Here is a 72089-nt window from a genome sequence, read left to right as displayed (position 1 = left end):
TTCAAGTCTCCAGGGCTTAAAAATTCCAGAGAAGGCACAGCACAAGGCGAAGCATGAAAAGGTCACTTACATGTTAGAATGGTCTGGGAGAGCAGTAACTCTAGAACCATGAAACCAAACTACAGGAAATATAGGTCATTTGCTCTATACATACTGGAACCTTCTATGGCTCTTAATTGAGAATTTTGTGTCTATATTAGCCCAGCTTTCCTAATCTTCTATCGCCTCTATCCCGGGCCTGGCCATTGGCTGCTCTGTGGAATAGGAGAGTTTTTAATCAAACAGGAGCTTAGGAAATAACAAAGAACATCCTTTCTATCTTGCACTATGCTCTTCTGGAATCTATTTTTCTTTTTTTCCTTTTTTGGGTCCGGTTGTGGGGCCTGAACTCTGGGCCTGGGCGCTGTCCCTCAGCTCTTCAGCTCAAGGCTAGTGCTCTACCACTTGAGCCACAGCACCACTTCTGGCTTTTTTCTTTTTGCTTATGTGGTGCTGAGAAATTGAACCCAGGGCCTCATGCATGCAAGGCAAGCGCTCTACCACTGAGCCAACTTCCCAGTCCCTGGGATCTATTTTTCAGCCCTCCCTGTCTTCTCCTTCCATATCACTGCTCTTTCATTCTCTCCTCCCTCACCTTTTGCTAAGTATCTTCCCAAGATTTCTCCCTCAGTCCTTCTTGAGTCTTTTTTTCCTCTCCTCCTATACTCATTTCTCTTTTCCTTTCGCTTTCCCCAATCATGCTCTGACTTCATTCTGGCTCAGTGGAGCTCTTTCTTGCCTTCTCTCTACTCTCCCTTGTCACTCTGCCTAGCCAAAACCTATCACAGTCTCTGCCTCTAGGCATCACTCTTCTCTTGTGTCCCTTTCTTTCTTCTCTCCTCAAAAGTTTCTTGCCAAAAATAACTCCTGAGCTGAAGTTGTATGAGCACCTATTGGGAACTAGTGAATTCTGATTTGCTTCTCAGACTCCTGTTGAAGAATAGAGGTATAGATGAGATGACTTATAGGGTATTGTTGTTTTTTGTTTTTTAATCCTTTGGTTTTTATGAACCTAAGGTCCAGTTAAAAGAAGAGAGGAGGGGCTGGGAAGGTAGCTCAGTGGTAGAGTGCTTGCCTAGTATGCAGAGGCCCTGGGTTCGATTCCTCAGCACCACATAAGCAGAAAAAGCTGGAAGTGGTGCTGTGGCTCAAGTGGTAGAGCACTAGCCTTGAGCTGAAGAGTTGAGGGGCAGTGCCCAGGCCCAGAATTCAGGCCCAGGACCCACAAAAAAAAAAAGAGGAGAGGGAAAAGGGGAACCAAATTATTTTTGCTTTAAGAGTGGCTTTGCATTCAAGAACTTAAGAAGTCTGCAAACTGAGCCCTCTGAAGTGAACATTCAGAGACTATTTCCCAAGTCCCAAAGGCTGGAAAGGGAAGATGGTCTGGGGTTGCAGTGGAAATTCTGTCTCCCACTGTAGTCATCATGACACCTTCCTCCTAACATAACAATGTGTTTTCTCATCTGGTACTTCAGAGTATGTTCCTCTTACCTCACAGGAGGAAACTGAGGGACCGAGAGCAGGCACACAAAAGGTAGCATGGCCAAAGGAAAATGCCGCGTCTTTCCCGGACCCACAGATACCTGCCATACAGTCTGTACCCAGGATACAAACTCCTTGGGATAGTACAGTCTTCTTCAATGCCCAGCTCTTCTGGCCAGTATATGGTTTTCCATCTCCCTCATGAAATGTACATTCGGGGGAGACTACCTTTTAGTATGAGTAGAAATTCATCTTAGTGAGAAATAATGCCAAATAATGTAAGCAAACACAGACATTCAGTATGAGGCAATACAGAACAGGATTGCCTGCACAAAGCATAGACCTGGGTTCTGGTCTGCTTCTGCCACATCAGCTGTCAGACATTCTCTCTGGTCCTTGATTTCCTTGTTTGCAAGAAAAAAAATCTCAGGAGATCATCTATGTGGTTCCCTTCAGCACCAGTAGTCAACAAACTTAAATCACAAGAAATGAACATGCAGGCGTACTCTGGTGTTAAATGATGTTATTTTTCTCAAATTGGGGATCTATATTGGAAAAAAAACCCTAGTTTTGGATATTGGGGATATTGAGGGCAGAGGATACTTCACAGGCCTACTAGAAAACCTGAGTCTTGTTTCTACTTCTGCCTCCCCTTTAAGAATCTTTTTGCTTCAAATAAGTATGATTAAGGTATATTATCTTGATGCCAATTACATGGTGGTGAATTGGGCATATAGAGTCCCCAAAAAGAAGACAATAACCTTATCAATTAGGATATTTTTAGATTATATAGATAAAAGCAAGATATAGAGCATGTTGGCAGGTGGGAGACTCTAGGCAAGAGAGCAGAACAAAGTGAAGGCATTTACCATTCAACTGTCTCAACAAGGACTTCCAACCAAGGACCAGGCAGCTGCAATGCAAAGGAACTGGCACGGGATAGATACAACAGAGAGAAAGGCGAAGTTAGGAGATGAAGTTGGAGATTCAGGAAGGAGCCAGACCACAGTCAGCTTTGAGGCCATAGTTTGGAATCCATTGAAGGATACTGGTAATGGGACTGGGCTGATGTAATTATTTTCATTTAATACTTTCTGCTTAGTAGGAAAGTAATGATAGGAAAGAAAGAGTAAAAGCAAGAATGTCACTTAGGAATCTAAGAACCTCTGAGAAAAAGAAGGGAAGCCAGGACAAAATAAAACATATTCTCCCTTTAATTGTTGTGACTAATTAAGCTAGTTGGCTCACATAAGGGCTCTTCAAACCTGTCCATTCTAAGCCTTCTGCAGCCAACCCCTGTGCCTAGTTCAGTTCCTACGTCCCAAAGACTGGAAAGGAGCAAGTGGCTTATTGTTCTTACTGGGAAACTCATGCTCTGGATTTAGTTTGGATGAGAGAGATGGTGTTTTGGGTGGAATGAAGATGATGATTGAATACTCTTGGGGTTCATTTTGAGGTATAGTAGGTTAGATATGCTGATAGTTTGTTTGGATATTGAATAAAGAAAGAGGCAAGAATAATCAACACTACCTACAGATTCATGTAGACATTCTCTAAAGTACCTTCAAGTTTCACAAATTCCTGAGAGTACAAGAAGTAGAATCATGCTAATGTCTCTTCCTGGACATTTTGCAAATAGAAAACCTCTTTTATTTAAATAAATAAAATAAAAGAGAGTCATCAAAAAACTAAGTAAAAAGAAAGTCATGGACTGGATATCCAAGGCCTTAAACCTACATGTTCAAATTTCCCCTTCTTACAATGGACCTCATAATCCTTTCATCTTGTAAAACAAGACTTGGGAACTAGATCAGACAACATAAGTGAAAATGTTTGGTCATGTGTAAGAGTTGAGAGACTAGGCCAGGTTTTATTGTTGCTATTCAGATAGAGATAGCCAATCCTAAGTCAAAGGGTGACATCCAGTGAGCCCACCAATCACATGGGAGGTGGTGATCCAGACCTCTTGGATGAAAGCCATGGCCCAGCCAGGTAGGCAGGCAGGCAGGCATGCAGGAAGGCTGGTAGTTTTCCTTACCTTGGGCACACAGAGGTGTAAGCTAGAAGTTCGGGAAGAGTTCTTCCTCAGAAAGGCAACAGAGGGGTACTGAAATCCTTTCAGTAGAAAATTACCTTTACAGCTGGTTGTCAGTGGCTTACATCTGTAATCCTAGCTACTCAGAAGACACAGATCTGAGGATCACAGCTGAAGCCTGTTCCAGCAGGAAAGTCCATGAGACTCTTAGCTCTAATTAAACACCCAAAGCTGGAAGTGGAGCTGTGGTTCAGTGGTAGAGTGCTAAGATTGAGCCAAAATGTTCAGGGGACAGTGACTTGAGTTCAAGCCCCAGGACTGGCACAAAAAAAAAAATAAAAAAGTAAAGGAAAAAAATTATCTTTTCTCTTACATATACTTACCTTGGAGTAATAACACATTACAATTAATTTTGCTGAATTGTGTTCTATATTTATGGTTGGCTAATGGAAGGTTTGATTTAAATAATGGTGGAGGGAGATGAACTCAGTATACAACTCATGGAGCAGAAGACAGCGTTGACAGAATGCTACTTTGGGGCTAATGGCTTTTCTTTTCTCATTGGTTCCTACTAATCTTCTCTCTCATGTTCTTCTTTATTTTCTTGGCTCCCATTGTATTCTTGTTCAATTGCAACTTTTTTTCCCCCCTCTGGGAACTCCAGGGGCAACAGGCTTGGCTTCACATGGTTAAAGCCAAATCATCTGCTTCATTGGCTTTCTTGATACTTCTCCAATAATTGAAGGCAGAGACATAATTGGAGTTAGAAATGGATACACCTGCAGATGAGAAACTTAAAAATTATTTAGCATCACCTCTCAGTTTACATATGGGAAAACTGAAGGCAGAAAGAGACTGTCTTCCTAGAGACCATGTAACTAGTATCAATCAGAACTTCTGACTGTCTTAGTTCCCTATTATTTCCAGAGACTGTACACTGGGAATTCCTTGGATCTTTTCCCACCCAGTGGCAGAAATAATGGTATGAGACTGCCAGCTCTTGTCCTGTTCCCTATGGACTCTGTAGGGTGCCTAAAGCAAAACATTACTGTGACAAGGGTTTTATCCTACAGAGGAAGCTTTGGGGATTACTCTGCAGAGACATGGGTATCCCCACATCAGGCTTTCATGCTCAGTGTCTCTATCCCCCTCCCCCCCTTTTTTTTTTGCATTTCCTAATCTTACAAAACAGCTGGACCTGCTCATCATCTTTCTGCCATGTTTGCTTTAACACTTGAGAGGATATTGTTAAGCTGCCCTCTCCTGCTCTCTGCTGGCTTATTTGAGAAAAGACAACTTTATATAAAATTTTAGCATAGACTTTATTCTCCATGTACTCACTAACATTTTTAAAAAGGCAAAAGTACTAAACAGTACATGTGGGATGTACCATGCCTGGTTCTGGAGTTGCAAAAAAGTATACAAAATAAATTCTAATATTCGGTTCTTGAATACTTTGTGTCTGATGTTGTGCTACTCATTCTGAGATGACAGAAACACAGTCCCTGGCTTCCTAAAGAAGCATTATTTGGTAAATAATGCAGATTTTTGTCTTGAGCCAAATAATTAAAAGAATTAGGGACTACAAATACTTCCTATCCAAGTGTTCTCATCATGGCCTTTCCAAGGTAGGACTAAGGCCCCTAGCACACAGTTTGCAAGGGCTGCCAACAAGGGGAAGAGGTCCCACTGACAAGATGTTGTCACCCTGTTTTCATAAGAACAGAAACAACTTAATAAGAATACAGAGCTTGAAAAGGAAACAGAAAAGTAGAAAACAGCAGTTCAAATACAAGCTTTCTTCTTGTATTTCAAGGGATCAGCTCCAGCATCATGAACTTTGATTCACAGTCTGTATCACATTGATAGTTAAGTGTTAAAATTCAGCAGCTTAATCTCCCCCTTTTTTTTTCACTTACCCACCAATGGAATCTCACATTCTCTGGTCTTACTGAAGGAAGAGTTCCCACCCACATCTGTGTGTGCCGAGTGCTCCCTCTTGTGGATGTTCATGTCATTGGTTCTGTGCCTAGCCAGAGCAATCTTGGCTCCAGGTCCCAATGCCAGAACCAAGGATAGTTCCCTGACCTGTTGCTCTTTCCATGCTGCTGGAAATTATCATGCACTGTCCCTTGTACCTATAGTTTTCAGTTTTTTGATAGTAAATTATCTAAGTGAGACACCACCTTTCATTTTAACATAATATACACATGCATATACCTGCACACTTTTCTGAAGATAATAATTTACTTTTATTGTTTATCTTTATTGTGAAACCTTTATCACTTTTCTATTTATCTTTCTCTATAATGCAGAAATTAATTGAATGAATTGCAATTACGCCACAGCCCTCATTTGAAATGTTCTGCCATCAGCCAGGACTCCTTGCACTTCAATCTGCTAGATGACTCCTCTTCTACATGGTTGCCTGACACTGGTGGGGTACCAGACAACCAACTTCTATTTTTTCAGAGTATCTTGTCACAGAGCTGTCTAGGCCTCTGCTACTCAAACAATAGTGTTTATTAACTATAGCAGTAGCTGGATGGCAGTCCTCCAAAGCACATATCTATGTCTTAACCCCCTAGAAATTTTGCTTATAACAAGTCTTTGCAGAGAAAGCTAAGGATTTTCAAATGAGATCACCCTGGATTATCCATGTGGCCCCTAGAATTTAATAATACATTTTTTGACTTTAAAGAAACCTGCTTGCCCAGTTGCTGGTGGCTCAGGCCTATAATCTTAGCTACTCAGGAGACAGAGATATGAGGATCATGGTTTAAGCCAGACAGGTCAGAAAAGTCCATGAGACTTATCTTTAACTGACTACCAGAAAGCTGAAAGTGGAGGTATGGTTCAATTTGTAGAGCATCAACCTTGAGCCAAAAATCCAAGCAAAAATATGAGGCCCTGATTAAAACCCTAGTATTGGCAAGAAAAAAGAAAGGAAGGAAGAAAGGAAGATAGAAAAAGGAGGAAGGGAGAGATAGGGCATTACAGAACCTAGAGGAACACAAACAACTAGATAGCTGGATAAAATTCTGGTTGTGTCTTCTCTGTACCAAGCATCATGACTATCCTCCAAAGCTTAGCCCTTTAATGGAGCCAGGCTACTCCACCAGCCAGATACACTCTTCCCCCAGGTAAGACGTTTGTACCGGGTTTTAGAGCCTATTCCTCTTACTGTATTCTATTGCAAAATCCCTCTATCTTATTGCCTTTGAACAAATATGTCTTGATCAACCAAATACTAACCATGTGCATGTTTAAGTGTTTAACCTGAGAGTGTTTTCTTAATTCTCATGGGTATCAGCTATTGAACTGGAGGCCAGGCATGGTATCATTGAGTGTGATAATAAAAACTCAAAGAATGAAATAATTTACCTCCAAATTCTCAGCTTATTAGTGACAGGTTAGCTATTTATCTAAATGTTAATCACATCAATGTAAGAGTTTTAGGGATTTTCCCCATTCTATCAGTATTATGGGAAATATGCTGCCTAGATAGAAAGGTCAAATGTCCATTCCTCAGGCATATTTTGCATCTCCTCAGCTCTTCCACCTGTTTATATCACCATCTGCTTCATTTGCTTAAGGGGAATCATTGCTTGCCCTCATTTTTCCTATCTCTGCACTTCCTAGTCATGAAAACTTTCTAATAAATTGATGAACCAGTCTTGGGGAAAAAATAAACCATTGGCTAAGCAACATTTGACAGCAGGAGTCACAGGGAAACAGATGTCAGCTTTGGGTTCCTAACAAGAGGTCTAATTCAGCAGAAAAATTGTGTTCTGTTCTTACCAAAGAGAAAAGAGCCCTGGGCAGAAAAGTTTTTTTTTTAATTTATATATATTTTTATTGTGAAAATACTGTACAGAGGGGTTACAATTACATGGGCAAGACAATGAGTACATTTCTTATCAAGCATTGTAGCCTCCTTTGTTTCCCCTTCCCATCCCTTCCCATCCTCCCCCGCCCCCTCACCCAAACCTCCCTGCCTCCCCCACCAAAGTTGTAAAGTTCATTTTCGACATAAGGACTTGTACTTCTTATTGTTGTTTTGTGTAGTATGCAACAACTGTAGAAGGTAATGTCCCAGCGCCCTCTAGTGCTTAGATTCCATGCCTAGTTAAATCTATGTCTTTCAGATCTAACCCCATTTGCTTTTTAAAAAAGGATTCTGGAAGTGGCGTGCCAGTGGCTCATGTGCTACTCAGGAGGCTGAGATCTCAGGATTGTGGTTTGAAGCCAGCCCAGGCAGGAAAGTCCATGAGACTCTTTATTTCCAATAATGTACTCAGAAAAATCCGGAAATGGCACTGTGGCTCAAGAGGTAGAGTGTTAGCTTTAGGAACATGGAGGCTCAGGGACAGTGCCCAGGTCCCTTAGTTCAAGCCCGAGGATAGGAAAAAAAAGGATTTTGGACATTTCTAAAGGCTCTACACCTTGATGACTTTATAGGACTGGAGCAAAAACAGATACTCTTATCTTTCTAGAATGTAGAACACAAAGGAGCAAATTTACACATATAAGGAGTTCTGAAACAAGTACTTTATAACTTCAAGTTTCTTCAAACATCTTAAATATCATATAATATTGTGTTAAGGCTCAGTACTAGTCAGTTCAATTGCATGTTGAACTGATGCCGTAATTAAGATCTCTGATAGGTAGTGTTTTAATCCAACAATTTTCAGAGCACTCTAATAAGAGGAGGGAGTAAGAAAAGTACCACAGACAAAATGAGACAAAGAAAACCATCTGTGTGAAGCTCGTTCTTACCTTTTCTCCCAAAACTAACTAGCTCAATTCAATTTTGTTTATTTATTTACACTATCCTCAAGTTGTAAGAAAGGGTTTCAGTGCAACATTTCATTGATCCCTTTATCCATTGTCAGGAATTGGGAGTGTTTCCATTGCATGGATATAGTAAATAGTGCAGTAATTAAAAATGGATTTGCAAGAATCTTTCATTATATTCTGATTTGTAAATGTCTAAGTGGTATCATTGAATCATTGGCAAGTTCTATGCTTAGTTTTTTTGAGGAATATCAAAACTGCCTTCCAAATAGTTGCACTAATTTACATTCCCACCAACAGTCTAATATGGTTCCTTTATCCCACACATCCCCACCAACATTTATTGTTTGTATTCTTGATATTGGCCAATCTTATTTGGGTAAGATGACATCTCAATGTTGTTCTGATGGATGTTTTGTTCTTTTGTTGGACAGTGAGATATGTTATTTGGAAGCAACAGACAACTGGAGATAAGTATGCACAGAGATGAGTTTAGACCATGCACTACCAATGGTCAAGGCAGTGAAAGGTATGAAAAGGAACAAAAGAGCAACATAAGCTAATTAGAAAGGAGACAGGTAAACTAATATGGGAAAACAAGCAGGAAGCAGAAGACAAAAAAATCCCACATACTACATACTAACAGCAGAAAATAACCAATTAATATTTTTCTAGTATTCCTAGGATGTATTTGGGTTTTGAGGGAAATTAGGCAGTAGTAGAAGAATGATAAGAGATAAATGGGTATGGGAGGAATTACTCTAGTGTGAGGGTTATGCGGAGGGTCAGCTATGTAGAGGGGTGAAAATATACTTGAAAAGAGAGGATTAGATACTAGGGTACAATTTAGATATAAAGGCTTCCATTTTTAAAAGGAAAAAAAGAGAACATAAAAGGTGATAGGAAGTTTAAGGATTAAATGCAGATTGGAGAAATTAAAAGATTCATGACCTTTTTCTGATTTACAACTGGGAAAAAACCAGAGTTGAACAAGTGAAACACTCAATGGGACCAATAAGTGTAAGAGGCTAATAAACCTATGCCAAGCAGTTTTGAAGTGCTACTTTTCATATTGCATTCTATGTATATCACGGCATGTGCCACAATGTTGGGCTCTGCTACTTTCAGAAGACCTTTAAGTAGGGAGAAGGCCTCAGAGGTTACGCTGCTGGCTGGTACTTCCTGTCTCTGTTTTTAGGCTCAGAGGAAATCCCATCAACAGCCAATCTCAGTTTCCCTATGTTGAACTTATTCAAGCAGTTTTACTCAGGGATTCAGAATGCCTAGGGTCCCTCAGTGATTTCCCAGGTGTGATCCAAAGTCACCATCCTCAGGCCCTCCCTGTTGGGTGGGCATTCCCTAGCCTGCCATCCTTAAATATCTTTTCAGTCTAAACCTTGTAGCTGCAGCCTCTGCACAACTCAGTTTGAGATTTGGGGATCTTGGGAGCAAAAAATGACTTAGGTTTGACAGAAGAAAAGGGACTCATCCTTGGAGAGAAGCAGGCTATTTCTCAAGCTTTTGTTAGTATATAGATTAGTCAGCTTCCAGAGTGACTAAAGCAGGGCTGTCCTCTCATTGCCCAGAGACAGGTGAAGATTCTGGAGGGTTACAAGTGTGATCTTGAATGTAATCTTGCTAGGTCAGGAATGCACTTGAGGGAGGCTGGCTTGCTTCTGCTGGGGTGGATCCAAGGGACAATTTCTGCTACCTTAATTGCAGTGTATGCAGATAAAATGACAACTAAAAGGCCCTTCTATTAGGGACATGTTAGGGCATGTGCTCCTGGTTGGTGGTCTAGCCATGCAGGTTGGGTGGGCCCTGGGGGATAGAAGCAGTAGTGTCAGTTGTGAAGTGGTGGGTAGCTCTGGCAGGACAAAGGGAAATTTAGAATAGTGACTAGTCTTCACAAGGAGAAACTAGACCTTATTATCACTACTACAGGAAGAAGCATCCCTCTGTGGGTCTGACTGCAAATACACCAGAGGATTAAATCTACAGTGGCCAAAAAAACTTAGGAGTAGCCATAGTAAAAAGTTTCAAACAGCAAGTGTTTACATAATGCAGCGATTTCCATGTTACATAGCATTTTAGCATATTCATTAAGATTGACATCATTGTAGGTGCCACTAAGCTTATCTCATTACCATTAACACACACACACACACACACACACACACACACACACACACACGCTCAAATATATTTGCAAACAGGGAAGTTTAGTATAAATAAGAGGTCTGAGGAACAAGGAGATCCCTGAGAACTTCGAAAACTTAATATTCTTCAAAAGCACAGACAATAGCAAGGAGAGGAGAGCTGCAGCCTGGGGGTGGGGGTGGGGCAACCCTCTACTCTCGGTGGGTGAGGACTGTCCCAGAAGAGTCCAGTCATCTGCTTGGGGACAGGGCTGTGGGACAACACTGCCGTTTCTGAGGAAGGGGTCATTGTACTTGTACATTGTACAAGGAAGAGGTCACATGGGCCACCATCCCCCACACTGGACTTGTCTGGGGGGGTCCCACAGTCGTGCAGGACAGGGGCTTGGAGCTGTCCTTTGGTCTTGATTAGTCTCCTTCATAGGTTGAACCATGAGGCCAGCGGTGAGCATCCTGTCTAAGAGGATCAGGTGGGGACTGGTCATGCACAGCTTCGCAGCTCTGTGCCACGTGGGGAGTCGCCAGGTTGGGAGGAGGTTCCCTCTACCACTGACTCACTTAAGAGATGGGCACTGCCAATGCTGAATGGCACACTCGGCTCCAAGGCTGCTCCCGGGCCCCTCAGGCCTTGCCTCCAGGGCCTGAGCGTGACCAAGTGGGGCGGGGCGGGGAGCCCAGTGGGTAGCCCTCAAGCTGCCCCTGGCAGGTGGCGCAGCCCTGGGGGTGACCCGGAGGGCACGTACTCACTGAGGTCCCTCCGGCGGGAGCCCTGCATGTTCCGGAGGGCTGAGTCACGGCAGAGGTGCGGGAGGAACGCGGCCGAGGGGCTGGAGTCTTCCGCTGGGGGGCGGGAGCCGCGGGCGCCTCGGGCTCACCCCCACGCCAACCCCATCCCCACGGCGGCAGGCCGGTCCGCAGCGTGCGCATGCTCTGTAGGCGTGAAAGGCCACAGCGACTCAGCGTGCGTCACGTAGGGGTCAAAGGCCACGGCGTTCTGGCCGCAGACTCAAGCCACCATGGTGTCCTCCGTGATGGACTACCTGGGGACCACGCAGGTCATCTTTACCTCAGGTTACCACGTAGCGGCTTGCGGGGCTCCAGAAAACACACAGCAGGTCCTCGAGGTAGCTCTTCACGAGCCCCGCCCTCTCCCCTCCCCACAGCGGAAGAAGCCATCTTGGCCGGCTTGTCCGGCTGATGGCGTGGCCCGCCATCTTGGCCGGTGTGGCCGCCATCTTGGCCGGTGTGGCCGCCATCTTGGCCGGTGTGGCCGCCATCTTGGCCGGTGTGGCCGCCATCTTGGGGGGCGGTTCCTCGTCGGCTGGGCGCTGGGCCCGTGGGTTGTGGAGGGCCGCCTTGGCCTTGGCCGCTCCGTGTTGGAGAGCTTGCTACCATCCTCGATGCGTCCAGCTCCTGTCCGTGGCCGGCGGAGAGGCCCAGCCGCAGGGAACCGGAGGCCGAGGCACCAGTGTACCGGGTAAAGTGGCGGCAGGGGGGCCGGGTATCCGCGGGCCGCGGGGCGGGCAGCTCGCGGGCCCACAGCGCTTCACTGGGTGCGCGAGGCCGAGGCGCACAGCGGGCAGGGCCTGGGGTGGCTGGCAGGATGCGACTGGGCGGAGGCCCTGGGTAGCGGTGCGGGGTCTGGGCCGAAAGCAGGCAGTGCCCTCGCTGGGGAGCAGAAGTGTGACTTAGTCTCCCCGCAGTCTCCCATGGTGGCACCAGGGTGGAGCTGGCCCCTGGACATCATCTTGGGTGCTCCCCAGGTCCAGTTGCTATCCAACCGTCCCCTGTAGCCAGACTCCAGCCCTACCATAACTTCTAAATTCCATATTTTAAGCACGCATAAAAAAATGGAGCCCTGCAAATGACATTATTTTATTCCTAATGGCTGTATAACATTCTAGTGTGAACTCTAGTGTGCAGCATTGGAGCTCATCCGACGCTGATGAAAGTTGACTGTGCAACTCGTGGGTACAGACAGGAGGGAGGGACTGTGGGAGAGAATGAGGGAACAGAAGATACTGTACAAAAGGAAATGTACTCATTACCTGACTCGTGTAACTAATTCCTCAGTACATCACCTCTATAATAACAATAAAGTAAATAACTTTTAAAATTTGAGCTAAAAAATGAATATTGGCCATAAAAATGTCAGTTGCTTTCTGTTTTTTTTTTTTTTTTTTACAAAAAGCCAGCCCATGTTCGTGCAGTGCATTTTGAGTCATGGTTAATGCAGTTTCTATATAACAATCCTCTTCTCTTGTCTTTTACTCTTGGAAGAAACACATGAAATGTTGGTATAATTTGCAACAATCTGATCGAGGCTGATTATAATTTTGTACTGAGCTGTCTCTATAATATATTTATGTTAGTGGGTTTTATAAAGCAAAAATTGAAATGTTACCATAAGTAGTGAGACTTGTATAATAAACCTTGCTTCCCAGCTGTCATCATAACTAACTCATGGCTAAGCTTTTCTACGTTACCATTTATCACTTCACTTGGCCTCTACTACTCTGTGACAATTTACCCATCTTAGCAGCTTAAAACAACTATTCTCTCATAGGTTTTTGGTCCAAAATTCAGGACAGGTATGGCTGAATGGATTGGTTTTCTAGACTGTGGATGTCAGATGTTTTCTGGACTGGTGCATCATCTGAAATGTGCATAATGGTGCACCTGAAGTGCTGGGTACTATGCTGTGATGACTGAAAGCCAGACCTGTACATTAAAAAAATGACTTGTACACTCACAATTGTGGTCCCTGGGCTGGAATAGACAGATGTCTAGAGTGTTACCTGTAGTGCCTTCATAAGGCTTTACCAGCCTGAGTCGAGGCACACACTGCTGCTTTTTATTTGTTTTATGTTTGTTTGAGTACATATTGCTGGGCTGGCCTAGAGTTCCTGAGCTCAAGTGATTCCTCCTACCTCAGCTTTTGGCGTAGCTGAGACTACAGGCACACCCTATTCAGTTTTTACTTTTTGTAGCTTTTTTTTTGTTTTTTTTGTTTTTGTGTGTTTTTGTTGTTGTTGTTGTTGTGGGACTTTTACTCTGGGCCTGGGTGCTGATCCTGAGCTCATCAGCTAAGTTGAGTGCTCTACCACTTGAGCCACAGTACCATTTTTTTTCTGGTTGTTTATTGGAATTAAGAGTCTCATGGACTTTCCTGCCCAGGCTGGCTTTGAACCGTGATCCTCAGATCTCAGACTCCTGAGTAGCTAGGCTTACAGGCATGAGTCAGCAGTGCCTGGCATCACTTTTCATTTTTTATGCCAGTCCTGGGGATTGAGCCCAGCACCTGGGTGCCATCCCTAAACATTATTGTTCAAGACTAGTGCTCTGAACGCTTGAGCCACAGCTTCCTTTTAGCTTCTTTGATTGGTTATTTTTGATGGTTAATTCCTGCTTGGGCTGGCTTTAAACCCAGCCCTCAGATCTCAGCCTCTTGAGCACCAGTGCCAGCTCTGATGCAGTTTTAGAGATTTTTTTTTAATTCTATAAGGTGACCTTGTGCTCAATGCAGCAAATCCCCAGGTAGATATCTATTTGGTTTTGTTTATACTTCTGTGCTATCTGGTCATTAAAAAAAACAAACAAACATGGTGGATATGCATTTACAGTTGACTTTTTTCATATGTCATCATGTTTTGGGGATTCCTCCCCAATACAAGATGTATCAGTGTCTTATATTTTGTGGCTGGAAGTACGTTCCACTGATGAAAAGACATAGTATTCAACTTACATCATAAAACACTTTTTGCCCTGACCTACTGTTTCCAAGTCTTCCTGAAGTGAATGGGCAGTTTTTTCCTGGCAAAACTCCTGCCTACTCTGCTGACTTGATGACTTCCCCATCATCTTGAGAATAGGAGTGAATAGGGTGAGCCCACCCTTTATAGTCTAGGAAGGTGAAGCACACCAGTGAATTTTCCATGCTAACAGTAACTGGGAACATGATATATACTGCTGTCCACATACTCAAAGATGATAACAAACACATTTGTGACTGAGGATGTATCATTGGAACTCTCAGGATTCTTGATGTCACTGCTGGAATTCAGTGGAGGCTGTTACCATTCCAATTCTTTGTGAGTCACCAACCTCTCAGAGATAAATTCATTGTAGATGGATTTTCTGTAATAGACTAAGCATTCTTCAGAGTAAGCAGGAAGGTGATGGTACTTAACTGTGCCTATCCAGAGAAGATTGCTGCTTGTAGGCCTGTTTTCTTTCTTTCTGTTTCTTAGGTCTGTAACCAGAACTTGAACTCAGTATCTGACACTTTTGATCATTGACTGCCATGCTTCCAACTGAGGCACACCTCCATACCCTGGGGACCCTGCCAACCTGCATTGTCTCCTGGGAAAACTTTTACTGAAATTGTGCACCTGAAATGAGTAAGTACCTTCTTTCTTCTTCCTTAGGATATTAATGTTCTTCATCATGTGGTTTGTGTAATAATTATCTTTTGTCTCTCCTCTCCTTCCCCCACCCCTCTCATTTTGAACCTGTACTAGGGTTTCAAATCAGGCTTGGGCACTGTCCCTGAATTTTTTGCTTAGGCTAGTGTCTAGCATTTGAATTACAGCTTCACTTGTTTTTTTTGGTGTTTAATTGGAAATAAGAGTCATAAACTTTCTTGCCTATACTTTCTTCAAACTGCAGTCTTAAGATTGCAGCCTCCTTATTAGATAGGATTATAGGTATGAGCCACTGTTGCTGGCATAATGTCTTTTTTCTATATAAAACTTTATAGTTCAAAATAGCACCTCTGTTCTTCTTGTAATTGGGTCTTTAGCCCTTGAAAGAGGCATAAAAACTGTCTAAAGTGTGTTAAATGAATAAAGAATAAACAATACTCAATAAGTGGTGCTGTTTTTTATGTTCATTATTTTGACAATGGAATATCACATTCTGTATGATACTTAATGGAATAGTCAAAGAACCTCTCAGTGTAACAGGGTAGCAAAAGAACTTCCAAGTTTAGTTATTGCTAAAGGTAGCCTGGATTTGAGGAGGTTACACAAAGAAGACTGACATGTCCTTTGTGGTTTCAGGAGAGCAGATAAAGAAAAGCAAGACAACAGTTTCATTCCCTTTGATATATGTATCAGTCACATTTTAAGAACTTCTGATGAAAAATAGCCATTCAGTCGATTCCTTTGATTAATGGAAATAATAGATTTGTATCCAAGTTTAGAATGCTAATAATTTTTAAAAAGTACAGAGGCAGTGTGTTATATATTATTCTTCCTTCTATTATTTTCTACATTACCTAATTGTTTTTCATAGTCAGTATATCTTTATAATCAAACTTTTCTTTTAGTCCTATTGTATTTATATCTAGCAAACCTTTATCTATGTGAACTTCAAATGAGATTTTATTTTTCCCTAAGGGAAAAATAAAGACATGGATAATAGTCTAGTTAAAGACATGGAAAATAATTTCAGATACATGTGTATCATCAGGTTTTTCCCTGTTTTTTTTTTTTTTGCAAGACCTTAGTCAGAATTTGACATCTGGTTTATTAGTTGGATTAGTTTGGTTGGATTAAAGTTTCATGCTAGATGCTAAGAATGTCAATTTGTAGAGCTTTCTAACTAAAATGACTACTTTATAGGTATTTTAATTCATTCTGGAAAACTTGAGTCCAGGAAATATTTCATATTGTAACATCATAGTAAAATATATTTAACCAAGGAAATCTGTTTCTACTACATCATCTGAACCTTTTTAAGATTGTGAAAAGGCAACAGAAACAAGCATATGTTACTGTTAATCCTAAAATCAGTTATCATTCTCATTTAAAAATTTTGACAGCTTACAAAATTCATTTGACAGTTATAAAATTCAATAGCATAAAAACTTACTAGAAGTCTATTTAATCAATTTAGTACCAATATGCAAAAATTAGATATGTGACACTTTGGTTTTTGTGGTGTGTGTGTTGCATAGAAAAGTAACAGTTTTAGTTTTGAGTAGATTGAGTTTTTACTATTTGCTCAACCTGGTTGTATGTATTAGAATGAGGTCTTTACTATGTCTTTCTACAAGTCTTTACTTGGTTAAGAAAAGCAATATTGGCCCAATTCCCAATAGATACTGAAATCAAGTAATAGATACAAAATCAAGTAAACTCCAAAATGTGATACTGACTAGAACCAAGGCAACTCTATTAGTAAACTGATAACATGGTATAAATATGTATACTGTGTTTTAGTCAATGTATCAAATTGAAATTTTAAACAGTGTGCCTGAAAATCTTAAATTCGAAGTTTTTCTCTTTTTGCCTAAGAATAGGCTTAATAATAAATACATTAAAGCTTTTTAAAAAAGTGATCTAAGTTTGTAGCTATATAATATCAGGCTTTGCCAGGTGCACTGTAAGAAATATAAGTAGATTCTGACATATGCACAACCAACTTAGGAAAGATAAGGCCCATTGATCCAAGCAAACAAATCTAGAGAAAGTTGTTGTTCAGTTCTCATTTAAAGACTAAGAGAATAAATAGTCTGGAAAGATTTAATTTTACAATATAACATGATGGAGTGAGAATAGCAACTTACTCTTATAATTCCTTTTCCCACTCATACTTCTATCCCACAATATCACCCAAATCTTTTTTAACCTATTTGTATAATGAAGAGGCAAAGAGAAGTAGGACATTTGCACGATTGATTTTCTTCCCCAGTCCCTTCCTTTTCCCTCCTTTACCATTCATGAAGGCTCACATGCAGGGCTGGTCACTGAGGCTGGCTGCTACATGCTGCAGTGACTTGACACCAAGCCTGCACACTTGTTGACTCATAAATGTGGCCTCTAGAGTTGAAAGAATAGAGACTTTCCACCTTCTAATGCTTTCTTTGCAGTTTGTTTTAGTACAGGGTCCTACATGTTTCTGGGACTGTCCTTGAGTTTCCTAGGCTTATTTCCTTCTGCCTCATCCTTTTGAGTAGCTGGAAATAGCACAACCTACATGCCAAGTCCAATGTAGTTTTAAGACTAGCTCAGTAAAGCCATAAAATGACATCGTGCTCTATGTGGCCAAACCTGATTTCAGATCTTGGCTCAAGGTCTCTCTGTAGTTAGTTATGTTTATACATCTACCCTTTCTGGACATTTCACATGAAAACCATCAGGATTTCGCTGCCATTTGCATTTGGAATTTGTATGTTTTGGGAGTTCTTCCATGGTGCAATATATATCAGTGGCTTTTTCCTCATTGCCATTGAGTATGTATACCACTGAAGAGAAGCCAACCTCTTTACATTCTCAAATTGCTTGTTCCTTGACTTGTTTCTTTTCCCCCTCCAATGACTCAAAGTGAGGGGGCAGTTCTATTCTGGCAGAAGTCCTCCCCAGGCTGCTGCATGTCTCATTCCTCTCCTAGTAAATAGCAAAGCTCAGCTAACCCTAAAGAGGCAAGGCCTTTGAAGCACACCATGGAAGTTTCTTTGTTAACAAAAAGTGAGGAGAAATGTATCATTTGGGACTCAGTTTAGTATTGTGTGAATGATGTCTACAGCTTCCAACTATGTGCAGACAATAAAAGAAGACATTTATGACCTAGAAATGTCACAAGGGAATTCTCAGGATTCTTGATGTCATAGATGGGACAAATTGAAACCTATCTGTGACCATTCTATTCCACTGTGGCTCACTGAACGCCTTAGAGGTAAACTTTAGGTTAAGGAGCTCTTTAGGCCAAAAGCATCTTTCAGAGTAAGCATATGATGTTCCTAGTGTTTAACTGCTCCTACCCTGATGACATTGCCAAACACAGACTTCTTGAGCTACCTACCTGCTTGATATCCTGGGAAAACTTCTCCATCAACATGTCCTTAAATTGTGGTCCTGAATAAGTAAGAACTTTTTTTTTCTACCTTGTGATATTAACACTGGTCATCACCTGGTATGTACAAAGGTTTTCTAGTGTCTCTTTTTTATATGACTTTAGTCAACAAAAATAGAAATAACCTGTTTATCTCATCAACATATCTCTAGTCCTTAGAAGTGATTATGTACATGAAAATCACTCAAAATATATTTGTTCAATGAATAGTGAATAGCATAGCACTGTGAGGGTTAGCTGTGTGTTATGTTTATTATTTTGATAATAGAATATCATATCTTTTATGAATACTCAGTGGAATAATTGAAGACCCTGTCAGAATAAAAGAGTAACAAAAGAGCATCCATGGCTAGTGATTCTTAATGCAGCCTGGGGGCTTAGGTGGTTACACAAAAGTGATGAGTCCAAACTAGAATCAAGAGGGCTAGATAAAGGGAAATCAAGAAAGAAATTACATTCCTTTTGAGTGACTCACCAGTGACTTGTTAACTTCCCCCAAAGAATTGCTATTCAACTTCTACCATTGACTTAAAGGAAATAATTGAATCTAAGTTTAATAATTTCATAAAATATCCAGAGTCAATTTCAGTATATACTATTTCTCCTTTAATTATTTTCTATTTTACCTTACTGATTTTCAGAGCCCGTATGGCTTTCAAATCAAACATTGTATTAGGCCAATTGTCATAATGTCTAATAAATTTAAAGTACATTTTATGTATCTGTAAAGTTCAAGAGAAATATTATTTGTTGAGAATGCTTTAACCCTGGTTAAAGTCATATAAAACAATCTCAAATGTGTTCTTATCATGAGGTTTGTTCAACAGTATAACAACCCAGGGAATAGTACAAGATCTTAGTTAATCTGAACCACATTGGCCTCTGATTTATTAGTTTGATTTGTGGATTAAAGTTTGATACTAGGTAGAGGTTAAGAATGTCAGTGTTTAGAACTTTCTGTCCAACTAAAATGACTACTATAAATTTATGTTAGAAAATTGAGCCGAGGGAATATTCAATGTTATAACAACATAGTAAAATATTTTTAACCAGAGAAATCTGATATACGACATCAAAACCTATTTAAGATGATAAAAATAACAAATAGAAATAAACACATTAGTATAAATGCAAAAATAATAAATTGTACCTAAAATCAATGATCATACTCATTTAAAATAAGGATTTGGTAATTTGAACAAATTCACCAAGTACACAGGGAGAAAAATTATCAATTTGAGACCAAAATGAGAAGACTGAGTATTATATGGCAAAGAACAACAGATTTTAGTTTTGAGTAGAACAAGTTTTTACCGTTCCTCTCTATGTTATATGCACTGGACCTGGCCTTACCATATCTTCTTATGAATGAAGTGATTTCTGGTCAGCAAACAAACGCAAAATTGACCTGTTTTCTTAATTAGGACAAAAATGGTAACAAAATCAGGTGCAACTCTGACTTGAAAAGAATAATGTAATTATATTAGGAATTTCATGAGGTGACATACCTATTTATGTTTTGTACTAAAATATCAAGCTGAAAATGTCAACACTGGACAGTTTTGCATACTTTAAATTGAAATTCAATTTTTATTTTACCCTAAGAATAGGCTCAGTAATAAACAGCTTTTGAAAATAGGGAACTAAGTTTGTCTTCATATTAGGGCCATGCTTTGCCAGGTGTACTATAAGATATATAAGGATACTGTGATCTATGAATAGCCAACTTTGGAGAGATAAGGTCCATTGACCCATGCAGACAAATTTAGCTGGTTCTCTTCATTGTGTCCGAAGAGAAATTAATCCTCCATTTCCCATTTAAAGACTGCTAACAGAGTTCATAGACTGATAGGTTTTTTTTTTTAATTACAAAATGTAAATGATTGAGTCAGAACAGCCCTGTGCTTTTTGTTCCTTCTTTCTGTTTTCCACTAGTATCTCAGAATGGCACCTAAATCTGTTCAATAACTATTCAATAATGAATAGGAACTGAAAAGTAGAATATTTTTCCTTTCATTTTTCTTTCTCCTTTTTGAAAAAAAAATATTTTTATCTGAAAGCATAACTAGGCTCAGTTGTTGTTGGCTCAGTTGCAGTGGGAGTAATTGATCCTGGCTGCCACATGCTGGGATGACTCAAGGCTAGGGCTGCATTCACCTAAAGTCTTGCTCCTTTACAATTACATTCCCAGGGCTAAAAAGTTAGAAACCAGGACTACTAACTGCACTGCCTTCATCTGGCTTCACTAGCATCAGAGTTGGAGAACTGATGCTTTTGGCGTTTGTTATGTGTTTTAGTACTGGGTTCAGCATATTGTCTACCCTAACCTTGAGCTCCTGGGATCAAGTGATTCCTCCTGCCTCAGCCTTTTGAGTATCTAGGTAGGACTACAAGCACACTCTATCATTCCAGGTCAAATGTAGTTTTAATAATGTTCCCTTGTGCTCAATGTGGCCAGTCTTTGTTCTTAATCTTGGCCTCTGGCAATCATCTTACTTGGGTCTGTATATACATCTATCCTTTCTAGACATTTCATATTTGTTGTCATTTCTTGTCACGTTTGGTGGGTTCCTCCACTGTATGAATTGGTGGCTGGTGAGTACATGCCACTGATGAGAAACTACATTTTTTTTGGTTGGTCATGGGGCTTGAACTTTGGGCCTGGGTACTGTCTCTGCACTCTTTGGCTCAAGACAAGCACTCCACTGCTTGAGCCACAGCACCACTTCCAGTTTTCTAGTGGTTTATTGGAGATAAGAATCTCACACTTTTCTGCCTGGGCTGGCTTTGAACCATGATCCTCAGATCTCAGCCTCCTCAGTAGCTAGGATTAGAGGTGTGAGCCACTGGCACCTGACTTAGAAACTACATTCTTCATGTTCTGTCATAAGATTTTTTTTCTCTGACCTCCTGAAGCACTGTTCCTGCTCATAGTTCCTCCATTCTCATATGAATAGACAAAACTAAGCCCACATTACAAAGGCCATGCGGGTGAAGTATATCTAGAAATTGTTTCCTTGCTAACCGTGGGGAGAAATGTGTCCTTTGAATTTAGTATATACCTATACCCCTCCTGTTCTCCAGTGGCAGTAAATAAGATATCCCTCACCTGTGGATGTCCTGCTAAAATACTTAGGCTTTATTATGTCACTGCTGGGATAAATGGAAGCTGTCTATGACCATTCCTTTGTGACATACCATAGACCCTAAAGATAAAGTTCCATGTATGTGGCCAAATGTTCTGTGTAATGGGCCAAAAGCATCATTAGAGAAAATAGTGCCTAACTGTCTATGCCTCCTAGGAGGAGTCTGTTCACAGATTTCTTCGCATGTCAGCCTGCTTGGTCTTCTGGCAAAACTTTTCCATCAACTTGACCTTAGATTGTGGACCAGAATAGGTGAGTGTTTTCTTTTCCTTGCAGGATTAATGCTGCTCATCATATGGTTTGTGTGATAACTGACTAGTATCTCTTTCCACAGAAGGTTTTACTTATATAGTGTCAGTCTTTGCCAGATATAGTGCAAGATACATAGAACAACATAATTACAAAGGATTTAGTCTGTAGATCCAAGTACCAAAATCATCTGGTCCTCTACATTCTTCTACAGGAAGTTGTTCATCAGTTCCTACTTAAGAAGTGCTAAAAGCTGGTCTTTAGTGCATCATTCCTGAAATCCTAGCCACCCAGGAGGCTGAGATCTGAGGATTGTGGTTTGAAGCCAGCCCACTCAGAAAACTTCATGAGACTCTTATCTGTAATTAATCACCAAAATATCAAGTAGAGCTGTGGCTCAAGTGGTAGAGCACTATCCTTGAGCGAAATAGCTCAGGGACAGCATCTAGGCCCAGAGATCAAGCCCCAGGACTAGCACCCAAAAAAGAAAAAAAAGTACTACTAGAGTGCATAATGAGAAAGTATCTTCCATTACAGACTATAAGGTGATCGATTCGGAAAGTAGAATCATGTCTAGTTTCTTTTCCCCCCTTTCCCACTTCTATTCTAGAAGGGCGCACACACACACACACACACACACACACACACACACACACACACACACACATATTATAAACATACATATACATAGTATACGTGTGTGTGTGTGTGTGTGTGTGTGTGTGTGTGTGTGTGTGTATGTACACACTTTTACCTAACTACCCTTTGTGGACATTTCTCAAAAATGAGTCATGGTGGCTTTGGGCATTTACACATGGCTTCTTTGATGAGGGAATGTGTTTGTGTTTGAGGAGGTTCATCCACAAGTGTAGTATGTATCAATGAGCACATGTCAGGGATGAAGAAGCACATTTTTCTATTAAAAATTTTTTCCTGATCTATTCCTTTCAGTTCCTTTCTGACAAAAGTCTTTCCCACTTGCCTGTCTCATGACTTGTCCATATTTTTGTTAATAGGTAAAGCTGAGCCCACCCTAGAGAGTCCAGGAAGAGAAATGTTTCCTTGCTAACACCAGGTGAGGAGAAATGTCTTCTTTTGGACTTGGTTTAGTACTGTGAGCATAATATCTACTGTCCTCTACCTACCCAAGATCACTGAATAAGAAGACATCCTTTACTTGAGGATGTCACATTTGAAAGCTCAAGGTTCTTGATATCACTTTTGGGTCACAGTGAGTCTTTGTGAGTCACCTAACTTCTCAGAGATAAAGTTCCGGTAGCTCATGCCTGTAATCCTAGCTACTGAGGAGGCTGAGATCTGAGGATCATGGTTCAAAGGCTGCCCGCGCAAGAAAGTCCATGAGACTCTTATTTCCAATTAACTACCAGAAAACAGGAAGTGGCGCTGTGTCTCAAGTTGTAGAGCGCTAGCCTTGAGCTGAAGAGCTGGGGGACAGTGCCCAGGCCCAGAGTTGAAGCCCCATGACTGACAAAAAAAAAGTTCGGTGTAGGTGCTTTTTCTAAAATGGGCTAATAACATCCTTCAGAGGATGCAGGAAGGTGCTGGTGCTTAACTAATCCTACCCACAGGTGGTTGCTGTTCACATAATTCCTGGGGATGGGGAACACTTTTCCATCAACTTGTGCTTAGAATGCAGATCTCAATAGGTGAGTACTTCTGTATTTCTTCCTTGCTATTTGTGTGATAATTGTCTATTTTCTCTTTTCCGTACAAGAATTTACAATCCACAAGAATAGAACTAACCTCTATTTATCCTATCATATCTGTAGCTGTTGGCAGAGGCTATGTAGTAGAAAACTACATAATAATGAATAATGAATAAATAACACTCTACATGTGATAGATTTTGTTTCATATTCATCATTTTGATAGTGAAATACCTTACTGTATATGAATACTCTGTGGGATACTTGAAGGAGCATGTCAGAATAAGTGAGTAGCCGAAGGTTTCTGAATGTAGCTTGGTGTTAAGATAGTCATACAAAAAAGTGACATAACTGAAGTTGAATGAAGAGGACTAGGTGAAGGTTATCATGACAGAAATTTCATACCTTTAACCTATCTTGTAGTCATTTTTCTAAAAATGTAGTAACTTTCTGAAAAATAGTCATTTGACCTGTATCTTTTATTTAAAGGAAATAAGATATATTTCTAAGCTTAGTCTGCTAAAAATAGTAAAAGAACAGCTCTGAAGCAATCACTATATAGTATTTTTTCCACAAGGGTTTTCTGCTTTGTTTCTTAGAGCCAGTAAGCCTTTCTAATCAAACTTTATTTTAGGCCAATTATCTTTATGTCTGATAAACTGAAAACACTTTGGCATATATATTTGGATTTCAAGAGTTCATTTTTTCCTCAAGGAACTCTGGTGCCTTATTAGAGTCAGTTAAAAAACAAACCTTCAGGGGCTGGGAAGGTAGCTCAGTGGTAGAGTGCTTGCCTTGCATGCATGAGGCCCTGGGTTCAATTCCTCAGCACCACATAAGCAAAAAAGAAAAACCCGGAAGTGGCGCTGTGACTCAAGTGGTAGAGCGCTAGCCTTGAGCTGAAGAGCTGAGGGATAGTGCCCCAGTCCAGAGTTCAGGGCCCACGACCGGACCCAAAAAAAATAAAAAAACAAACAAACCTTCAGCCGGGCTGGTGGCTCACACCTGTAATCCTAGCAAATCAGGAGGCTGAGATCTGAGGATAGCGGTTTAAAGCCAGCCCAGCAGGAAAAGTCAGTGAGACTCTTATCTCCAATTAATCACCAGAAAACTGGAAGTGGTGCTCTGGCTCAAGTGGTAGAGTGCTCACCTTGAGCTGAAGAGCTGAAGGCCAGCAGCCAGGCCTAGAGTTCAAGCCCCATGACCGACCAAAAAAACAAAAACAAAAACAAAAAAATGCATTGTTAACAGGTATGTCCAATAGTAAAACAACCCTGGAGTTAAAAATATTAGTCTATGCCTGCTGGATAGTTTGACCCAAACTAGTCTCTGATTTATTAGAGGACCGAGTCCACAGAAATTCAATGTTGTAAGAACATAGTAAAATCCTTCTAAGCAAGGAAATCTAACTTTATGACATCAAAACATACTGAAGATTATAAAAAGTCAATAGAAATACACATTATGTATGTGCATTATTATAGCCTCCAGATATGCAAGGACATTGGGAAAAAAATTTCCTGATCTGAGGATGTCACAATGGAATACTCAGAGTTCTTGATGTCATTGTTGGGAAACATGGAGGTTCCATATAATCATACTTTTCCTTTGTGATACACCTAACCCCAGAGAGACAGTTTAGTGCAGGTGACTTTTCTGTAAAGGGTCAAGAGCATCCTTAGTTGAAAATGGAAGGGGCTGATTCTTAACACTTTCTACTCACTTGATGTTGCTGTTCACAGACTTCTCAGCCTCTGTGTCAGCCTACTTGGTTTCCTGGGAGCAGTTTTCATTTACTTTGTTCTTAGACTGTGGAATGGAGTTGGGTGAGTACTTTCTTTTCCTCCTACATTGTTCATCAACTGAGTAGTGTGATAATGGTTAATGTCTCTTTTTGATCTAAAACTTTACAGTCCACCAGAATAGAACTAACCTTTTTTCCTCATAATTATATCTCTAGCCTTTGGAAAAGGCCATGTACATAAAAACTACTCAAAATAAATTTTTTAAATAATAGCAATCTATGAGTATTAGCCATTGTGTTACTATTACTATTTTTGACAGATATTCCTGTATTAAAACTCAATGGAATAATTGAAAGAATCTTCAATATGATTTTGTAGTGAAAATTTATTTATAGGCTTATTGTCTTTATGTCTCATAAACTTGAAGGGCTTTTGACACATACATGTGTGTATATATGTATATTATATACATACATACATATACACATTATATACATATGTATATATGTATATATATTAATATATATCTATAATTATATATTTGCATATATATGTATATACATATATTTGAACTCCATAAGAGGTCATTTTTTTTCCTAAGTGATCTCTGCTGCCTAATTAATGTAATGCAAAACAAGTTCAAATGCAGTCTTACTAGTGTAACAACCCTGAGGACTTTGTATGATCTTATCAATAACTAAATAATTAGGCCCAAATTGGACTCTGATGTTTAGTTTGATTTTGGATTAAATTTTATACTAGCCAGATGTTGAGTGTCAGTCTTTAGACCTTTCAGTAGAACTAGAATGACCATTATAGAGGTGTATCTTTTAAATTATTTAGAGGAGTAAGTCCAGAGACTATTCAGTGTTGTAATGCCACAATGAAATTTTTTTTTAGCCAGAGAAATTCCATTTTACTGCATCAAAACCTAATAATTAAGATGATAAAAACATAGCAGAGACAAGCACATAAGTGACTGTATATACAGAAATTAAAATTATCTAAAATCTCATCTAAAATAAGTTATCATTAATTTATAAGGATTTTGACAAGTTATACAAATTCACAAAATACAATAAGATTGAAAATCAGTAGAAGTCTTTGGATTGCATCAATTTAGAATCAATATGCAATGAGTATTGTATGGCAAAGTTGGTTTGTCCCCTACCTCCATGGAAGAATACAGATTTTCAAACTTTAAGTAGTGCTGAGTTTTACTATTCCCTCTATTGGTATGTGCATTGGATCTAGCTCCTTACCATGTCTTCTTAACAAGACTTGCAGAATCTACTGAGAAGTGATCGTGAAACAAAAGCAAACTCGTCTCATTACCCAATGGATTCACTTAAAAGCTGGTAAGAAAATTAAGTACAACTCCAAGATGAGACACTGTATAAGAACCAGGCTGATTTTATTAGGAATTTAATTAGGTTTTTAAAAAAAGCTTTTATTTTATTGTAAAGATGCTGTACAGAGGAGTTGCAGTTACATGAGTAAGATAATGTGTACATTTCTTGTTGAGCATTATTGCCCCCTCCTTTGTTCTCCCACTATCCCTCCCCAACCTCCCTTAATCCCTCCCCCCCCCAAGTTGTAAAGTTCATTCCATTATATTGTCTTGTGTGTATCATTGTTGCAATGGGTCATCCTGTGTCCTTGTTTCAGCATTTTGTTGTTCCCTTTTCCCTGTCCAAATTGAACAAATGTATGTACAAGATGCAGGGTACCAATATCAAATACAGTGACAACCGGAGAAGAACATACAAAGGAAACAAAACATTCTCATAGTACATTCAAAACAAAAACAACAAAGAAGAACCACTGTGTCCATCTTTTGGGGGTTGTTTCACTTGGCATCATCTCATATGGTCATATGTACAAAGCTTTTGAGCTTTTCTGCTTATCTGATAAAATTGTCCTAGACATATACTAATTTTTGCAAATGAGGGAAACCATGAGGGAAAAACAATAGAAAAAGAATGAACTGTATAGGGGGCCTCTAAAGAGAACCTCTTTTTCAAAAGTTGGAGTTTGTGTTAATATGCTTAATTAGTTTTTAAAATCTGTTATGCTCCATTGTGACAACATATCTAGATAAACATTTAACACTGCCTGCACTGTTGTGCCCTTTAAATTAAAAATCTGATTTTTCTATGTCCTTTTTTCTTTGCCTTTCAAATGAGTTTATTAATAATTGTATGAAGCTTTAAAAAAAAAAAACTTAAGGATATGTTTTTCAGTGTCCGGCCTTTCCAGTTACATTGTAAGATATATAAGTAGATTCTGGTATTATAACAGCCAACTTAGTAAACATTTACTATTGACCCATGCAGACAAATTCAACTGTCAAGAAGTTCTTCTGTTCAATTTAAGAACTAAGAGTACATAGACTGAAAAGATCTTTTAGTTACAAAATACATGGACAGAGTCCAAATAAACAGCCCTACCCTTATAATTTCTTCCTTCCCAATTCTTACTTCTACCCCAGAGCAGTATCTAAATCTGTTTCTGAACTTGCTATTGGGATATTGAATAGGATTTGAGAAATAGAGCATCGGTTCGTTTCTCTTCATTTCATTATACTTTGAATTTACAAGTATAAACAAATGCAGAAGTACCTCATTCCCGTCATCTCAAACAAAGTATAACCCTTTGTATTTTGTTTGTACCCCTAAGTTCCTTCCTGGTACATTTTGTATTAAGGATTTCTCCTAGGGCAGGACACATTGTTCATGTGGCAGAGCTGATGCCTAGAAAGTGTGAGGTCCTGAGCGCTATCACTAATATCACTAAAGGTAGATAAACTAACACAGATCTTCTCTCCTTGGGTCATATATTTTTTGAATCATGAAGTATGAAATCTTTTGAGATTTTTTTCCCTTTGAGATTTTTTTTCCCATCTATGATAATGCATTAAGATTCATACTTAAATTTTTATTACTGGATAGCATTTCATTGTATAAGTCTTCTCCAGTTTCATTATCCACTGATCTAATGATAACTATTTGAGTAATTTTGTGTTGACTATAAAAAATGCTGATAGAAATGCATTGGATTGTATGTATGTATATTTAAATTTTGTCTGTATGTGGTCTACTGAAAAACCTTTGAGTAGTTTCCTGCTTGTGGTACCTACAAAAAGTGCTGTTAGAAATATCTGTGTTAACTGTGTGTGTATGTTCACTTGTACATGAGTGTATATGTGTATATGTGTGTGTGCATAATTATAAGTTGTCAATTTTCTTGTGAATAGAATAGGTGTGTAATTGTTGACTTTGAGTAATATTTTCAGAGCATGTTTTACAAGGTGGCTTAACTATTTTGTATTCCTACCACCAATATATGAAAATATTATTTTTCTCTGTTAGGATTGCAGTGGTATATTATTGCCTTTTCAATTTGTATTTCCCTAAAGTTCAGCATTTTCATTTAACTGCAGATCAGTCATTTGCTTGTTTTGTCTTATTTAGTTTCAATTGTTTGAGGAGATGGAGTTTCTTGTTCTTAAAAGATACGGGATTCAGCTGTGAACCTATCTTGGATTTGCCTTTGTTGGGAGATTTGTTCCTTGTCATTTTCATACTTGTAAAAATGTTTTATTTCATCTTGACTCAGTTTTGGACATCAAGTTTATCTAGGAAAATGTTCGTTTCCAGCTTAGTTTTCAGTTGGTTGGGATAAAGTTTGCAAAGTCCATTCTTTTCTGATGTTTTGAATATCTGATCTCCCGGCTCTATTAATTTTGAAAGGGCAAATGTAAAGTGACTCCATTTAGAATGTTATTTCCTCTTACCCCTCTCCTTTTCTGTTGTCAAGATTGACGTTGTCCTAAGGAGTCTCAGCATTTGTTGCTGGGATAGCTCATCCTATTTGGCATTCATAAGGTATGAACTCAAGGCCTAGGCACTTTCCCTGTGCACTTCTTCTCAAGGCTAGTGCTCTACCACTTAGAGTCACAATGCCACTTACAGACTTTTGCTGGTTCCTTAGAGGTGAGAGTCTCGAGGTAGGCCTCCAGCCTGACTGTTTGCTGGTTGGTTGGGAGATGGAGTTTTAGATGGATTTTTTTGTGCCTAGGCTGGTGTTGAACTGTAGTAACGGAGTCTCTGTCACAAAAGCCCTTTTTATTTCTCATGAAAACAACAAGGAGATCAATGGAGATAGAGGTTACCTGTAACTTGTTAACAATTGACTAACAATTACTTGCCAGAGTTTTGTAATGACAAAACTCAGTAGATGTTTTCAAACTGCAACTGATTAGCACTCTAGGTATTGCTTATATACAACATTTAACTTTTAACAAATGCACAGAGCTTTTCTTAGGTTACAGCAGCATAGCCTATTTAGCATTCATTCTGGTTTGCAAAAGCATTTTTCTGGATTGCTGAAGAAAGCTTATCTCTACCTAAGCTTACAAGGCCTAAATTACTTGTGTTGGCCTTTAGACAGACCTCAATAGGGACATAATCTCAGGTCCACAAAATTTCTTTCCTTAACAGATGAATTTATGTGGCTGTTGCCAGCCCAAAAGTCACTTCCAATTAGGACGTTGAGCAGATACAAAGGGTTTGGGATTTAAACTATCCCCCATATTTTACCACCAAGTTCCTGCCCCGCAGGTGTAAGTTTCTGCCCATGTATGAAGTGGACAGAAATGGGCATTAAAAAGGCATGCTTATAAACTACCTTGCCATGACTTCCCAGCTCTGATTAAATTTTGAAGGTTAACAGGTAACTCCAGGATCTGGCACTATCTCTGCCATCCAAGCAGTGGCTTGGATGTAACTGCTTTCTCCATCATCACCAGGGTCCCAGGAGTGTTCTCTGTGCTGGGATAAATGCACCTTTGGCATTTCTCCTTGGTCAGTCACTGAATTTGAATTGAGGGTTTGAGTGCTGTCCCTCAGATCTCCAGCCCAAGGCTAGCACTCTACCACTTTGAGCTCCAAAGCAGCTATGCTTTTCAGCACTCTGCTGACAGATTAGAGATGGCAGCCTCACAGGGACCTTTCTTTACCTGGGCTGGCTTTGAACTGCAGTTTTCAGATTGATGAGTCTTTACTGAAGGCCACTTTACTCCAATTAAAAGCAACCAATATAATCATTGAAAGTAGTTTCTAAAGCATGGTTTTACCTGGAACTTAAGGGCCAAAGTTACATCTGACAAACTTACAAGTATCCTTTTTCCTTTGCTGTGGACCTGCTGGAAACTGTTACCAAAAAACCTTACAAGGGCAAACTGGAATAGCGATTAAACAATTAGTAGTCCTATTTTATTGTTTTCCGCCTTGAAACAAACATTTAGGATAATTTTACTTTTTAAATTTTCTTTAGGAAGCCAGCCACTCTCCACTACATCCCAAGTTTTTACAATGGGGAAGCCATGTTTAATACCTTTTCAAAAAGTTAGCTTTATTTTGCATTTAAATGCCCCCTTGAAACACTGGGCAACACTCATTACCTCTTGGCCTAAGGTTTTAAAATGGTCTCTTTTTTTTCTGTAGTTTGAGTTACCTTTAGGAAATTTTGCACTCCAATAGCAGTTTTGTCTTAATGCAGTTACAAGCACTAGCATTGTACCAAGAATCTAGAGTTAGCATTTTTTTGCCTTTTAAAAATATATCCAATTGCAAAATAGCATAGAAATCAAATCACTTCACATTATTTCTTTGTTCATATACCCCTTATGGCCTAGCTTGTGGGGATTAGCATTACTGAAAGGTGGATGGGAACACAAAAAATCAGCTTTAGTGGATCTAAAGTGGTTTGGGCCTTTCACCCCAAATTGACAGGCTTTAGTCATGTGTGATGGAGCTAGACCCGGGTCTGGGCTAGGCTGTAGTAGTCGTGTATGGATTGTCACACCTCCTACTATTTTCCTGGTTAGAGACCTGGTTATTCTGAGTACCCTGGGTTTTTTTTGCAGTCTGGTGTCCACTGGTTTAGGCAGCATGACAACTTTGTTTTATTCCCTGGGGATTTTCTGATGCACAGGAGCAAACTGCATCCTAAGTCACTCTGGCCCCTTGATCTTAAAGGGAGTTGATCAGTACACAGGAGAGAAAGTAAAGAAACAAAACCTTAGCATTATTTTACCAACCATCATCAGATGTACAACATTTAACCTTCAGCACAGATGGACATAAGGAATGACACATATCACAACTGTTAGGTATTTAATTAACTTTAAGTAGGTTAGCTGATAAAGAGAGCACCACACACTTTCAGGCAGGAAGAGAAGTTAATTTTACTAAACATCTTGTCCCTGCCATGCAGTGTGGAGACCACATGGCCAAAAGAAAGGGTGAGCTGAGGTCTGATCTGTGTTTAAGTAGGGAATGGGAGGGCAGAAGTTTCAGCCAGGTGTTGCCACACCTTCCCTCAGGGCCTGGGATTTTCCCCTGGTCTGATGGGAAGCCTGGGGGAGGGGGTGCAGTCCAAGATATGACATCTAGGTGTGCCAGTTACCTAGGTGACATAGGTACTGGGCATAGACTTAGCCAAGAGGAGGGAGAAGCCTGCCTTACCTTCCCAGGGTATACTTTACATATACCGATGCAGTGTCCTAGCTTGGGCATAGAAGCTGTTTTGGGTTTTTTTTTTTTTTTTTTAGAGTTGTACCTGATACTTTAGGCCAGACTAATTCCTTACCTTCTGGCCTTTTGATAATTATGAAACAGGGTGCAGATTCTCTCTGGCTACTTCCTGCTGGCAAGGGTGTGTTGATATTTGGGGCAAAAGGTGGAGATATGGCTCCTTCCAGGAGAAGGCAGCAAGCAGCAGCTGTCCCTTGATAATAATCCTTAGATGAAGACTGGAAGAAGTTTCATGAGACTGGAGCTGGGCAAAAAATTAGAGCGCACACAAAGGTAACAAAGGCAAGAATGTAAATTCCTGTCTAGTTAGAAGGTAGACAGGTATGGACATTAGATGGACAAGCCTATTTCTATTGACCTCCGGCTCTGGTTAATTTTGAAAGGCAGGCACAAAGTGGCTGATGTGACATCATCTCCATCTTCTCTCCATAGTCCCTTTTTTCCTGGACTGGCTGAGTCCCAGGGGTCTTGGTGCTTGGTGCTGGGATAGCTTGTCCCAGTTGGCATTCACAGGCTTAGAACTCAATGCCTGGGAGCTTTCCCTGAGTACTTCTGCTTGAGGCTAGTGCTCTACCACTTTGAGTCACAGTGCCACTTCCAGCATTTTGCTGGTTAGAGCTAAGTGTCTCTTTAGCCATGCTCTTTGCTGGTTAGTTGGGAGATGGAGTCTCAGAGGAATTTTTCTGCCTGGGCTAGCCTGAGCTGCAGTCCTCAGATCCAACAAGTCTTTGCCACAAAACCTCCTTTATTTCCAATTAAAGCATAGGAGACCAGCAGAAATAATGAGCAGAGATTACCTGTAACTTTATAGGAATTGAGCAACACATACTTGTCACAGTTATTTCTCTGTGCATCTGGCTAGATACTACAAGGAAGAAAATCTGTAACAAAACTCTGGACACAATGAGAGTTTTAACTTACATTGAAACCAAATCAAATTATCTCCAGTCTGAGGGAGAGAAGGGAGAGAGAGAGAGGAGAGAGAGATTGAAAATCAAACCTAGAATGCCTGGCCTTTGAGAGGGGACCTAGAAGGAAGGATGATCCCCGGACTCAGCTTGTGTCACACTCTTGCAGGCATAAGCCAAAGGTTAGAGAAAATTAAGAAGGAGAGAACAAAGAAGAGCTTGAAAGTACATAGACTTCTGACAATTACCATTGCAGTGGCAAAAACTGTCTCTGAGAATATTTTGACCAGGCCTCATTGCAAATACAAGAGGCATTCCAACTGAGTGTCCCAGCTTGGGCATAAAAGCTCAGGAGGCAGTCAGTCTGGTGAGTGAAGGAGAGCTTACTGGATGGAAGGAGCGTCCCACAGATTTCAGATTTCATTCACCAGAATGGAGAAGTGGTGATCATGGATGTGTGGAGGCCAGCAATGGTTTTGGTGAAAAGTCTAGTGTAGCATCTCACAGCAGTTGGTTTGCAGGAAAAGAGCCATCAGAAGTGGGGGATATTCCTCAGAGGAAAAAACAAAAACAAAAACAAAAAATAGAAAAAGAGGGGAAAAAAACAAAATGGAGAGAAATTCCACCTATTCTGACTTTAAAAATGCTAATCCTTTGAGACTTTTTGGTAATGCCTAAACCTCCATTTTTTTTTCTTTTTGCATCATGATGACAGTTTTTTTTTTCCCCCTACCTCAGAAAAATATATAGAAAACACGACAGAGAAAGAAACTTTAGGGGAACAACATTTAAACGTCCAAGTAAAGAGACAGATAAGTGGCCACAAAGACAAAACCAGGCCCACCAAGTCTCAGTGAAATGGGGTGACCATTTAAGGTAGGGATATACATCTGCATCCAGATCTCCCACTACTACTTATCCTTAGCCAGCACAAGTGGGACTCAAACCCACTTTCCTAGGGGACTCAAACTCTCCCCTGTATTCATCTTTGGAGGATTTTTTTTTCAGGGGCCTTCTGAGGCCAAGGAGAAGTCCCAGTTGTCTTGGGGCAAGAGATAAGTCCTCAGCGGCTGCTCCTCAGACTGGTGGGTTCTCCAGATGCTCAGACCCCCTGGGCCAAGGCCTGAGTCTAGGATCTTGCTGGGGCCTCTACATGAAGTATCCCAACTTCCTGGAGGTGGTGGGACTCCGAACCCACAATCGGCAGAAGGAGTCACCAATACTCAGTCAATTGGTCTAGGAATCTTTATTAGCCATGGTGATTGTTCCCCACTATATAAGGACAGTGAAGAACAACACAAGCTTTCTTATGACAGGGTTTTAAAGAAACGCACAGGTGGACAGGTGGCAATGTACTTGATAGCAAGAGGGGTTTACAGAAGCAGAACTAGTAGATTGTGATTACAAAAGCAATAAGTCATCAAAGCAAAGAAATGAAGTAAGATGGCTGAGCAGACATCCTGGTGCCTGGGTAGGAGATGGGAGTTGTCTACCCAGGTCCAAGGCCTGGAGGTGAGGCAAGCCTTCTTATGAAGTACAGATACCTGGCTCAAAGCAGGTGACCTTGGAGGGTTCTGCTTTAGAAAAGTGCAGATGTCATAGCCTTAGGAAAATCATTGATTAGCTCTCAAATGGCCTAAAGGTGAGATAAGCCATTCTTTAGAATGCAGATGCCTTGTACAGCCCATCCCAGTGTTTAACTACTCAAGCCTTTATCTTTGAAATTTCCTTTTAATGACTAACCTGGAGTTTTCTCTACAAAGAGGTTCTGCCTTAAAGGTTTTGCCCTATTCTTAATAATCAATTTTTAGTTGTTTCTGAGTTCACATTTTATATTCTTTTTGGGGGAAGTCATCACAAGGCTATTGCAAACAGAATAGTTTTCCTTCTACCTATTCAATTTTGACATATGAAAAAGCTACCAATTTTGTTTCCTTTTTTTTTATCCTAATTTTCCATAAATATCAGCTTCAAGATCTTGGTTTGGATTCTTTTACATAGTTTAGAAATAAGTTCATATCATATATATGTATATATACTTCCTTCTCTATCCTTTTGAAGTCATTCTCTTGTTTTATTGATATTGTTAGTCTATACTATATTGAAAAATTAGTAAAGTGGATATCCTTGTCCTATTCCTGTTTAAGAAGATATTTTTTTAACTGTAGAGTTTGTTAGTTTGGTGTTTAGCACTGCACTTTCACCAAAAGACAGTTAACTAAAGAAAAGATTCACTTCAGAATTAAATAACACTAAAACCCAAATGGATTTTATTTAATTTTTCCTTATTGTTTGCATTTATCAGTAATTGTAAGTCTAATATTTGTTTAATGAATTTAGTGTACCATGAATCATTCATTTATTTTATTAATATATGCTGACTTGTCTCTTCTTACTGATGTAGTAGGAAGACCCCTACTCAGGCAGGCAAGCCCACCAAGTCGTCCTGAGTGACAAAGCCCACCACAACAAACTTGTTAATTAAGAAGCAACTTTATCGAGAAGGTTCCTACACTAACCGGCTAAGGCCGCAGCATAGGCTCGGGAGCTGATACCACAACCCTGAGTGGCCCCCTTTCTTTGGTTTTTAAAGGCAAAATCCATGAGGTCGAGCCTGGTCATGTATAGGTGACCAGTGGGGTCATACCAGACCACACACAGGTAGCCAATAGGTGGAATTTACCATAAGCATGTGAAAAGGCAGGGTTTACCATAAGCACTTGGTGTCCCCAGTTGGAGCCAGATTACAATCTGTTTTATGTGTCAGTCCTTAACTGAACAATCAAGGTGGGTTAGGTTGTTCAGGGGAGGGGGACCTAGAGGCATTCTTTCCATTCTAGGAACTGGGCTGGTTGGAGCCAAGGTCTAGTTAACCTTGTTTAAAGGTTTTTTTCTAAAATGTCTAAAACAAAGGCAAAATCTGGAAAGGAGCTATATGGCGGTGCTCAAGTCTCCTCTCAGGGCCTACTTCACTGATCTGAGCCCGCAGTTTATTTTGACAGATATAATTATGGCTACGTCTTTCTTCTTTCAAGATGACTTTGATTATAAGATCTTTTTTCATCCCGCCTTTCTGGGTTTGTGTATATCTTGAATGTTGATATGTGTTTCTTAGAAAAGTAAGTGGTTTAGAAATAAGAGAAAATGCACATTCATTAGTGGCATGCACTACTAAGTTCAAAGCAAAAGAAGGTATGAAAAATAACAGAGAAAGATAGGTAAATCAGAAGATAGGCTGTATAAATGACTAATAGGACAAATAAGCTTGAAGCAGAGGACAAAAAACCAGAAACACCACATACGAACAACACAAAGCAGCAAACTAATATTTTTAAGGCATACTAGTATCTCGGGAGTGTTTGTATATTCAGGAAAATTAGGTTGTGGGGGAAGAACAGTAGGAGATATATGAATAACATGATTTTCCCTAGATCTTGGTGTGGGTATAGATGAGGAAAAGTGGCTGAGTGGATGAAAATATAGTTCCAAAGAGAGGAATTGTTAGGATATGATTCATATGATAGTTTCAGTTTAAAAATAAAAAGACTAAAGAAGAAAGCCCAACAAAATAAGTACGAAGAAATGGGTACTTGCAAGAAGAGGGGGGGCATTGAGGAAGAGAGATAATGAAGGGGGAAAGATGGGAGAATGCAAACAAGAATACATTGTATATATACCATAGGAATCAGAAAATTAAGGGAAGGGGATGGGCTAAAGAGGGGTAAAAATGTTGAAGGGATGGCACAGATTGAGATGCATGTATACATATACTTCATAGTTAAATGTTAACAAAATTTGACACAAAATTAAGAAAAGTAAAGGAACAGAGGTTGAGTTGGGGAGGGCAGGTGAGAATGTTGAAAGGGGTGACATTGATGTGTATTCATAAACTGTTTGTTGAATGGCATCTAAAGAATGTTTTAAAGAAGAAAGAGGGTTGTACAGAATTCAAGGTTTAAATAGATGGAGTGATTGGTGAAATTGAAAGATAAATGGCTGTTTTATGAATTACAGCTGAGAAAAACCAGTCGACAAACAGTATAATCAATACAAAGTCAAAGACTACTAGACTGATACACAGAAACTTTGATATCCTTGTTCTTGTAAAAATTGACCTATATATGTATTCCAACAGGTTGCAGTAATGTTGAGTTTTGCTGCCCTTAGAGGACCTTTAAGTGGGGGGAAGGAGCAGAGAGGTTAATCTGATGGATGATGCTCTGTATCGCTATTTTTTTGGCTCAACGGGGAATTAGTTCCTAGCCTGCTTGGCCACTAGACGCTACCCTCAGTCTTTATCAACTGATTCCATTTGCTGGTTTAGTTGAGCTGTTTTACTCAGGGGCACAGAATTTTGAGGGCCCCTAATGATTTCCCAGGTATGACACAGCCCTCAAGTCTTCCTTCCCAGGCTGAAATTCCCAAGCCTGTAGTGCTTAGATATCTTTTTCAGGCTTCTGCTTTCTTTGTTAAATCTTAACTATGCCATAGTGAATTGTTTTTCACCAAGATGTGCCCTTCTCCACATTTCGTGTGGGCTCTTGTCAACAGTTTAGGTTTCTATAGTTTGGCTATGTGTCCCCCTCCTCATATTTCTGGAGGGGTAGGTTACCAAGTGAGGGTGGGGTAAGTAACCAGAAAGATCTGTAGGAAAAAAATATTTTAAAAAGAAAACAAAGATAAGAGGAAAGCCACAATCAATCCAGATATAAAAACAAAAATAAAAAGAGTTAACCCTGAATCCAAAAACAAAATAAGAACAGCTCAAAATATATCAAAAGCGCGCACACACGCACACCCACACCCACACCCACACATGAAAAAGAGACCCAGTACATTCATTATTCTGTCTTTATTGAGGTTTAATTTGTTGCCCAATAAATTCAAGAATGATCTGCACTACTAGTTACAGGTTCCATTTCCTGATCTGGCATGAATTAGTCCATTTCTTCTGGTAGGACAGGAACTGCTATTTTAATATTATGTTGTATGCCCCAGAAGTTCCCCAGGATAAAGTGCTATTTTTGTATGGGAGAAACTACTGCTTCTCTTTTGTTGCCATTCAGACCTAGATTGTGGGAGATCTGCTAAATAGCCAGCCACCACTCCTCCCCTGGGCAGGAAATTTCTGCCAGCACCTGGTATTTTCTTCTGAACTTGTATATTTTTCCTGGGTGGGTAAGGTAACCTGTGGGAGGTGGTTTGTAACTTTGTTTTTCACTTGCCTGTACTGCATGGATCTTAGGAGCAAGTTAGTCATCTGCCTTGGATACTGGCTTGGTCATTTTTCTAGCATTCTCTGGTGGAGCAGCAGTTTTGTGGTGTGGAGATTATCTTCTGGATCAGTGTGGAATTCCTCCGTTTTAGCGCTTTTCTGTTGTACTGAGGAAGTATCTGTTGCTCTCTGTGCTACTAAGTATTTGCAAAACTCTAAACCTGGCCCTGAAGATTTCTGTTTCCTTTTGCTTGTGTAGCCAGAGAGATATTTTCAGCTTAAACAAAATGATAAGGAAAGAAAAGAAAAAAAAGTAGGTAGGGTTCCTGCCCCTCAACTGCATCAAAACTCTACCCTTAGCCAAGGTTCCTGCCAACACCTAGATCTGTTTATTTGGAATTTTTTGTGTGTTAGATGGTTTAGTTATTTTTCCTCCTCTTTTTTTTTTTTTTTCTTCTTCTTCTTGGGACTTAGGTCCAAGGCACTATTTCTGAGCAGTTTTTGCAAAAGGTTAGCAGCCTGCCACAGCTATTCCCTGGCTTTTTGGTAGTTTTTTGGAGTTGAATCTGACTGGGCTGGCTTCAGACTATGAGCTTCAGATCTCAGCCCACTGAGTAGTAGGATTACAGGTATAAGCCACCCTTACCAGCTTTCCTACTCTTTAGAAATTTAATGTAATGGCTGCTGAAAGGAGTCTACCATGCAGTCCAAGCAGAAAAGAGTTTGCTTGGGAGAGCCAAACTTCTTGCCTGCATGTGTGTAGAGAGAGAATTTATGGCAGGGAGAGAGGTTATATAGGGAGAAGGGTGGGGAGGATGTATGGATGTAGCACATGAAGTGACCACAGAGCCTTTGGGACTTCCTGCACCAAGGTGTGCCAGTTACCTGGTTTACAGGTGGTGGGACTTCTAGAGAGGGCCATGTATGCATGGAGGGAGAACAATGGGAAGGGGTCTCCTGCTCCAGACCTAACATTCCTAACATTCTTTGGATAGTTACAAAGGGTACTGACTCTCTTGGGCTCCTTCCTGGTGGCAGGGGGCATCAACATTAGGGGTTGAAGGTAGAGATGTCAGCCCGACCAGGATAAGGCAGAAGTAACAGTTCCTTGGGTGGTACATGAGTGTTTGTGTCCTTGGATGTCTTAAGAGGCAAGGGCTGCATAATAAGAAAAAAACATTCTTGGAAAAGAAAAAAAATTTGGATGACTTGGAGATGACAAAAGGACCGAGGTAGAGAGGGATGCAGTCAGCTCGATGTTATTTTCCATTCTCTTCAGGAATGTGAGACATTATCTTGGTAGGTCTGAGAGAAGAGCAGACTTCCCTCCAAGTCAGTGTTGGGGCAGGAGCAGGAGCCTTTTTTTCCTCTTGACAGATGAAACCACTGTGGCTGTCCCTTGAGCTTAACTGTGGTCAGAAGGACCTGGTGAGGGCCTGTCCATTTATGATATAAATCAGATGGATTAAGGGTCTTGAGAAAGACTTGACCACCAGGCAAAATTAGGGAAGAAAGGAAAGGGCCTGATGAGGCTGGGGGAGACGTTTTGTCAGCATGTTGGCATAACATATATCTAAGGAAAGTTAGGACAGTGGAATCCTTTGTGTTATTAGTAGGGAAATTTCCTAGGAGGAAAGTCTTCCATACATTAATTCAAAGCAGCTAAGAAAGTAGGACTGCTGCAGAGGTGGCATGTAAGTGGATGACTATTAGAGGTAACAGTGCTGACCAGTTTCTAGAATTCCAAGGAAAGTTTGGCAATTGGTGTTTTAAGAAGTACATTTGCTCTTCCAACCTTTCCAGAAGATTGGGGTCTATAAGGAATGTGAAGATTCCACTGGACATTTAAGGTGGGTCACTTTGGAAATGAAGGTAGGTCTGTTGTCAGATTGAAGTTGTAGTGGAGAGGGGCATGAGACCACTCAGTCCGCAGTGAAAATGTAGAAGATTTTATTGAGTGAAAAGTGCTGATGTGCCAGGACTGCACTTGGAGTCCGGATCCCAGGAAATGGCCCCAACTGCCATCCCACATCAGCTTTTAAGCATTTTGGGATAAAGCGGAGAAAGGGGGAGGTTGGGTGTTGGTTTTAGCCAATGATTGTTACAAGAAATTCATACCTTAAGTTTAAATTTGCTGGAGGGAAGCAGGAGACTAGAACAAGGGTGGTGATGGTTCAGCTGAGCTGGTTCAGTGAGCTGGGCTCATATTGTTCAGAAAATAGCAGAAGCAGAGTTACAGAGTTACAGGGTTACAAAGTTACAATTACAGTTACTAGGTAAAATAGCTAGTTACCAGGGAAGTCTTATCCACACTACACTTATATTTATATCTTAAAATCATTCATTATCCATTTTACACAATCCAAGTCAAATATTATATTCCATCTTTACTTCCTCCACCATGTCAGAGTGACCTGGGTAGGCCAATGTGAGGAATAATTTTAGTAACACAGAAGTAACAGTGTCAACAGTCTCTGATGTTGTAAGATAGGTCTTGATCCATCCTGTAAAAGTATTTACCATTAAAAGGTATTTTTGTGACTTATATGAAGGTATGTGAGTGAAATCTATCTGCCCATCTTCCTCTGGGGTATGTCCTCAGACTTGGTGTATGGGAAAAGCAGCTGCTCAGAGGCTGCCCTGTAAGGAGGTAAGGGAACAAGTAGGGCAGGTTTGGATAATACTTTTTAGTCAGGCAGTTAGGCCAGGACAGTAAAGATTTAAATTGGTGGAAGAGAGGCTTTTTTGAATGTGCGGGGCCTGGTTAATCTGGGAAAGAAAGCTGTCTGCTTGGGTTTGGGGAAGAACAAGTCATTCCCCTGTGCTTCCTGGGAGGCTCCTCAGTAGATAAGTTCCTCAAGTTTCTGTGGGATGTAAGAGGATTTGATTGGAGGAAGTACTTAGGAGTAAAGGAGCCAGAAGTTGTGTCTGGGCTGCTAGCTTTGCCTCCTGGTCTGCCTGTGATAGTGTCCAGTCCCATCTGATGTCCCAGCAGTGAATGATGGCTGCCTGTTGAGGAAGGGAACTGGAGAATAAAAGTGCAACATTAGTAAGGGGGGGGGGGGGCGGCGGTCACTTTTGTAGACAAGAAGCCAGGCTCCAGATTGCTGCACATAAATGAAGAATATGATAGGCATATTTTGAATCTGTATAATGTTAATCCTTTGATCCCTGGCTAGGTTAAGGACCTAGGTAAGGCTATAAGTTCTGCCTTTTGTGAGGAAGGACTGTCCAGGTCAGCTGTTGTGCCCTAGAGGTGTCTGGGTCCAGCAAGGTAAAAGCAAAAAGGTACTGACAAGGGTGTAAGGGGATTGCAAATAACATGTCTTTTAGATCCAGTACTTAGAAGTGAGTGGTGCCAGTAGGTATATGTGAATATACCTAATAGGGTTGGGCACTACTGGATGAATAGGGAGTGCTGCAGTGTTAATAATGGTAATCCTGAATTAGGCAATAAGTTCCATCGGGCTTAGTGGAAAAATGGGGATGCTAAAGGGAGAGTTAGTAGGTCTGAGAAGTTGTTTAAGAAGGCAGAGGATGATGGGTTTTAAACTTTGCCTGTGACAGAGGGAAATGTGGGGTATTGGGGTGTGTTGGGGAAGGATCCTTAAGTTTGATGAGGACAGGAAAATGGTGCCAAGCAATAGTAGGTGTGGAAGTGTCCCAGATGAAAGGATTAACAATATCTGGAGGGAGGGGCAAAGGGTCCTCTTGGGAGGCCATAAATGGAGATTCATGAGACAAAAGTAGAATGGGGTGTTAGCAGTCTTGGACCATGGAATGAAAGTGAGACTTGGAATTTAGAAACTATATCCCTCCCTAGAAGGGGTGTGGGACCGTGGGCATCTATTCTACATTATACCAGCTCAGTAGTTGGAGAGCAGGTAGGAGGGTTGGTGACTTAGAGTAGAAGGGGTTCTTTAAGGTTGGGTAGAGCCAGTGTTGAGGCCTGAAGAAGCGCCTGTTTCAGAACTTAAATGGGGTGTCAGTTGGCTTTGTGGGGCCTGATCGCTGTTGTAGGGGGCCCTTTGCTACCTCATAAAGAAGTTTAGCCAAGGTATACAAACACAAAGAGAGCCACATAGAGAGAAACAACAAAACAACAGGGCCATAGGTAGAAGTCACTCATAATGGGTTGGGGGGTAGGTAATGCTGGGGAAGGCAGCAATGGTAAAGATGAGAGATCCATTGTGGACTTCCTTCAGCTATTTACGTCCATGGAAGGGCAGATAGGAGATATACTGACCCTCAGAAAAAGCAGAGGGGTTCCAGAGACTCCTTTCCCAGGTCTCAGCACCATATGTAAGAGACTTCCACATGGTCCAGGCAGAAAAGAGTATATTTGGGAGAGCCAAACTTCCAGCCTCCATGAGATGTAGTATGCAAAAGGAGAACTTAAGGTGGGGAAGAGAGGGAGAGGGTGGGGAGGTGGTGTGGCTGCAGCAGATGGGGAAGTGACCTCAGAGGATAAGGATATGACTTCAGAACCTGGGGGACCTCCCACCACCCCCAGGTGTGCCAGTTACCTGGGTTACAGTTGCTGGGTGGGGACTTCTAGAGATGATCACTTGTGCATGGAAGGGAGAATAAAGGGCTATAACAAAAAATACTTGATTTCTACTAGACTTTGCTGCTTATAATTTGCCCAAAAGCCTCATTTAAATTGACTATCCTTGCTGTAGTCCTGTACTTCCTGATGGTCAGAGGAAACTAAAATTGCTGTCAGCTACTTATCCTTCTCTGCCTTTGCCTTTCTTTCTAAATTGAATGTTTCAAAATATTTTATATTTCATGCTAAGTATGGTTTCTTATGTTGGCAGATCCCAAAGTTAATGGAACATCATCCTTTAACAGAAATCTGCAAAAAAAAAAAAAATGAGTGTAAGGGTAAAAAAGAGACTATGGGGACTGTTGGGAAGATTAGAAGTTTAGACTGAGAGGAAGGACACAATTTTATTATGTAATAGAAGGGAAGTAATTATATTGGAATAAAGCATATTGAGGAAAAAACAATAAGCACACATTGGTAGCTGTTGTTCAGTTTGTTGGTTTTAAACAAAATGTCACAGTTGTACTATTAAATGTTCCCCACAGAGCAGGTACCTATCTGGTAGCAATAACTTTGGGGAGGTTCTAGCAACTGATGCTGTCTAGGCAAACAGAGTATTCTCCACCCGCTCACTAAAGAATTAAGGTGGGGCTGGGAAGGTGACTCAGTGGTAGTGCACTTGCCTTGCATGCTCAAGGATCTGGGTTCGATTCCTCAGCACCACATAAGAAAAAAAACGGAAGTGGCTCTGTGGCTCAAGTGGTAGAGTGCTAGCCTTGAGCTGAAGAGCTCAGGGACAGCGCCCAGGCCCAGAATTCAGGCCCCATGACCGGACCCCCACCAAAAAAAAGAAGAAAGAATTAAGGTAAACAGTAAATTTAGCCCTTAAAGTAAAGAAGTAAGATTCTCCTTCCAAATAAAGGGGTCAGAGAAAGTCCAAAGGAGTCCTTTCCAAGGACAATTTTTATAACAGAGAGCTCCTCCCTCAGCTTCTGGCTTTACACAGATTGGTTGAAGGCTTGTACAGAGGCTGTTTTCACTAGTTGAATGGCTACCCAGTGCCCTATAGGGGAAAGTGTTTGAGCTGGAACTCATAGCCTTATGGAATGAAGCAGCATTTGATTAGAAGCCTAAGGCACTATGGTAACAAGCAACACCATGAAGAGACACATGTTATCTGCAACCATGTTATGGTGATACTTTTTATCATTTTTTCCCTTTTTTTTCTCATTCTCCCTTCTCATATGGAAGACTTTGCTGCTGAGAGGGCAGAGTGGGGGGTAAGGCAGTATGGGATCCTCCAGGAAGGGTCTTTTAAGGCAGATTTTATGTAGTTTGTGTGCTGTTCCCATGGACTACAGTAAAATTACAAATGAGAGTTTATATGAAATTTGATGGATTCTAATCTAGAAAAAAAAACAGGTTGAGAATGGAGGGGCCAAATATCAGAATTTTTATACTAGATAGGGGTTCCAGGAAAAGGTCATAGTCAAGACAAATTGATCCAGGTGTGTCTCCTGAAAGCCATCCTTGAGTAGCTTACTGTTTAAGTTGACAGGCCTTGTGGATTATTGCAGAAATTGAGTTTGGACTTGTTTTCTTCTGTCATCCCCAAAACAACAATGAGCATAATTAAAACTTTTTTTGTGAAATCTCAGCTGCTAGGGAATCAGTCTGTTCCTGCAGATTTATAAAGGTTTGGGCTAAGTCATTGGCTATCTCTAGCAACAAATTTTTGTGGACTAAAACAGAAGAAATAATTCCTTCTATTCCTCACTCTAGGCTTAATATTGCAAGTTATATAGCCCCATACGTGAAATGGGGCTTCTTGGCTTCTCCTGGTGCTATAAAATTAACAGGTATCAGAAAGGCAGATGCAAGTTGTCATCCCATTGGGAGCTAGACAAACAGGTGCATCAGGTAGCACCTGTTTGAAGTATTTTTCTTAATCTCTTTGCTTTAGTTAGTTTTGAGTGGGCAAGCACACATGACTGCACTTGGAACTTCGGAGCATACCCTCTTATCTGAACAGCTTTTTTTCAGCAGTATGGTGTGGTCCCTTCTCACTAGAATATGCCTGGTTCCAATAGGTCTCTCGTTGCTGGTATAATTTCCCAATTAGTGTTTCAATTCATTGCTGTGATGAAACACATCCCAGTTTTTGTGAATCCCATTAGGTTTCATATTAGGTTTCAGATGGAAGGTGGACACTATTGAGAATTGGATTAGATGAGCATCTTTCTCAACATTTTCCTTGTTCCAGCTGTTCAAGCACATACAGCCCACTGTATCCATATTGTAGGGAGATCCAGCTATTGCTAGAGTTTGTGACAGACCTCTTTAATGTTTATTTGAATAGTGATAGAATTGGTGAGATGTTGAGAAAATTGGTGAGATGTTGGGCTACTTTGGAAATGTGTATGACAAAGAGACTTTGGAGGCTAAGGGCAGAAAGTTATATGTTAAAAGATATAATTAAAGGCTTATATGTTAAAAGATTTGACACCTTTGATAGTCAGAAATTCAATCCTCTGAGTTCAATGCCAATTTACTAAGAGTGAGATTTGGGTCTCAGAAAAGAGGATATTAATGTTTATTTCTCCAGGGAGGCTGCATGGCTTATTATTTCAGAAATAAAGCCCAGTCCTAGTGGATGGTAGGAGAAGGATATTTCTTATAGAATAGCCTAGCATAGCTGGGTGCCAATGGCTCATGCCTGTAATCCTAGCTATTCCAGAGGCTGAAATCTGAGGATTAGGGTTCGAAGTCTGCCTGGGCAGTAAAGTCCCTGAGACTCTTACCTCCAATAAACTACTCAAACAAGTCAGAAGTGGTACTGGTGCTCAAGTGGCAGAGCACACACCTTGAGCAAAAGGCTGTCAGGGACAGCCAGAGTTGAAGCCCCAGGACCAGCAAAACGAACAAACAAACAAAAATAGCCAAAAATAGCCTAATAGTGGGTATACTTCTATGCCCATAAGAAATAATGAAATCTATTTCTTATGAGTTGAATTTAAAAGAAATACCAATCCTGATGGATTCTGCATATAAACTGATGGTTTGAATGGTATCTCCTTTGTACAGATACTTAAAGATAATTTTTAAAATGCCATTTCAGGGGGGTAAATGGAGACTCTATTTCAAAATAGCACTGTTTCCCAAGAGGTTAGTTTTTTGTGGAAATGTTATTTTATTTTACTTACCTAATTTTTAATCTTCAAATGTTTACACAACAGAATTACAGTTTAACATACCATTTTGTGGGTTAGTCATCTAGATCAGAATAACCCTTATTTTTTTACATGCAGATACTAGCCTCTAGAATTGAATTCCTTGCTCTTTCAAATGTTCTTTCACTCCCAAGGCCAGTAAAAGTAAGAATGTTTTCTGAAAAATTTAAAGACAACCCTGAATTCTTTCATGTAGAGAATGGTGGAGAGAGAGAAAGCAGAGGAAAACTACATTCTTAAAACTTATGGAACTAACAGTGTTTTGGCTAGTATTGAGCCATACTTGCAATGGAGACCATATTTGGCTGTGTGTCCCTGTTGCATTATCTCCCCTGGGTGCTCCTTGTTTCCCATGTAAGAGAACAGGATTTTTAGGTACTCTAGGATTTGAAGATCAGGAGCTTTAAGGATATATGCCTAGTCTTGTTTCACTTCACTTAATGAAGCAAAAAGTTTAAACTAAGCCATTTCCATCTTGAGTATGAATACCAAAAGATGAAGTTTTTTTATGCAAGTAAACACATTACTTTCTGCCAGTATACCAAGATGCTGTTTCTGACATGGTTTGCTCAGGATAGATTAGTATAGTTCAGAAGTAATTCAATTTAAAAATTGCCATTGCCAAAAAAATGGAAAAACAAAGTCATTTGTTGGTGATATAAACCTCATCCCTTTCCTAAAATGTCAGGAAGAGAGAGACTAAAAAATTATTGATCAGAACCTGCTCAAAGTATCCTGTAATCTTATGTTATTTCAGAGTGACTTTTAATGCTGTGCTAGATGGAAAGAGGCTTCAACTTTATGTAGATAAAGGGTAAAGGTTGGAGAATTGGGAAAGCACATTGCCTATATATCATGCAGGATCTCATTTGATGAGGAACGAGTTTGTAAACAAAATACGTTAGTTACAGAAGGAAGAAAAGGAAATCTAAGATCACATCGATTACTCTTATGTAAGATGGACTGTAGAATTACATTGGACTGACAAATTATTCAAGGAGCAAGAGAACTAACTAGGTTCTTAAATGTTGGCTCTGGGAAGATCTGAGACCATAAATTCTCTAAAATGGTGCTCACTCTGCAGGGATATATAAAGACCCTCACAGAAACTGAGATTAGAACAAAATGATAGCGTCTCAGAGGATAAGACTTAATATATCCTAGTAATGTGAACCAGTTAGTACATAAAGTATGAAGAGAAGTATAGTACTGTATTCTTAAATAGCCTGCCCAATTGATGAGAACAGAAAAAGGGGCAAATAGTTAAAGTACTCTGAAGTACAGATGATGTAAACAGGGTAATGAATGATCCTCTTGAAATCTGAGTTCTTTGGATCTTTGCAATTCAAGAGGTTTTTGTGATCCCTGGAGGTGGTTCAAAGTAGCCTGAGCAATTATAATAAAAAATAGCAATAGATTACCAACATGGACAAAGAAAGCCTCAAAATAAAGCTCTGAGATTAATCAAACTTCTCCTCAAGAGAAAACTTAAATATAAACTATGAATTAAACTATGAATTACTGAGGCTCTCAACTAACCACACAATGAGAGTCCCATCACCATAGGACTAATGATAGCAGTAAGCTAGAAAATAACATATTACCCTTGTTGTGAATACCAAAAATTGGAGATAACTTAAAATGGATAAATCTAGCTCATGCATTTAAGAACCCAGTAAATTAGCCATACTGGCACTGACACAGGAAAAGGTAAATGAAAATGTAAACCTTATTTGAAATAGCAATAATAAATGAGATTTATAAAAGAGCCTTTCTAATAGATTCACCAAAATATCACCAGTCATGAATATATTAGCTGGCTCCCAGAGGATGCGTGAAATATCACAGACCTTTAAATGGTTATCACAATACAAGATCTAGACAATAAAAGATCACATTCAGGACAAGCTTACTTTCAAATCAGATCATGCATAAATACCAGTCAATCTAAATTAAACCTAGAAACAACTAGACACCAAGTCTGCAACAACATAATTTTCAGATATAGAACACCTTTCATCACAGCAACAAAAAACATGCAAAATGATACATGAACACACAGAGATATGTTTCAAACCCTGAAAAGGCCCCAGGTGAGAAATACCTTCATAACATCTGGATAATACCCCCAATATACAATCAATGATAACTAATCAAGAAAAAATAGGAAGACGCATTTTCAGTACAGTTTCCCAGATCTCTTTATTAAACTTGAATGAAAGCAGTAGCCCAACCAAAACATAGAAAGATTGGGTGGCAAGATAGCTAAAAGCAACACAACCAGAGCAAAAATAGTAATAGTGACCCAATAGACTTAACTACATATTATTTACCTCTGGTAGAGAATATTTGGAGCATTAATGGAGTACCAGTAATATAAAATGTTTGATAGCCAGTAAAATATGTAAAAATTATGAAATTATTACCAAAAACATCAAGATATTGTATTTATAAACTTCTTTAAGTAGTTGTACAAAGAAGTAGCCATTTAACGAAGAAGTTTATAAATACAACTACTTAATATAATAATAGAAAAAACAAATAAAACTTATAAAGAGAGAATACCCATTATTCTTCCTACTTCCATGTATGGTAACTGCTTATACAAAACAATAACTATTAAAGTATGGATATAAAGACATAACAGTAAATTCCTGGCTGAGCAAACAATTTAAACACAGTATGGCCAGTTTTAAAACCTCATAGATCATAGAGACCAACAATAGAATGCAGGAAATTCAACAAGATACTTCTTAAACTTCCAGATGCCTTACTTCATATAGAAAAACTACAAGTAAAATAATACAAATACTGGGAATTACTGTTTAACAGTGGATATTTCTGTCAAGTAAGGTCTTTGTAATGCTTGTAAGTAAATAAAGACAAGAATATACAATTCTACATGAAGAACCAACAATATTGATTTATAAAACTCCATAGGCGATTTAAATATTTTAGCAATAAATAGCTCATTCAATACTATTTTTCCATACTAATCAGGAGAATTGTGATTCATTAATCATATCATCTATAAGTGATAAAATAATAAGACTGAAAAATTAGGAACATAAAAGAAGCAAATAGTAGAGGGAATTAGAAAGAAAGGTGATTATTACTATGGAAAAGACAACAGATACATATCAGTTTTTGAGTTACACAGTCATGCAGAGATAATCAAAGACAGTGACAAACAAAAATATGGTAATAGAGATATCAAAGACAATGATAGACACCATGTAAAAGAAGCACAAAAGCTGTTAAGATTATTTAGTTAATAGAGACAACACATTATTTAAATATCATACTAACCACTTCAAGTAAAATTACAAAGAAGTCACAGCACTTTGTGTGAGGAGCAGAATAGGAGAGAAGCACTAAGTACATTAAAACAGTATATGTCTACCTTCACAAGGCTATTGTCAACTGAAATCAGAAATCTTGACTACATAACAATATGGCACCTGATCATTATGGACCAATAAACTTACACAACAAAGTTTTGTTTCAGTAGGACTCTACTGTGCATCAAACAAGTACATATTTTCTGAAAAATATTTTGCCTAACTTGTGAGTTTCTGACTAATGAGAGACCTGTTACCAAAAGATGTATGGTACCTTTCCTCCACTGAGTAGAGCTGAGTCCTGAAGAGTTGACTTGTATCCAGAGTGATCAAAAACTGGTTACCTGAAAAGCAAAAAGTTGGAAGTAGAGGCATGACTCAAGTGGTAGAGAGCCAGGCGTGAACCAAAGAAAGGTAAGAATGCCATACCCTGAGTTCAAGCCCAGTCCCAACAAAAATGTGTCTACTTGGAAATGGTAGATACAAAAAAGGGATGCTAGCTTGAAAGGGCCAACCAGGACTCCTCACAGAGGAGAAAATATGCAAGATGGAGAGAGACTTGCCGAAATTCGTTTCGAGGGCAGAACATATCCACCTCAAAACTGGGAAATGGGGTTCTGCCTGGTCTAATAACCTCCATCATAGCTGGTTTAGACTGATCAGCCTGGAGAGAGACTTGCCGAAATTGTTTCGAGGGCAGAACATATCCACCCCCAAACTGGGAAATGGGGTTCTGCCTGGTCAAATGACCTCCACAATGCCTGGTTTAGACGGATCAGCCCCCGTGGCCCAGGAAAGCAGCATACCCCAAATCTCAGGACAAAATGAGTCTCAAGGAGTGGTACTTCACTGTCTGCATGACATAAGTAATTATGGCAATGGTACTCATAGTCAATCCATAATTGAAAAGCAGGCAAAATGTAATTGTGGACTCATGGGCTGCCTTGTGATCACACAAATGCACATTAAATGTTTACAAAGTAAGTGGCAAGGGCCACTTTCTTTATGCCAATGTTGGAAAAATTTACAAGAAGTCTCACAACATTTAACATAAAGGTCACATATATAATAGTGTACCAATTCAGAAACAACCACATACAACAAGCAAGATAGATGTATTAACATAAAGCGTTTAAGGTAGAAGGCAAAATATTAAACTAGCTCCTACAGTGACACAGATAGCAAGCACAGAAATACACTTTGATCTAGGGAAAAGGAAGATGACGCATGTAAAATTTCTAAAATGACAATGAAAGAAGAGAAGGGGAAAAGAAAAAGATCTGTAAGCTAAAATAACATCTCAGGAGTTTTCCAACCATACATGCTTTCAAAGAACACATGGACACTCATGAACTGTATAAATGGATGACAGGTGGGAACTAGAAAATTAGCTGGCCTGAAATGATAAGGATAGTACAAGGTTGTGGGGAATGCACAACCTTTTGATGAAATTTAAATAGACTAGAATCAGACTACAAACATTTAATAAATTTATAAAAATAATAAATTCAATAATACCATAATATAATACATACAAAATATGTATTCTATCTATGGAATATATTTCATAAAATAAAATTTCAGTATACAAACCACTACATACTTTTAAATTCATAATGTGGATATATTATATAGGACCACTACAACATTAATGCCCAGAAAAAATATGTAGTAACAATGGTAGACATAAGGCTTTGTGTAGTATTACTCAGACCATCAGCCAGTTTTATAATCAGGGCACTGTTGCTGTGGAGTGCAGCTTAGGAGCCTCCAGAATAATAAAATGTAGTCAAGAAACCCACTTCCCAGCAGAGGCAGTGCAGCATCTATGCAATGAATGGGATATACAATGGAAATTTCTTCAGTAAGAAGACATGGAAAGGTTTAATAATTTACTTAAAAGAGAATCATAATTGTTACCAGATTTCCCAACTTTCTGAATGGGGGAAGCAATAGTGAAACCTACATATATATATATATATATATACATATACATATACATATATATACCAATAATAAATATATACCAATAATAAATAGAAATAATGGAAACCAAAAAACGAATGTGCTACCTAAGAAGGTGCTCGTCAATTCAAAAGATTAACCTACAGTGTGCCCATGAGAAATCTTGGCAACAAGAGATGAAAATACCTACTAGACAACAGGACACAAAAGAGCAATGAAACAAAAATTCAGTAATGTCAGCTCAAATAACTAGATTCATAAATGAACTAATTATTGGCCATACTTAAGTCTACTGCCATCTTGACTACTGCTGCCAAACAGCAGCAACAGTTGCAAACCCTGAACAGAACCCACTAGGAAGTTTAGCAGCTACAATCTTTGGTGTAACTGTAGCATTGATTTTTGTTGGATAACAAATATTTTGGCTCAATTGCACTTTTATCATAGCTAAGATATTGAGCCATCATCCTTGTAGCATCTTATGCACACTTATTTATACCACCATAATTATCACATCCTACTGCCCTCACTGGCATGCCCTCAAAGGCAGTGTTAATTGCTCATCTATTATTGTTACACCTACATCTACAACTAGCATAATAATTAACTCTATAATGAAAAATTAAAGTAGCATAGATAAACATCATTGTAGGGACTTCATTAACAGTACTCTTGGAATAATAGAAATTCCTACTAAGATGTGATGCTTTACCATCCTAATGGGCCTGATTATCCAGATGTTCCTTTCATCTCACCAAAGACTACCCCATTCAAATGACATATTCTATAAGTGAAAAAGTATGGTGGTGCTTAGGTTTTACTTACACATCAGATCATGAACCAGTAAGTGGAACACACCTGCTATGATTAAATGAAGCATGTTTGAAAAATTATGACATTGATTGGCTAGCCACTAGCATGGCTGCTTCTCCATCTGATTGGATGTATTTCTAAACTGGAACGAGTTAGGACTGTTGATGAACTATAAATATTGAATTGAAAAGAGGCACCAATTTTCCTTTTGGCTTTGTAATGCCATATTTCCAGCCTTAGAATAAGATTTGAACTATTCAGATGAATATTTAATGCATATAACTTTAATGCTTATCCTTATTATATCTCTCCTGTCAGCATAGTGTAAAAATATGTACCTAAAACATTTATACACATAGTATTTTTTAGTGGTACTATAAAGAAAATAAGTATTTAGGACCCTTAACTATGTTGAACCTACATTTGGAGATATTATAGTGCCGCCTACTATATCAGGGCTTATCTAGTATAGTTCCTTATACATCATTACTGAAGATGTAGCTTAAACAATTAGTAAAGGAATTGAGTTATAGCACACTCTCAAGGAGAGAAGCTTTTTCTAACCATCAGAATTTTTATGCTTATATTATGTATTCAAAGCAGTGTTTAAACTATTTTTCCAAGCAGTTCAAATAGCTAAGAGATGGGAAGATTTTTCTCAATTCATCCTCATCTTCAGAATGTAAGGTGGATATGTACAAATGTAATGAATTAGAGTTTTATACATACAGTGAAAATTTAAAGATGTAAGGAGAACTAGTGATTTGCATGTTTCATGTACAATTATGTATAATGATGATGAAACACATTGTTTATACACACATCAGTCTTGAAGCTGAAAACCTTAGAAACCCAAGACTGCTTGCATGAATCATAGTGCATCTTTGTTCAAAAGACTTACTGCATTAGTTCTTGTATTAACTAGCAAAATAAGATATTAGGAATAGAATTATGGAACTGATACAGAATTTTGTGTATATAACACGTAACAGTTCCCCAAACTTTCCATATTTTGGCAACTACTGTGTAGGAGTTGACTCTATAACAAATGATTTAGATGGTATTGCACAGCAGACAAAAATTACTTGATCTGTTAGGTTTTTTTTAATTAGAAGCCAGTGCATGTAAAAGAAGAACTGAACAAAATAAGCACTGGATTCTGCCAGTGCTGCTTACATAACCAAACACACACACACACACACACACACACACACACACACACACACACACACACACACACACACACACACACACACACACAGAAATAGAAACATGGCAACCTCAAACACCAGATTTGACATTATACATCAACTGGTACCATAGACCAAATTCATTTGATAGAACTATGGTAGAAATAAAACAAGTTGGGAGAAATGCCACCACAATACCACCAAATATATGAGATTATAGCAATTTTAGTATTTTTTTTCAACTAAATATGACCTCAAGGCAGACAGCATCCTAAAATCAATCTTTTCTTCAACATCTGTCCCTCTTTAAGGCATGAGAAAAGTTAAGTAACTTAAGTAATTTAAGAAACGAAGTTAAAATAATAAAAAACAACAGTAAAAACTAAAAATAAGTCATGCCGTTTAAGATGTCTAATAAATACAGAGGTTATTATTCAAGGAGATTGAGCATCCAGGTGTGGGTGATAGAGGCAGTACCCTAAGGTGGACATCTTCATCACTTGAAAGTGTCACATCATTACTCAAAAGATGTTGTTGCAAGAACATAAAAATATGAGCTTTCTGCTCAACCCATTGAACACATTCTTAATTGACAACATTTGAGTGAGATCTGGGTGGGTCAGGGAAGGTTGTCCTCAGCAACCATTATAGAAGTTAGAAAAAAAACTTGAAAATATCTTTAGTAACTAGAAGGACTTTTGGAGTAGGCAGATTGTCTCCAATGATGACAATGATGACAAAATCCCCATTAGCATGTAATTGTTGGACTATTTTTGATTCTCATTATATCATAGTCAGCCCTTAATATGGTGCAGAGCTACTTGTCTTATTTAAAAACATAGCTTAAGGAGACTAATTGTCAAAACCTGTTATGTGCATTTGCAGTAATGCATTAAATGGAAGCCTAGTGACCTGAGTTAATGTAGCTCCCTTTTGCCAAAGGGAAAATTGCCTTTAGTACGTTGTTACTTAGGCAATTTGGACATTTTATTCAGTGGATAAAATTAAAAATACAATATGGTAACTTCCGCTGTGGAGTTTGTAGCCAAATCAAAGCCAAGACTATAGACTAGCAACCAAATGTAAAGAAATAGGGATTTGGTGGGTTTAAATCACCATACAAAATAAACATTGAAAATGCAAGCTACTTTGCTTAAAATCCTGAAATCAAGAATTTCAGATGAGAGTTACTTTTGTCAGCAGTACAAAAATTGTTCAAGAATTGTTATTCTGCTGTCAAGGCTCATTTCTTGAAGATATCTGTGTTACTTTGCAAGAACTTCTATAACAATTACCACAGATTAGGTGATGTAAATAAGTTATTTTCTTTGGAGGTTTGAAATCCAAGAGCAAGGTGTCAGCAGTTGGTTTCTTGTGAGGCTGCACTTTGGCTTGCAGATGTTCACCTACTTTCACATCGCTTTCCTTTTATACTCATTCTGTATCCTTATGTGTCCACATTTTCTTGTATAAGGTAACTGGTTAATAATGGATTTGGGTGCATCCTATTTGTTAGGAGAAAGAAAGGAAGTAGGAAGTAGAAAATGAAACCATGACCTCAAACCAAGCTTTAACGAGCATGGGAGAGGAGTGATAGATATCCACCTGAGTAGAATCAGGAAAGAATGGGAAGGGAGAAGGGAGGTTTAAATGGGATTGAAATGGGAAAGTGTTTTGTGGTTTTAGCATCTGGCCAGTCATAACTGAAAGTGCACTTTCGACCTTACTGGGGAAGAGTAGCTGGATGTAAAATTTCGGGAGTTTGTCCTAGGACTTTCCAACTTTTGGGAATGGAGGGTATGGGTGTGGGTTGATACTGTCTCCATTATTTGAGACCCTAAGCAGGAATAAAAAGTTGCAGGACATTTGTTCATATCTCAGGCCACTTCCTGCTGGCATGGAGGCAAAGAGAGGTACGGGTTGAGCAGGTTTCTGCAAGCCTGGAGGAGTAAGATAGTCTTCCATTTGCTCTCTTTCTGCTGACTAAGAGAATATGGAAATAGGAATTTCTGTAAGAGGTTCAAGATGCAAGGCAGAGAGGTTACTTAATAGAAGGAAAATAAGCATCAGAAGAGTTAACATTGGTAGGAGCCATATTAGGAGCAGGATTGGACTATTAGATCATTTGCCAGGTCCCAAAGGTTTTTGGTTCTGATCCTAACTACCAGGACTTATTGACAAAGAAACAACTATCTTCTCCCAAGAACAAGCAGAGGCTGCCCTTTTCCATGGTTAAGTCTAAGCCTCTGGTGAGATTTTGAAGTACCATGGTTGCTGAGGAGTCTATCTAGTCCTAGAAATGGGTAAATTGAAAGGTGATATTGTCTAGGGCCTCATGGAGAGACCTAAACAGCCTCTCAAATTTGTCTAAGGATACTCCAATCTCTGCCACTCCGGTGGCTGCAGTTGTCAGTATTCCCAGCTTTGCCATGAGGATGTCAGAGTGAGGAGGGCTGGGCTCCTCAATTTCTAATGAAGATACTACAGGGATGGGAGAATATAGAAAGCAATAGTGTAAGGTGGGTGGTTAGATATGTCAAGGTGCAGGTCCCTGTCCAATTAGAGGGGAAGCAAATTGCCCTGTCTTAGCAGACAAAAAATACTTCCCCTTGTGACTGTTTAGAGATATGGAGAGATATATATAGAGAGAGATATAGACAGATGATAGAGATACAGAGATATAGTGATAGTTCAAAGAAGGGATTCTACCCAGTCTTCTTTCACCTCTTGATAATAGACTCTGAGAGTGATGGCCAGGAGTGCTGTCCTTAAGGGCAGCATCTTGTTTTTATCTGTAGAGATAATCTACAGTTCTGCTGCTAATCTGGTGTTTTTTGGTGGGAAACGATGTAGAAAGGTTTTGGTAGAGAATGTAGTTTGCAGTCAATTTTCTGGAAGGGGTTTGGGTTATGGAGGCTGAAAAGGGAGCTTCAATATGGGGAGCACTCTACCAGAAAGCAGAGGTGGTGGTGGAATCTATTTGAGGGTGGTAAGTAGAGTCAAAATGGGCCATTGTCTGTTATCTCTTTGAGTGGTGGCTGAATAGAATTTGTCCAAAATGGAGAGGTGGGAGAGATTGAAAATCAATGAACAGTTAAGATAAATTCCCATGAGTTGTCAACCAGGAAGGGAGAGTGAGTGATACATAATGGGACCTGTCCTTGTGGCAGTCCCTTCACGATGTCCCCCATAATGGGTATGGCCTTCCTTGGTGAGAGGGCCACTTGGAGGAGTTTCTTTGTAAGATCTCCATTCACAATGGGGGAACCACATTGTATTAGAAAGCCCTCATCTCTCCAGAATTAGGATATTGGAGGGAATGATGTTATGTGTACATTTTGAATCAGTGTATATGTTAACAATGTTGTACAAAAATGAGAGCCCTGGTTAGGGCTATGAGTTCAGCCTGCTGGGAAGAAGTCTTGAAAGGTAAGGCTATAGCCTTGATTAATTTTCAGTGTGTGGGGGGTGGGGGGAGCATGGTAACAGAACTTACCATGGTATCTTTCTGTGATAACATAGATTGGATCTTTTTTGGGGGGGGGCGTCGGTTCGTGTCGCGTCGGTTCTGAGCCTGGGCGCTGTCCCTCAGCTGTTCAGCTCAAGGCTAGCCCTCTACCACTTGAGCCACAGCACCACTTCCGACTTTTTTTCTTTTTGCTTATGTGGTGCTGAGGAATCCAACCCAGGGCCTCATGCATGCAAGGCAAGCACTCTACCACTGAGTCACCTTCCCAGCCCAAGTTTGGATCTTTTGTGAACTTCTGTCTGTGAACCAGTCTGGAGCTCCCAGGGAAGGTGGACATTAGCGATATGGTTGAAGGGAGTTATGGCAAGTCAGTAGTCTCGTGCAGGAATGTATGGGTTCATCTTGTGACTGGGATAGTGGGAGGAGTGTTGCTACCTGAAACCTGGAACAGCATGACAGGATACCAGAGTTGAAGAAATGCGAACAGAGAGTGAAAAAAGTGGGGACTCGGGTCAAGGCTCACTGGCTCTTGAACACCAGATTTCCATAAGCAATCCTATTTATTTAGTTTAATACAGGGAAGATTATCATAAGTAATGCAGAAAACAAGACATCAATCTATTGTTATTACAATCATTGACATGAAACAGAGTTTGTGTACATAATGAATATTTGGCTTCCTTGTTTGGAGGGCAAAGACTGCAACTTTAACTTGCATGTCCAATCCTGCCTTATCTGTTTCCACTTTTCCAGGGAGGCAGCCTTCCAAACTCTTAACTCTTTCCTGGCCTCATAGCCAGATTGAGGTTTTTGCATTATTGGAAGAAAACCTGTGGATCCAGAAAAGGATCTACTACACCTACTATAGTAGGTGTACTCTGGATAATGGAAGGGATAGAAAGGCCTTATAAACAAGTCATTGAGGGAACGGATAGGCCCTGGAGGGGATTGTGAAGAGTTTGTTAGCCTCAGGAATGAGAATTGGAACAGTAGCCATGATACAGAGGCAAAGGGGCCATCTGCTTCAAGAGATATGCAGCGGGATGGAAAATAACCTCCATCCTCTGGTATAACAGATCCAAAGCATGTCCCTTATTGAGTGTAGGAAGACATAGAATGGCTTGGGTAGGATTGGGGAGATAGAAAGACAAGGGATGTTTTTAGGGCTTTAAAGTTAGGTGTAAGAGAAGAAATAGGAGTGATTCCTATAATGGCTTCATATAATGTCTGGACAATGAGAGAAAAAATAGGGATTTAGATACTCAAGTAGTTGAAAAGGCCTAGGATAGGCAAGAGCTTCTCCTTTCTAGATGGGAGAGGGATATGGAAAAGACCTACAAGTTTTTCAGGGGGAGTAGAGAATCTGCCAGGGGAGATTTGGAAACCTAGATAGAGGACTGAAGTGGACACTAATTGGGTCTTGTATTTTGATACCTAGCAGCCTCAAGTTGCTAGAGCATTTAGGAGTAATATGGTGTGCTGTTCTCAGAGTTCTTGGGTGGGACTGCAAAGGAGGTCATTGACATTGGAGGAGACAGATGGGGAGTAAATCTAGAGAGAGAGGATCTTTCTGGAGGGCCTGGCCAAAGTAATGGGGGCTGTCCCTGAATCCCTGGGGCAGGGCTATCCAGGTCAGCTGTTGTGAGTTGAAAGCATCAGGATCTGACCATGTGAAGACTAAAAGAGATTGAGAGGAGTGGTTTAAGAAGATAGTAAAGAAGGTGACTTTCAGTATGGAAAGCAGTCTGGGGAGGAATAGTGGAAAGCAGGTTATAAGGGTTAGGAACTACAAGATGAGTGGTAAAATGTCCTCATTCATCTAAAAGAGGTCATACATCAGCTGATACTGACCATTAAGTTATGTTAGATAGATAGAAATATTATGGGAAGAACAGATGGATATATAAGGAGTTCGGCTGTCAAAAGGCAAGTAATAAGTTTGAGTCCCTGAGAGTACAGGCTTATAAGAGATATTGAGAAGTGATGAAAGAATTTGGGTCTTTTAGGGAACTAGGACTGGCATTCTGGTGAGTTACAGACTAAAGGATTAATCTGAGGATGAGCAGGATTGATTTAGGGAGAAAGGGGAGGGGGGCTTCAGGAATGACCAAATCTTGTCTGGGAGCCTTCGGTAAGAGAAAAATCATGGTTGAAGGGGGTGAATATGAAGTATTCTCCCAGCTTTCAGAGCAAGTCCAAGCCAAGTAGAGGTACCAGGCAATGGGGCATAATGAGGACTACTTGTTTGAAAATGCCTAGGATTTTAAGGAAATATTCAGGGGTCCCCCCCAGTATTAGCATTTTGTTTTTGATGGAGGGCCTCAGCCAGAAATAATGAGGGAGAAGGAAGCCCCAGTGTCAGCCACAAAAGAAATCGTTCAACCTGCCACTGTCCTTGATATCCTTGGTTCCTCATACTAGGTAAGTTTTGCAGCACCCCAGCCTCCTCATTCTAATAATTGATGACAGGGGCCTGTGGCATTTATATAGAGGTCCAGGGGGCAGGATAGGCTGGTCCTGGGGACAGCCCATTTTCCAGTGCTCCATTAGCCACACATTGGACAGGATTTGGAAAGGGGCCTTAGGTTAGCACATGCTTTAGCCCAGTAGTAGGATTTCTGCAGCGAAAGCCTTGCCTGGTGAAGTAGCGGCTGGTGGGTGGCCAGGGCTGGTAATAGAAGCCACCCAGATGCCCAGAGATTAAGGACAGAAGCCATCAGCTGGTATTTGGCCTTAAGGTGCTTTTCCTTCTCCCTGAGTAGTCTCTGCCTTTTTCTGATTGGCAAAGTTTTCTGCAGATATCTGGAGTGGATGGACTAATCAACTGAATGTGCAGAGAGAGAGCCATCAGGTATAGACAAATTCAAATGAGTGTACTTAGTGGCTGCTTCTGTAAGGCAAGCAATAAAGAGTGAGTTTTTCTACTGGGCCCTGGGTGATTGACCTAGGTATGAGCATTGTTTTGCCTTCCTTCTAGGAGGCATGCAATCAAGTGGTTAGTGTGGGAGGACTCATAGGTCTCCAGGCCAGTAGGTCCACACTGCATTTAAAGCTGTACTTTGACTGTGTAATCACTGGGCATATTCTTTAGCCGATTGTCATCAGGGGTCAGGATGGAAGTCAAGATGTAATTGACCAGGTAAGATGATATGTGGGAATTCCCTACAGAATTTGGTCAGGTTTTCAGAAAAGATACCCAGATGTTCCTCAATTTGTGATACATCGATCATAGAGAAGGAGATATGAACCTGGACAGTACCGCCCCTCTTGGGGCGGAAACTTGTGAGCCATATACGGAATGCATGATCAGGTGTGGGGATGGGACCAGGGATAGACTGGCAGAAGAAGGGAGCTCAGAAGACACTGGTAGAAGGGAGGAAGGGGAAGAAGGGGTTGTGGACAGTAATAAGGGAGGATGCCAATTGGGAGGGGATGGCTCGTCAGCTGAATCATGAGAATCAAGTCTAGGGTGGAAGCGGGATGGGTGTTTGTGGGAATTGAGTTCTTGGGAAGATCTGAGAGCAGGAGCTGAGGAGCTGAAATAGTGGAGCAAAGAGAGGGATGGAGCAGAGGAGAAAAAAGCTTTTACATTAGAAACCTATGATCGATTGCTATTTTATTGTAGAAAGCTACCCCTTCCTGTACAATTGAAGGGTTGAAAGTCTTAAATTTTCTAGAAGATATTGGGGCCAGAATTGTATGCATGGGGACATTAGATTTTTGGTTTTGGGTCAGATGAAGGGCCTAGAGTGCATATGTTTATTTTAATAGGTAGATCCAGAGGGCTGACAATGGAAAAAAGACCATTGGAACCCCATAATAGAACATGATTGTGAGATAGAAGAGAGGGCCAACAATCTGTGCAAAGGTATCTCCAGGCAGCAGATGTAGGCTGGAGAGAAAAACCTCAGATGAGTGCTAAAGCATCCCTTAAAATGATCTGTCCAAGTAGATCCCCAGAACCAGGAAGGAGAGAGAGAGGTCTAGTATCCTTACTTCACAATGTCCATGATGAGTTTGGCTGGTGATGGATGTAGAGTAGTTCAAATGACAAATGACCTGTGATCTGGAGGTTGCTGGGAAGGGAAAGGTGAGAAGTAAAAGGACAACAGAGTTCACCAGATTCACCAATATGGACATCAGCAGATAAGGTCTCACCTCCCTTAGGTGAGGCCAGTAGAGCCAAGCTCTCCCTGACAGTGGAGGCTTCTGGTTACTTGCAGGCAAAGAAAGGTGGAGGGACTGACTAATTCTCAGAATTCTGCTGCCAGAAAGGAAAGGATTAGGGGAGAGTGGTGATAGATCCCCAAGCAGAGATTGTTGCCCTCTAGGAACTCTGTCCCAGGCTTCAGCACCAAATGAGGCAGAAAATGAAACCACAACATCAACAGATTAGACCAAGCTTTTTAATGAGCACTGGAGAAGGGTGACACACATTCACTAGAGTCAGGAGTTGTGACACGCTTGGGGGAAGGAAAGGGAGGTTTAAATGGCATCACAATGGGGAAGTGTGTGTGGCAATTTTGGCATCTGGCAGGTCTTTAATGAAAGTGTAGTTTGGACCTTTTGGGGGAAAAGCAGCATGCATAAAGTCTTGAGAGCTTGTCCCAGAACTTTCTAACCTTTGGGCGTGGAGGGTGTGGATAAGGGTAATCATTATTGACCTCGTTTTAACTTAACTTTAGCACACAGTCAAGTGAAAAGCCAGTGACAGAGAAATGTTCTGTAAAGGCTCTTTAAGCCTTTATGAGGAAACGTATCCAGCATTTGGAACAAGCTGTCTTACGGTTACTTTTCTTAGTTTTCCTCTATGAACAAATTATTTTAGTAAGAAATCAAAAGAAACCTTTTCGGGTTATGAAAGAGAAAGGTCTAGGCTGTACAGCTCCTGAGAAATGTCTTCTGAACCTAACCTCTATTTTGATTAAAGAATGGTTTGAGTTTGGAGGGGAATGTAGAAGATTAAGTGTTGTTTGGCCTTGTTGGTTCTTCATTTCATAGGCCATATGGCCATGATGGATTTTCCTTTCACAATATTGGGTCAAACAGAAACTTCATATTGTGAAGAAAGAGTAACTTCTAGAAGTCTAGAGAAAAGGCTTGGGATGGTAGTGCATTATTTCTGGTAGCTAAGGTAAAAGCAATAAGGTGGGTCAAGCTCCCAAGCAAATTGGATTTCCTGGTGTGTGGCTCAGCCTCTTGATTCTCATGAGAGTTAATCTTAAAACAGTTTTATGGGAATACAGACAATGAGAGTTGAATTTTTAAGTCAGTAAGCAGGAAAAGCTAATCCTTGTCAACCAATTCCAGGGTTGTAAAAGTAGGTAAAGCACAGGTGAATACACAAGGGGGGTCTCGAGGCACTGTTTTACAGGATTAAGTAGGAGAAGCATGAATGGCACTTCCCACAAACCATCGCTTGGGTCTGGCACCCGGCGCAGAACCTTTGTGCAGAAGGGGTGTCCCTTCCTCACTGCACACAGGAGCTCAGATGAAGTTACATGGCTTGATGCCTCCAACATCTCCCATTTTTTAATATTTTAAGCGTAGATCAGTAAGCAAGAGATCCCTTTGCAGAAAAGACCCCTTAGCTATTTTGGAACAGAGACAGCAATATCCTGCTAAGAAAACAAACAACAAAAGACAGAATGCAATCAATCCTATAGAAAGAAACACTATGGGTAAAACTCTGCCACCAGGTACAGGTCTAATTGATTTAGCACAGATGCAGTTCCCTCAGCCATACCCTCATTTTCCACCTCAGGGAGTTATGCCAAGAAAGTGTCAATGACTTCCTGCTGTAACTGGTGTATGTCCCAAGTCAAATTCTCTTGCGAGTCTTGCAGGTGGTAGTGAAGTCCCTGAAGTGATGTTAGTGGCATTGAAACTGGAAGGAGTGACAGCTTTGTTGAGCTCACTTGAAGGTTAGCGGTTTCTGCAGATAAATTATCTGCACTCCCAGGGTGTTCAGACAGGACTCAATGTCCTATTCAGTATTTAGCTGACAAGTCCATAGCTGATGAGAGTCCTGTTGCCACTTTTCTACAAAGTCCTTGGTTTGGATGGAGGAATGCAGGACCACTTCAGCAGTCGTGGTGATAGCAATCAGTCCAAGGATCTCCAGCTACGATCAGGCCTAGGAATCCCTTCAGGAGTTGCTAGAAGACTCCTGTCAACAAACCAACAGCAGGGCTCTCCTTCCAAGGTCCAGTGAGGTTAACAGACACACAGACCCCTAGGTGAGATCTTATATCAGGAGAGACTGAGAAGACATATTAAAAGGAATAGTAGGATTTAAACATGTAAAGAGTCAACAAAACAGTCCAGGTTTTGTAGGTTCTCATTAATTGACACTGTCCCTATGGCCAATACATAGGGAAGTTTAATGCAAGCCTTGTACAGTAGAAGAATGGTTCCTATAAAATGTATAATTAGCCTCATGGGCTCTAGTATAAAGTAACCAATCCAATTTTGAGCTGTGTAAAATGGGACGGCAAGTTTCCATAAATGCCAGTGTTCAGGGCCCAAGTGTCCCCTGAAATTTATCCGTGGCCTAGGAGGCACAAGGCCTCCATGCCAGGTGAGCAAGCCCCGGTGGGGTCTACATGATTTATAATTCCATTGTATAGGCACCACAGGACAGAAGAATTATTAGTACACCAATCATCACCATGCTTTTCAGAACATTTGGCAAAGAAACATCTGTGAGGACCCCAATCTATAAACGAGTTGTTATCATTATGCTATATAATCTTTCTGAAGGGTCCCACACATCCATCCCAGGAGACCACACAGAGGCAGGCAATCACAGGAAAAAGATTAACAAGGTTTATTAGAGGAGCCATATTTCCCCCAAAAGGGATGACATGGCCTCCCTTACTATCCAGGTAGCAAGAAGGGGTCTCAGGGGTCAGAAGTGAGGTGGATAGGAGCCCAGGTGGATCTGGGCAGAGAGGGAGGGATCAACTGTATGGCAGGAACTCAAGGAATGGGGGAGGGATTTAGGTCTTCGTGGAGCTGACCAAAGGTGAGTATAGTACTAACATTCCCTGCTCTGTTGTTTAATAATAAAGTAGGGGGTACTAGGCTGGTGGGGGGAACGGGAGTGGGTTGTAATGGGTGGAGGTCGTTTCTTCTGGAGCTACTTCCTGCTTAAAGGGGCTTAAAGTAGTCAGAGGTCCCTGTTTTGTTGCTTGGCTGGGTACTGTCCAAGAAGCTTCTGCTTGACAGTGGTTGGTAAAGGTACTCCTTTTTCCATGACAATAGTTATCTAAAATCCAAGACACAATTGTTGTTAAGGCAAAAATTGCTGTTAGCAGCTCAAGAGAGGAATATGCCATGGAGGGATTGATTCCCAGAAGGGGGTATCAAAGACTTGAAATTGCCTGTTCTGTCTCAGATTGGAGACATAGCATGGTACCTGACTCCTGGCATCCTGGAGGGAGGGGGGGAGTAAGACTTTTCCTGCTTTAGGTTCACAGTAACCTGAGGAGGAGGAAGAGGTAGCAGAAATATTTAAAGGTACCAGAACCAATGGGTGTCTTGGGCTCTTTTGACTACTTCCTGCTGGACTGGGAGCATCAAGGAATCCCTGGAGCTAGGGTTGGGTCTGCACTGGGCAAGGCAGGGCAGTGTAAGTGATGTCTCTAGTTGCCTGAAGGAACAGGATGGCCTTGACTTGTTCCCAGGTGGTATCCTGGGCAGGATAACTCCTGTTGAAAGAGACTTTCAGAAAGAACAGGCAAAAGGCTGACAAGGTGACATGGTCAAAGCTGAATTATATAGGAGAATACACATTACCCATGGGCCAGAAAAATTCCATTTGGAATATAAAGTCCAATTGCAGCCCTTTAGAGGGACGGAAGAATAACTGGACCCAGGGCAAAGAAGACAGGAAGGGGGGATGTCTAGGGTCTTTTGGACAACTGAGTAGGGGAGAACATCAGAAGCTACTATAAATACAAATAGCAGGTAACAAAGGCACAAGACTTAACTTTCTGTGCAGTTAGAAGGTAGACGGGTATGGACATTAGGTGGGCAAGCAACCATTTCTCTTGAGCTCCTGGGTCTAAAAGGGCGAGCATAAAGTGACTCCATTTAGCATGTCATCTAGTTTTCCATTATCAGGACTGACTCTGTCCTGGCCTGTGTCTCAGCATCCATTGCTGGGATAGCTTGTCCCAGTTGGCATTTACCAGGTTTGGACTCAAGGCCTGGGCACTGTCCCTGAGCACTTGTGCTTGAGGCTAGTGTCCTACCACTTTTAGTCTTCAACTGGACACTTAGAGCTGAGTCTGGAGCCATGCCTTCAGCCTGGCTCCTTGCTGATGGAGATGGAGTTTCAGAGGTATTTTTTGTGCCCAGATGGCTTTGAACTGTGTCAAAAGGAGTCTTTGTTACAAAAGCCCTTTTATTTACAATTAAAGCAACAAGGAGATCAATGAGATAGAGATTACCTATAACTTGTTAACAGTTGACTAACAATTACTTGTCAGAGTTTTTTCAATAAAACCCAGTAGCTGTTTTTAAACTGTGACTGATTGGCACTCTAAGCACCACCCACTGCCTCTAGGAAGCCTGTTTAACGTGGCTTATATGCAACATTTATCCTTTACCAAATGTACAGGGCTACAGCAGCATAGCCTATTTAACACCCTGGTTTGTAAAAGCATTTTTGGCTGGCGGAGGAACCTGATTTCTAGCGGCCCCAACAATGCCTACCTGTGTAGGCCTTTAGACAGATCTCAATAGGGACATAATCTCAGCTCCACAAGCTTTTTAACAAATGAATTCAACCAGCTTAAAAGTTACTGCTAATTAGGACTTCGAGAAGATACTGGGGGCTTGGGATTTAAATAATTTCAGATGACTGGCAAGTTTTGCCCAGTTAGACCAATATGGGCTAACGTTAGGCATGTTTAGAAATTATCTTTCCGTGACCACCTGGCTTTGGTCAATTTTTTTGGAGGGCCAAGCTCAAGTAACTCAGGATCTGACATTATTTTTGTCATCCGAGCAATTGCTTGTAATTGCCTCTGGATGTGTTAACATTGCTGGGGTCCCCAGAGTGCCCTTTTTATGTTGGGATAAATGCACCTTTGGCATTTTCCTTGGTCAGTCGCTGGACTTGAACTCAGGGTTTGAGTGCTGTCTCTCAACTCTCTACATTAGGGCTAACACTTGGCCACTTTGAACTCCAAAGCAACTCAGCTTTTGAGCACTCTGCTGGCAGATTAAAGATGACAGTCTCACAGGGTCTTTTGTCTTCCCGGGCTGGCTTTGAACTGCAGTTCCCAGATCAACAAGTTTTACTAATGGCCACTTTTACTCCAATTAAAAGCAACAAAGATGGGTCACTGGATGTAGTTTTATAAGCATGGTGTTACCTGGAACTTATTAAGTTACATTTGACAAACTTGTTCTTTTACTGTGGGCCTACTGGAAACTGTTACAAAAAACTTTAAGGGGAAACTGGAATAATCCTAATTTATCTTTTTTTTTTTTTTAACTTTGAAATAAACCTTTACGACAATTTCATCTTTTAAACTTTTCTCTGGGAGGCCAGCCATTCCCCACAACTTCCCAAATTTTTACTAAGGGGGACTCCATTTTAATCCCTTTTTGTAAAGTTACTTTAAGTTGCATTTAAATGCCTCATTGAAACTCTGGGCAACACTCTTTACCTCTTGCCAGAATCATTAAACTGCCAGTTTTTTTTCTGAAGTCTGAGTGACCTGCTGGCAGCATAGTGAATAGAAAGACTGGTCATTTTTCTGCAGTCTTGAGTTACCTTTAGGAAATAAGCAGGGTTTTTTGTTTGTTTGTTTGTTTGGTTTTTTTTTTTTTTTGGAGCGGGGGTCCGGTCATGGGCCTGAACTCTGGGCCTGGGCGCTGTCCCTCAGCTCTTCAGCTCAAGCCTAGTGCTCTACCATTTGAGCCACAGCGCCACTTCTGGCCTTTTTCTCTTTTGCTTATGTGGTGCTTTGGGAATCGAACCCACGGCCTCATGCATGCAAGGCAAGCGCTCTACCGCTGAGCCACATTCCCAGTCCTGTTTTTGTTTTTTTTTTAATGTACTAGCACTGTAGCATCTCTTTTCCTTTAGAAATACATCCAGTGGTAAAGTACCATAGACGTCAACTTATAGCCTTTGCTCATACACCCCCTTATGGTCTAATTTGTGTGGATTATCTGAAGTGGCTTGTGTTTTACCCGAAATTAGTAGGCTTTTGGTCATGTGTGATGGAGCAAGGCCAGCAAGGTCTGGGCAAGGCTGTGGCATCTCCCAGCATGTATGGAGTGGCACCTCCCGTTGGTTATCTGTAAAATTCTATATATATTGGTTAAAGGCCTGGTTTACACTGGCTTTTGTAGGTTGGTGTCACTGATTTAGGTAGTTGTTTTTGTTTCCTGGGCATTTCTCATTCACAGGCCACACTGCATCTTGAGTTACTCTGATCCCTTGATCTTAAAGGGAGTTGATCGGTGCACAGGGGAGAAAACAGAATTAAAGCCTTAGTCTTAAATCACAGACAACTTAATATTACCAGTATCATTTACTTTGTAAAGGAAACCATCTTTTTTAACTCCTTTACCAAGGCTTTTTATAAAACTGCCTGCTTTTATTTTGGCTTATAATCAGGTCACAAAGTTTTAAAACAGTCTGGATTAAATCACAGCTTCTATTGACAAAGATTTTTTAGTAAGCAGAATAGTTGGTAACCTTGAAATCATAACCGTTTTTATATAGACAAATAGACATGTTTCTGTACACATTATAGAGCATGCTTAGATTTTAAAGTTGGCCATTTATGGAATTTTAGACGTATTACTTTGCCTAATTATGATGGAGCCACGTGGTCAGTTTAAAAATACAAAACTTTGCCAACAGCTAGAATTAGTAAACAGGAGACAAGACACAGACAGGTGGCATAACATAATGGTGTACCAGTGTTCAAGTGGGGGTGGGGGATGTAGGGTCACAGAATCAAGTTGAGTTGGTACAAAACAGCAGCTGAATTGCCACGATGCCAAAATGGTGCATCCACCACGTGCTCAATGCTAGAGAGAAGATTTAACAGAATTTAATACACTTTTGGTAATATCCAAACTTGTTTACCCTTTTTTGGGGGGGTAGGGGGGGAAGTTTAGACTTAAACTCATCCATTTTTTTTTAATCTCAATGAGTATAAATAAGCTATTGCTGGCTGCATTCTTTCAGGGCTTAACCAAGGCATTTGGCATAACAAATGCTTGTGAATACCTTCAGTTGGAAGAAGGAAGAGGTTACCAGAAGCTAATTTTGGAACAGCAAGCTGAAGAGTTTAAGGGGGGGAGGGGAGAGAGAGAGACCAAGAGAGAGGAGAGTGTAAGGTATATTAAATAGGTAGGTTTCGTCAGGTAGCCGATGAAGAGAGTACCACGTGCAATTCAGGCAGGAAAAGAAGTTTGTTTATTTACCAAACTGATGCCCCCACCACGCATAGCGGAGAAACAAGGTTGAAAAGGAAAGGGAAAGGGGCACCCACCTCTGGGCCAGGACTTATCTATGCCAGGGACAGGAAGAGGTGTGGCCAGGTGGGGGAAAGGTGTGGCCACCCTGGATCTGGATGTGACCTCAGGGTCTGGGACCCTCCTAAAGTCAGATGGGAGGCATGTGACCAGAGGTGGCCCAGGATGTGACCTAGCAGGAGTGGAAGGTGACTGCTTCCAGGTCTGCTAGTTATCTAGGTAACAGATACTGGGTGGAAACTTAGCCAAGAAGGTGAGAGGTGTCCCTGTGCAGACTTTACAGAGGGAGAGACTTTTACTTGCCTGAGCACTCAGAGAAGTGGAGTTTTAAATTTGGGGCCAAATTTGACTGATGGGGGCTCAGCAGCCCTCCAAGTTTCAGGTGGCCTTAATGTAAAGAAATTTAGTGTCCTTCCCATGGATAGCGACCAAGAGGCAAGCAGTGGCCACAGAGTGTCCCCTGTGGTGCTATTTGGCTCATCATAATGGGGACCCACTGTGTGAAACATCAAGTTTTCTCCATGGGGACCCTTGGCCAAGATTTTGGTCCGATGGCAGGGATGAGGCTCAGTTACCCCACGAAGGCCCAGGTGGCCTTACAGACAGAACTACAGAAATTGGAAACCCAGAACTCTGGTACTGTTACTAACATGGGTAGGACTTAATTAGCGCTGTTGGATGAATAGCAGGTAGAGCACTTGGTCAGGAGAAAGTTACCTTGGTGGTCCTCTGGCTACTGGAGTATAGAATCTCAGGATAGGTCCCAGAGCAGCTGGTTGGACCCCCTTTTGAAGTGGGGGGAGAGGGTGATGAACAAATCCACTGGAGAGCCTATCCCCATATGGTCCACTACTAATGAAGGATCCCACACATCTATCCCAGGGGACCACAGAGGCAGGCAGTCACAGGAAAAAGATTAATAAGGTTTATTAGAGGAGCCATATTTCCCCCAAGAGGGACCCACATGGCCTCTGTCACCATCCAGGTAGCAGGAGGGGTCTCAGGAGTCGAAGTAAGGTGGATGGGAGCCCAGGTGGATCTGGTCAGAGAGAGGGAGAGGCCATTGTATGGCAAGAATTCCAGGGATGGGGGAGGGGTTTAGGTCTGGGTGGAGTTGAGGACCTTCCTCATCTGGATGAGTATATGTTGCCATTAGTGTATACCACCGGCCCTTGGTCTAGCCAATCCACTAATTTTAGCAGTGGTGCATGAGAGACATAGGCCAAATACACATGTTCACAACTCACTGCAAAAGTACTGGCAAGCACTGCAATCATGGCCAAAAACAGATGTTCAGGTGTTCTAGGGGTTTTTGTACTGACCAGGGCGGCTTCTGCCTTGTGTGTCATCACCTTAATCTGACCCCATGCTGGTGGGGTCAAACTGGTTTTCTTACGATAAGGATGATGGTGTCATCAGTACTTCAAGCTTAGGTCTGCAAAGCTGTGTACTAAATCTTCTTTCTCAGGGTTGTGTTGTGTTGTTTTTGTCTGTCAGAGGGTTGGATGAGTCAAAAACGACCCAGATGTTGCCGGTGGATCCATCTGTAATGATAGAAGCATACCCTTTCCCCTTATGGATCATTAGTCCTGGTCTTCATTGATTAAATTCTTTAAATCATCTGAGAATAGATACCAAAGTGGTGCTGGAGAGGTACAATGCCTTTCAGCTCTAGTGAAAGGTTCACTTTGAGGCAACTTTAAAAAAAATTAGAGGAAATAAGGTTAAGACAAGAGTTTCCTTTGGGAATTCCTGTTTTTTGTTTTTCAATAATTGAAGCTTAAGTGTTTTATGGGTTTGTAAACAGTTGGTATAGGTTGATTAAAGGGTCTGACTTTAGTAAATTTCCCTAATATTTTTCTAGTACTACACTGGCTTTTATAACTTGGCGTGGGGTAGTTTATCAGGGTGACAGGTTTTTACTAACCACATTTTACTCCAAATTATAATTTAAGCATAATTTTTTAACTTCTAGTAACTGCACGGACCCCTTTTTGGGGCTATAGCAGTATAGCCCCAAAAAGATTTGTAAAAGATTTAAATAGTTAGTCTAGGATGTTTAAAGGCAGGATCCATAAGAAGTTCCACTTACAGGTGGTCAGTGGCAGTTTTGTAATTGACAAACAAGTTACAAAAGCAGAACTAGCAGTTAGTGATTACAAACTGCACCAAGGCAAAGTAGGGTGGTTGAGTCCAAACAATTGGCTGCAGACATCCTGGTGTCTAGGCAGGAGATGGGGGCAGTGCACCCAGCTTCAAGAAGGCCTGGAGGTGGGAAAAGTCTTATCTTTAAGTTCTAGAAAAATACTACCTCCCCAAATTGGGGAAAGCATTGTTGAGCTTTTCAAATAGCCTAGAGGTGGGATAGGCCATCCTTAGAATGCAGAGGTTTAGTGTATCTATCCTGGTAAGCACTCTTTACTCAGCCCTTACCATTGAAATTTAACATTTGGCCTAAATCTTAATACAAATGGTCAGGTTTTTAATAATTATCAGACTACAGTTTTATTTTATTTCCAGTGTCTTTACCTATGTTTTTCTGCTTACCTGGTACTTGTTTGTCCCAGCTAAATTTTAATTTTCTTCTTCCTTGGTCTAATTAATAGCTTATCAGTTTAATTTTGATCTGGTCCTCACAATTTTACATTTTATTCTTAAACAAATGAATTTATTTGGTTGGTGTCAGCCCAGAATTTACGGTCAATTAAGGCTTTAAGCAAACATAGAACAATTTGGATTTAAACTATTTCTCACATTTTACAGCCTTAGGCTTTTACGGTCCATTAGTCCAAATGGCTGACAAGGTCTTGCCCAGTTATGCATGCTTATAACATTTCCGTGACCTCCAGCTCTGATCATTTTACAAGGGCCAAACATTATTGTCAAAGTCCCAGGAGTGCCTCTTTCCATAACATTTCCCTTGGTTGGTTGCTGGACTTGAATTTTAGGGGCCAAGTGAAAGGATCTGTCACATACATCCCAGGGGACCACACGGAGACAGGCAGGTACAGGAGAAAGATTATTTCAAGCTTTACTAGAGGAGCCATATTTCCCCAGAAAGAGAGCACGTGACCAAGAGATGGGCATAATGCTTATATTTACAGCTCTGTTGTTCAATAAAAATAGGGGATACTAGGCCAGGGCGGGGGGGGAAGGGGGAGGAGATGGGGGTAATGAGCGGAGGTTGTTTCTTCTGGAGCTACTTCCTGCTGTAAAGAGGCAAAGTAGTCAGGGATCCCTGTTTCATTGCTCAACCAGGTACCATCCAAGAAGCATCTGCTTGACAGTGGCTGGTAAAGGTCCTCCTTTTTCCATGACAGTAGTTATCTAAAATGCAAGACACAATTAATAAAAGGCAAAATTGCTGTTAAAGAAAAAATTACTGTTAGCAGCCCAAGAGAGGAATATGCCATGGAGGGGATTGACTGCCAGAAAGGGGGTATCAAAGACTTGAAATTGCCTTTTCTGTCTCCGATTGGAGACATAGCATGGCACCTGACTCCTGGCATCCTGGAGGAAGGGGGAGTAAGACTTTTCCTGCTTTAGGTTCACAGTAACTTGAAGAGGAGGTAGCAGAAATATTTAAAGGTACCAGAGCCAACAGACGTCCTGGGCTCTTTTGGTTACTTCCTGCTGGACTGGGGGCATCAAGGAATCCCTCGAGCTGGGGTCCTTAGGGTCCGGGTCTGCACTGGGCAAGGCAGGGCAGTGTAAGTAATGTCTCTGGTTGCTTGAAGGAACAGGATGGCTGGCCTTGACTTGTTCCCAGGTGGTATCCTAGGCAAGGGATGTTATCCTGTTGAGACTTTTGGAAAGAACAGGCAAAAAGCTGAAAGGTGACAAGGTCAGTTAATTTGAATGACATAGGAGAACACACATGGGCCATAAATGTTCCATTTGGAGTATAAGCCCAATTGCCTTTAGGAAATTAGCAATTTTTCTAAATGTACTAGCAGTGTAGCATCTTTTTTCCTTTAGAATTCATCCAATTGTGAATTAGCATAGAAGTCAACTTAGTCCTTTAGTCATACACCCCTTATGGTCTAACTTGTGGGGATTAACATTTACAGAACCAAGTATCTGAAGTAGCTTCTGTTTTACCCCAAATTAGCAGGCTTTTGGT

General features: G+C 40.5%; 1 long non-coding RNA gene across 1 annotated transcript; it reads right to left on the bottom strand.

Moving 5' to 3' along the window:
* Positions 1–42374: 42374 nt before the first annotated feature.
* Positions 42375–66467, bottom strand: LOC122097253. The gene is made up of 3 exons (XR_006145502.1): positions 66456–66467; positions 65293–65298; positions 42375–42452 (listed from the first exon to the last, which is right to left on the bottom strand). It is a non-coding gene; the product is annotated as an uncharacterized LOC122097253 (long non-coding RNA).
* Positions 66468–72089: the final 5622 nt, after the last annotated feature.

The sequence above is a fragment of the Dipodomys spectabilis genome, unplaced genomic scaffold (genome assembly GCF_019054845.1).
Source record: "Dipodomys spectabilis isolate Male_0828 unplaced genomic scaffold, ASM1905484v1 ptg000017l, whole genome shotgun sequence".
Lineage (NCBI taxonomy): Eukaryota > Metazoa > Chordata > Mammalia > Rodentia > Heteromyidae > Dipodomys > Dipodomys spectabilis.
The sequence above is the reverse complement of the archived record's forward strand: the minus strand, read 5'-3'. Positions and strand labels throughout refer to the sequence as shown.